Genomic DNA, 72,089 nt, shown 5'->3' with positions numbered 1-72,089 from the left:
TTGCAAGTCTCTTCGAATTATCAGTTTGGTTTGGCCTACTAGATTGATCTTTCTTGCAATGGGAGAAGTGCTTAGCTTTGGGTTCAATCTTGCGGTGTCCTTTCCCAGTGACAGCAAGGGCAGCAAGGCACGTATTGTATTGTTGCCATCGAGGATAACAAGATGGGGTTTATTTCATATTGCATGAGTTTATCCCTCTACATCATGTCATCTTACTTAAAGCATTACTCTGTTCCTTTGAACTTAATACTCTAGATGCATGCTGGATAGCGGTCGATGTGTGGAGTAATAGTAGTAGATGCAGGCAGGAGTCGATCTACTTATCACGGACGTGGTGCCTATATACATGATCATACCTAGATATTCTCATAACTATGCTCAATTCTATCAATTGCTCAACAGTAATTTGTTCACCCACCGTAATACTTATGCTCTCGAGAGAATCCACTAGTGAAACCTATGGCCCCCGGGTCTATTTTCCATCATATTAATCTTCCAACACTTAGTTATTTTTATTGCCTTTTATTCTACTTTGCATCTTTATTATAAAAATACCAAAAATATTATCTTATCATATCTATCAGATCTCACTTTCGTAAGTGACCGTGAAGGGATTGACAACCCCTTTATTGTGTTGGTTGCGAGGTTTTTATTTGTTTGTGTAGGTGCGAGGGACTTGAGCGTGGCCTCCTACTGGATTGATACCTTGGTTCTCAAAAATTGAGGGAAATACTCACGCTACTTTACTGCATCACCCTTTCCTCTTCAAGGGAAAACCAACGCAGTGCTCAAGAGGTAGCAATGATCTTGGAGAACGCATCCAAGATTTTGCGATAGCCATGGCAGAGCTCGTGGGTGTAGATGAGGTCGAGAGGGCTAGAGTTCCATAGGGGGCGCCACCGCCGGGAAAGGAGGGTTGTCCGCGCCCCATATTTGATTGGGAGGAGGGAGATGATGACTCTCAACATATCACCGGGGAGACTGCTGATTAAGTCTAGGCCTTCTGGAGTCGCTTGCTGTTCTAGCTCGCCCCGCCTCCGCTTGTTAGCAGCCCCGTTCTCCACCTCCGGAGTCTCCCTGTCAGTGGCGCTTTCTGATAGAAATGGGAGTACAGGGAATATTTAGTTAAAACAGGGCAATAGAAAAGTGTATTTGTAACTAGAAGTGATTAGGTAGGAATATAGTAAGAAAAGGGAATAACAATTGGTTGCTTAAATACTACACAATTCATTTGACATTGCTGGGTAAGTCAACATATGCAGATAGTTGAAAAGAAAACTTACTTCGAACAAAGTCTGGACGGATGATTTTGTCGGGGAAGTTAGCATATATCTCATGACCAGGCCCTTTTATGTGCAGTGCAATTTTAGTGCCAGCTTTCAGTAAATAAAACTTTGCAATTTCATTCCAAAAGCCAGTGCCAAAATAGGAGTCACCACGTTCATCAAGTCTTACAGTAGCAACGATTGTAAATCCATGGTTTGTGTGCAGTATGACATCCGTGGAGCCTTGATCTATGCAAAGGGAAAAAATGTGCACTACATAATCTGTTGCATAGCGAGGGATGTTCTGCAGAAAATGGTAGGATTGTTAAAGAAAATATGGTAACATGCAAATATGGGCCCAAATTCAAAGAATTGTACAACAGTTGAAATCAAAGGACAAAAATCTATAATTAAACAGACAGGGTAAACATGATGTCATGGAAAAAGAGAGTAATCGAAAGAACAATACATCATTAATTTGCCTAATATAGAAAGAAGAGGGAAAAAACCCCTTTGACGTATATGGTGCATGTGGCACCTTTTATCCAAATGTAGCAATATTTAGAATATGTTCAGGAAAGTAGGCCATGCCAACCGATTTAGGGTGAGATTGAACATACCGCGCGCGTCCTCAGGTTATCTGGTACGGTCAGATGGAATCTCTGGTGGCGGTCGCAAAGTCCTGAAGTGTCGGTGCACTGTACATTCTATGAATGAAAGAAAACCCTCAAACCAGCTCGAATAAAAATGAATTCACGGCGATTTTCGCCAGGTGATTAAAGGAGGCAGATGAACTGGGATAAGAGATGAGATAATATCTCGTTAAATTAGTTACCTTGTCGTCCATGAGAAAGAACCCTCAGTACAGCAGATTCCCCAACCGAGCGGAGCTGGGTCGACCGCGAGCAGCGTCGAGAAATTCGATGGCGATAGGCGGCGGCAAGCGGAAGTGGCGAAATGCGGTGGGCTTTGCCGGCAGCCTGGCGGCGGCGGCAGGCGTCGAGCTAAGTGTTTACCGCCGCGATTGGCGGTGCCATGGCATAGACGCGGAGGAGCTTGTGCAGGTGTGAATGGGGAACATACCAGAGGGGCCGAGGGGGTGGCGGGAGGGGTGAGGGTTTTTGTGACGTGGGGATGCTGAGGGTTTTCTTTTTTCTTTTTTGAATTGGGTGGTGAGGGTTTTCTGTCCCACAAAGAATTTTGAGGGCGACGGTTTGCTAGAGCGAACCGTGTGTGATTGACGCAGCAGGCAAAATGAAAGTCATTGCACATGGTTCCATTTTTGGGAACCGTGTGTGATTGATGTACTACCTCCGTCCTGGTTTATTGATCCCCCGTTGTAATTTTCATCAAAATTTGGCGAAATATTTAACATACTCAGACATAGATAATAAGCGTACACGTACATAAGCATAGTTCAACCATAAGTACATAGTTCAACCGTCATTAAGCATACTCAAGCGTACATAGTCCGATCCATTCCACATCTCATCTCACATGTGGCCGGCACGATCCTGAAGCTTCTCCAGGTACTCTGCGTATGCGCCGTGCGCCACCCTGCGAGAATACTTCTGCTGGAAGGAGCCAATGGCCCGTCCTCTTGCATGCGCCAGAACACTTAGATACACGTCATGAAGCTTCTGGTTGCAAAATGAGCATCCATAGCCACTGTTCCAGGTCCTAATACGCCTGTTATGCATTCCCGCATAAAGCTCCCCCAGGAATTGCCTCTTGTACCTCCTCTGGCCATCTTCATCCTCGCTGTCCACATCGTCACACAGCACCTACAAATAGTAAAACAAATTTGGCATCAAATCAATGATTACATGCCGTGAAGTAGGATTAGGAATTTATGGCTATTTATTTATACATATCCAGAGATTATGGTTCGATTTTTAAGCACACTCATCTATGTACTGACCAATCTTGAAGAAAATAATGGCACAAACATATGTAGGTCATTCAAAATCAATTGTCAAACCCTGGCTAGGAATTATTAGCACGAACACTAATCCTAGTCGGATTACTAGCAGAAATCATTTGCACAGATGAAACAACTAATCACTTATCACCTGTACCATTCAAACAATCAATACACTACACGGATCTAACGAAACTTACTTAGATTTCATGGATTGGGAGAACATAACCATAGGATTTCTATTCCAAAAAGGGGGAGGCAGGAGTAACCAGAGAAACCCTATGATCTATTTGACACATAAATTGGTATAGATGACTAACCAGCTGTCCGTCGTCGTCGGAGTCGTCGCTGGAGTGGTCGTCGGAGTCTTCGCCGGAGTGGTCGTCGGAGTCGTCACCGGAGTGGTTGTCGGAGTCGGTGTGGAACTCCGCCTCCGGCTATGGAAGCTCGACGCCGTCGACGACGTCAGGGTGCAGCGATAACTCGCGGCGGTGACGGCAACCTCTGTCTCCATCTCCACGCCGTGCTCCGATGCTTTAGCAGCCCCAGCACCGCCACTCCCTCCGATGGGGCGCTTCGGCGGCATCCTCATACACTGACGACTTTGAGAACTGAGAGCGGTGTCGAGGCTGCAAGCGGAGAGAAAGGATTGTGTGTGCGTAGCGAGGATGGGGGGTGCGACCGCTCGGGCGCACCATTAATATGGAGTAGTGGGAGCTGTGGGAGAGTGGCGGGCGGCGGTCAAACCGATGGCTCGCCTCCCGGTGAGCCTGCGCACCGGACTGCTGGCATGCCTACCAAAGTTTCACACAGCTACTCGCACGCCTCCCGATGACACTACGCAGCGAGCACGCCTCCGTCAATTCACACACCTACATGCACGCCTCCCCGTCTGCCTGCGCGACGGACTGCTCGCATGCGTCCCGTCAACTCACGCCTGCTCGCATGCCACACGGGTCGTGCAGTGGCACGTATATTGTTTTTCTATTTGGATGATTAATGTTGCGGCTTTATTGCTTAACCAAAGCATGGCACATATCCGTTGTTGGTCTAACGCTCACGGTTCGAATAAATAATCCGTTTGGGATATTGGGTCCCAATTATTAATAATCTCCCGTCTGTAATTAGATAAAGATTACATCAAAACTGGTCTCAAATTTGATAATAAAAGTACAATGCCACTTTGTATTGGTGTCCATATGACAAGACGATAAGTTTCATGAACTTCAAATAGGTTTTGGATGTACTATAATTTAAAAATCAAGATTCTCAATGTTCGAAATTTGTTGAACGGGGAGTAAACATGCACCCAGTGAGACACATGTGTTTTTGCAATTTAGGTGCACTGTCACGTGTGCATGTAGCTCAAATTTGGTTTTTGCACATTATACCCGTAGAAAATCAATCAATCAATGTACTAAAACGTCTTAATGATCTCTGTGATTTTTTTGAAATTAAAACGTCCCTTCTTTGGTAACATGTATGTTCACCGAGGGATAATTAATTTAACATGCATCGTAGTTGCGACGGATTCGCGGTGTGTGTGTGGGTGTGTGCGTCTGGTGGTGACGGGTGGCTCGCAGTACACTACGAGTTGTGAGCCACCGTGTGGGTTTGCCATTTTGTTAGGCAGGCCGGTGCCACATCAGAGTCGTGAAATCATTATTTAAAACATTACACAACCCTTTCATACATAAATGTTTTGGCCACATGCAGTCGATGGTTGTCCTACACGACACTCGATACTCGCGTGTGACGCTTTCTGTGGGCCTGCGAGGTTGTCGTCCATCACTTTGACGAACAGCTTGCAGTGAGTTTAATTTGACCAGCAAGGTAGAATCTTTTTTGTTTGTGTTATGGTGGTATATAGTACGCGTCGAAGAGGTGGGAGGGGACTAGCATATATACTATACGTACGCGTCCATGAACAAGTACACCTCACTTAGTGTCGGGACTTTTTGGTTACCAAGGCACGTGCCACATCAAAATTGTGAAATTGGTTATTCAAACATCACACAACACCTTTTTGGGCCACATGCATATCCTAGCTAGGACACTCACGTGTGATGCTTCCATCCGTGGGCCCACGAGGCCATCATCGATGCATGCACGCATCACTTTGACCTACATCGGGAGAGGTTAATTAATTTCACCATCGATGAGGATTCTTTTGGGTTGTACATATATTACGTCAAGAGCATATAGTATGCGGTGAAGAGGGAGGAAGGGGACCATCATATGTAGTACGCTTGATATGAACCTCACTCTGTGTGGGTTCATGGTTTACAGTTGTTGAGGCATGTGGCACATCAAAGTTGTGCATTTTGGGTATTCAACATATATATGTTTGGCCCACATGCAAAGCGGTGGTGGTTGTCCTCTCGCACCCACTTAAGCGGTTATCAGCGATATCGATGATTTCCATCTGTGGGCCCGCTTGGTCCATCACTACTTTTTGCCTGACAACAAGAGAGGTTAATTTGACTTAGGAGGGGATTATTATTTTTGCTCTGGGATGACATGCATGATACAGTTTGAGCACACACACATGCATGTGTACGCATGAATCCCTCCCATCGAGTCGAAGTGGCTAGTACAACGACACATCATGAACCGATCTCGCTCTGTGTGGGTAGCTAGTGTACGATTTTTGACACACGCGCCACATCAATGTTGTGTATTCAAACATGCATGCACGCATCACCTCCATACATATGCATGTAGTGGTTGCCTTCAAACGATACACTCCCTCGCGTGGTTATCGGCGACAATCCTATATATTCGTGGGCCCACGTGGACATCCATGATCACCTTGACCAACAACAAGATAGGTTACCATGGCGGATTCTTCATTTGGTTCGTGTTATCGTAGTATAGGTCATGGTGAGATTCAAACCTAATTAAGTTTGAGCGCATATACTATGCACGCATGCATGCATGAATCCCCATCGTTGGCTTGAAGTGTGGTGTAACATACATATGCATCGTCAACCTAACCCTCACTCAGTGTGGGTATTTCTAGTTCGAAATCACGGTGCCGCATCAAAGTTGTTCCATTGTTACTCAAAAACACACCTCTCCATACATATGTTTGGGCCACACACATGCAGTGGTTGTCTTCGGGGACTAGCTACCTGCGTGATTACTAGCGAGCTAGCCCATCTCCGGGGTCGCATGGACGGCCATCACTTTGACCAACAACAAGAGAGAGGTTGTACGACCAAGGTGGATTATTCTTAGTCCGTTTTACGATCCATCTTGGTGAGATATATCCTTCTTTGGCCCGCCGACTGAAAGTGTGTGTGTGTATGGGGGTGCTACTTCGCACTTTGCTAGGTGAACCTCGGTTGGGGGGCATGCATTCATAGCTTAGGATTCCCTTCGTGGTGACACGAGGGGGTGGGTGGGGGGCTGCTAGCTACTTCGCACTTTGCTAGGTGAACCTCGGTTGGGGGGGAGGGGGTCATGCATTCATAGCTTAGGATTCCCTTTGTGCCGACACGAGGGGGGCTGTTAGCTCCTTTGCACTTTGCTAGGTGAACCTCAGTTGGGGAGGGCATGCATTCATAGCTTAGGATTCCCTTCGTGCCGACACGAGGGAGGGGTGGCTGCTAGCTACTTCGCACTTTGCTAGGGTGAACCTCGGTTGGGGGGAGGGCATGCATTCATAGCTTAGGATTCCCTTCGTGCTGACACAAGGGAGGGGGCTGCTAGCTACTTCGCACTTTGCTAGGGTGAACCTCGGTTGGGGGGGCATGCATTCATAGCTTAGGATTCCCTTCGTGCCGACACGAGGGAGGGGGGCTGCTAGCTACTTCGCACTTTGCTAGGTGAATGAACCTCGGTTGGGGGGGGCTTGCATTCATAGCTTAGGATTCCCTTCGTGCCGACACGAGGGAGGAGGGGGGCTGCTAGCTACTTCGCACTTTGCTAGGTGAACCTCGGTTGGGGGGAGGGGGCATGCATTCATAGCTTAGGATTCCCTTCGTGCCGACACGAGGGAGGGGGGCTGCTAGCTACTTCGCACTTTGCTAGGTGAATGAACCTCGGTTGGGGGGGGGGCTTGCATTCATAGCTTAGGATTCCCTTCGTGCCGACACGAGGGAGGAGGGGGGCTGCTAGCTACTTCGCACTTTGCTAGGTGAACCTCGGTTGGGGGGAGGGGGCATGCATTCATAGCTTAGGATTCCCTTCGTGCCGACACGAGGGGGGTGGGGCAAGTAATACCGTGCGCTTTGCGAGAGAGGTGACACATCAAATTTGCATTTGGTATTTGAAAACCAAACCACCCTTTTGATACATAAATTTGGTCCACATGCAAGTGTGTTCGTGTTCTGACCCTCTCCCGCGTCATTTTTCGCCAAATTTATGAACATTATACAAGTCAGATGACACAACAGACACTGTTCACTCAAACTAACCGTGTGCCATGCCGGTGCACCTGTCACGCACACATCCGTACAGTACATTGGGCTCCACGAGGCTCCCCCACTCAAAAATATCTGCCCGCCTCGAGGTTTTTTCTGTTTCATAACACACGGTTGTTATCTTCGGACCGTGTGCGATGTTTCTTGTTCCCAATCCCGCCTGCATCCCTAGAAAATATCTACCCGCCTCGAGGGTTTTTCTGTTTCATAACACACGGTTGTTATCTCCAGACCGTGTGTGATGTTTCTTGTTCCCAATCCCGCCTGCATCCCTAGAAAATATCTGCCCGCCTTGAGGGGTTTTCTGTTTCATAACACACGGTTGTTATCTCCGGACCATGTGCGATGCACTATCATCAAAATTTTCAATAGCCCGGCATTTCACTCCCGCGTAGTAAAATTTTTAGTACCCGCATCATTTCCTCAAACACCCCGCCCCCCCTCCACACACACACACACACACCAAAACCTCCTCGGGCGTGCACACACACACACCCTCCCTCGCTCGAAACCCTAGCAAGGTCCCCGCCGCCGCTGCCATCGCCGCAAGGCCTCCATTGTCAACATCTGCCAGTTTGCCCGTGCAGCTTACCCACCGATCTCCATACCCAGGCCGCCCTGAGTTTTTTAGATGACGCCTGCCAAACGCCCCCTTTCCCACAGGTCCCCATCCCCATCCCCATCCCCCACTCTAGAGCGTCGTAGCCTAAGCCCGGCTACGCTTCCCGTGGAGCTCGAGGAGCGACTGGCCCAAAAGAGGTGTATAGCGGTCTCTTCGCCCGACGTCGCCGAGGAAGCTCACGACCATTACTGGCGGCAGGCACTCAAGCAGCGGGCTAGAGTATGCGGGCATGTCTCGGCCGCCGGCTACGACATCGAGGTCATCGACAGCGACGGCTTGAGGCGGGCTGTTTCACAGGTTAAGTGGCCCACCCCAACCCCTCGGGTTCAACCGCCATCGATCTCATCCATGGCCCCGCCGCTGATCTCCTCTGGCTCGCTGTCAACAATTTGCCATTCTACATCGCCATCGAGCCCCTTTTGTCATTTCTGAAGGACACGTTCTGTGACGCTGGCTTGGGATCCACAGCTTCCAAGTCAGACCTCATCGACGGCGACCACGAGGAGGGCACCCTCTCCGGCTCTTCCAAGGGGAAAGAGCCCATCTGCTCTTCCAAGGGGAAAGCGCCCGTCTGCGACATCAGGGAGGGTGCCCTACGGCCGTGCTCTTCCAAGGGGAAGGAGCCCATCTGCGACAACATGGAGCGCATCCAGGGTCCGTGCTCTTCCCACGAGAACGAGCCCATCTGGGACAAGTGAGGAAACCCATGATTTGTTTTGCCGTGCCTCTTCACAGGGGGAAACCCATGATTTGTTTTGTCGAGTCCCTTTTGTAGTGTAGTGAGAATATGTCCAGTTTTAATTGCTATATCTGGTTGTTTGCAGTATGCCTTATTTATTTCAGTTGTTCATAATGTGATGCTCTATATGTGCAATTATTTACTGTGCAGTACATTTCATCAATCCAGTTTTAAACATACTGATAGGAATGCATATATTTGCTTGTTGTTAAGCCTGTTATAGCTAGCATATGCCTCTTTTAAAGTTTTTTGATTGTTCAGTTGTTTGTAGTTAGCATATGTTCAGTTTCAAATGCTATCTTTGGTTGTTCTTAGTATGCCTTGTTTATTCCAGTTATTCACAACGTGATGTTCTATATGTGCAAGTATGAACTGTGCAGTTCAATTTCATCAGTACCAGTTTCAACAATACCACTATGAATGACTACATTTGGTTGTTGCATCTTGTAGTTAACATGCCTTTCCATTTTTATTTAACCATAACCAGTGTACTTAGACCGGCATAATACCAGTTTGGATGACTATGTTTGCTTGTTGTTAAATGTTAGGCCTGTTGCAGTTAGCACACATTTCCACTTGTTTTGCTTTACTAGCGTGCTTAAACCTGCACACTGAAGCTATGTTTTGGAGATTATTTTGTCTGCCATGTATAATTTTGGTTGATGTTTAGCCTGTTGTGCTTAACATGCTTCTCGATGTACCTACACAGGACAATTTTGGGAACAACTGCTGTTTTCCATCGAGGTTAGTTTCATCCCATGGCTTATATCTGCTCACTGTTCAGGATATCGGTAGCTGGTACCATATAGGCCGGCGGCTGATAAGGGACTAATCGGTGAATCAGACTTTTAACTGAATATATCTGCAACCCATTTTTCATTAGGTTAACTAGGGCCATATGTAATATATCTGAGGCTACATAGCAACATGCACTGTACTTAATGTCTAAATATGCAATCCTAGGCTACATATCAACAAGGAAGAGTGTTACATTAATGTTCTAATGATGTCTAGATATACGTAGAGGGCAGCAGCAGCAGCAGCAACAACAACAACAACAACAACAACACAACCCTATTTGGATACTCAACTTAGCTAGAGGTTAGAGTTAGTTTCTAGCTCATTACTAACCCTGAACTAACTCCATCCAAAGAGTTGTTTGGATGGCAGGGTTAGATTGACAATAGATGCACTAGGAGAACTAGCTCCAATTAGCACCTCTTGGGTTGGATAGTTTTTTTGGGTGGGTTATAGATGCAACTAGCTCAAACTAGCCCTCATGTTTAGATATACTTTAGGGCTATTTGGGCCCGAACTAGCTCAAACTAACTGTAACCCATGGATACAACAACAGTTAACCAGCCGATAATTTGTAAGAATGAACTAAACTCCTTCCGGCCCATAATATAAGATGTTAATTCATCTAATATGTGAGTATATTGGATGTTATAAGATACTCCCTCCGTTCCTAAATATTTATCTTTTTATAGATTTCAAATGGACTACCACATACGGATGTATATAGACATATTATAAAAGAGTGTTGTACTACATCATTGTGCAATTGCTGTTTAGCTTCGAATATTAACTTGGTGCTTTTAGGTACATATGTCATTGGTAAAGATCCGCGTTTCCACCCTTTCTGCGTATGGGGCAATGAGATATCGATGAACCAGTATCAAGTGAGGAAGCTGATAAAGATTGTTAGTAAAATGGGTCCAAAGATGGCAATTAAACTATTTGTTTACACTTTATCCAAGACAACAGCGAACTGCAGGATGGTAAGTAAGAACTCTGCTGCCTTCTTTTTACTGCACATAATGAGTTGTGTTAGATGACAATGTCTGAATATTTTTCCTTCGTAGTGGTTGCCAAAGCAGTTTACTCAAGATTACCTCTCAAACTACATGATTGGTGGGCATGCAAAGGTTAAAGTATTTCTACCAGAACACGATGATTATCTAGATGTTTTCATGAAGACCGTGAAGGATGGGCGGTCGGCCATCACAAGGGGTTGGACTAGAGTCGTGCGTGCCTTCTGCATGGAGGAGGGCACAATATGGGCATTCCACTTCACCTTGTTCAGCAACCAGAATATATTTCGCCTCTTTCTTTACCGTCTTTAATTGTACAAGCATACAACTGTGGTTCATCATTCTTTATTTGGTTCTTATGTAATTCTTGAACATATGTACCTATGAATCGAATAATGCATTGGTTGTTTGAACCTGATGGATATGAATAAAGTTGTATCATACATTCAAATTCAAATCCAAATCCAAATCCGGTACAATTTGGAAAAGCAGCAATTAAATTACGGTGAAATTACGCTCTCCAGGTTGTTACGGCACACACGGTTGGTAAAACACAAACGTTTGCGACATGCACCATAATCCGAGACGGTTCACAGAGAGGAAACGTGTGCAAGCATGCACACAGTTGCTGTTTGCAAAGCGTGTGCGATGTCAGACAATATTACAAACGGTGTGGGCAAACTAAACGTTTGTGTTAGTTGCCTTATCATACACAATTCACAACCATGAACTGTTCTGATGAAGTATGCATCGTAAACGTTGCACCATAGAATAGCGTGTGCGTTGTCGTGTACGATGATGTTACGACGGTCCGACGTTTCGTAATCCTGCCCGACACTTGTATGACGATTAGCTAATCTTCTTAACCGTGAACCGTTTGTGATGGCCCGCGCATCATACACGTTCTATAATAGGGAACCATTTGTGATGGGCCGCGCATCGTAAACGTAGCACCACAGAATACCGACTGCGATGGCAATGCGAGCAGAAACGAGTAGGAGTACTGTAGGGGCCCTATCCCGACGGTTTCTAGGTCGTGTGGGAAGGACCCCCCTATCGCCCACACTCACTTAGCGACGGTTCCAAATGCCGTCGTGGAAAGGGGTTAAAAACCGTTTGTTTAAGACCGACGCATACCAGTGTAAGCTTGTCTATGATCTGACATAGTGGGAATCTGATCGATGTATCCAATGATATCGGTGTTCACATTTCTGTGAAACTGAAAAACCAGGAGAAGATGTTTGATGCCTTGGAGATATCAAAAAATATTCTTTGAGTACCAACCAATTGCGTTTGGTGGATCCAATGGCATTATGGAACGTTGAGTCCCAATATCTCATTCCCATCATCTCTTGGACTAAATAGATCATTCTCTACGTCTAGAGAATGAACTACCATGAGAGTTAACGATGGATAAGATGTTGGGGAACGTAGTAATAATTCAAAATTTTCCTACGTGTCACCAAGATCAATCTAGGAGATGCCAGCAACGAGAGAGAGAGGGAGTGCATCTTCATACCCTTGAAGATTGCTAAGCGGAAGCGTTACAAGAACACGGTTGATGGAGTCGTACTCGCGGCGATTCAAATCGCGGAAGATCCGATCTAGTGCCGAACGGGCAGTGCCTCCGCGTTCAACACACGTACAGCCCGGGGACGTCTCCTCCTTCTTGATCCAGCAAGGGGAGAGGAGAAGTTGAGGGAGAACTCTAGCAGCACGACGGCGTGGTGGTGGAGGAGCTCGTGGTTCTCCGGCAGGGCTTCGCCAAGCACTACGGAAGAGGTGGAGGTGTTGGAGGAGGGAGGGGCTGCGCCAGGGAAGGGGTGCGGCTTCCCTCTCTCTCCCTCACTATATATAGGGGGAGGGGGGAGGAGGAGGCGCCCTAGGGTTTCCCTAGGGGAGGTGCGGCGGCCACAGGGGATACCCTAGATGGGTTTGGGCACCCCGACCCCTAGGAAACTTGCCCCCCAAGCCGGGAGGGGTGGCTGCCCTAGGGGAGGCGCCCCCACCTCTCCACGTTACGTGAGATGGGGTGGGAGGGGGGCACAGCCCCTTAGTGGGCTGATGTGACCCCTCCCCTTGGCCCATAAGGCCCCCCAACGCTTGCCGGGGCCTCCGAAACCCCTTTCGGACACGCTGGTCGTCACCCCGTACCCCCGGAACAATTCCGGACTCCAATACCCTTCGTCCAATATATCGATCTTCACCTCCGGACCATTCCGGAGTTCCTCGTCACGTACGGGATCTCATCCGGGACTCCAAACAACCTTCGGTAACCACATACTATTTCCCATAACAACTCTAGCATCACCGAACCTTAAGTGTGTAGACCCTACGGGTTCGGGAACCATGTAGACATGACCGAGACGTTCTCCGGCCAATAACCAACAGCGGGATCTAGATACCCATGTTGGCTCCCACATGTTCCACGATGATCTCATCGGATGAACCACGATATCGGGGATTCAATCAATCCCGTATTCAATTCCCTTTGTCTATCGGTATGTTACTTGCCCGAGATTCGATCGTCGGTATCCCCATACCTCGTTCAATCTCGTTACCAGCAAGTCTCTTTACTCATTCTGTAACGCATGATCCCGTGACTAACTCCTTAGTCACATTGAGCTCGTTATGATGATGCATTACCGAGTGGGCCCAGAGATACCTCTCCGTCATATGGAGTGACAAATCCCAGTCTCGATTTGTGCCAACCCAACAAACACTTTCGGAGATACCTGTAGTGCACCTTTATAGTCACCCAGTTATGTTGTGACGTTTGATACACCCAAAGCACTCCTACGGTATCCGGGAGTTACAAAATCTCATGGTCTAAGGAAATGATACTTGACATTAGAAAAGCTCTAGCGAACGAACTACACGATCTTGTGCTATGCTTAGGATTGGGTCTTGTCCATCACATCATTCTCCTAATGATGTGATCCCGTTATCAATGACATCCAATGTCCATGGTCAGGAAACCATAACCATCTTTTGATCATCGAGCTAGTCAACTAGAGGTTTAGTAGGGACATATTGTGGTCTACGTATTCACACATGTATTACGGTCTCCGGTTAATACAATTATAGCATGAACAATAGACAATTATCATGAACAAGGAAATATAATAATAACCATTTTATTATTGCCTCTAGGGCATATTTCCAACAGTCTCCCACTTGCACTAGAGTCAATAATCTAGTTCACATCGCCATGTGATTAACACTCATAGTTCACATCGCCATGTGACTAACACCCAAAGAGTTTACTAGAGTCAATAATCTAGTTCACATCGCCATGTGATTAACACTCATAGTTCACATCGCCATGTGACTAACACCCAAAGAGTTTTATAGAGTCAATAATCTAGTTCACATCGCCATGTGATTAACACTCAATGAGTTCTAGGGTTTGATCATGTTATGCTTACGAGAGAGGTTTTAGTTAACGGGTCTGCAACATTCAGATCCGTGTGTCCTTCGCAAATCTTTATTTCATATTGTAGATGTTGCTACTATCCTCCACTTGGAGCTATTCCAAATGGTTGCTCCACTATACGTATCCGGTTTGCTACTCAGAGTCATCCGAATAGGTGTTTAAAGCTTGCATCGATGTAACCCTTTACGTCGAATTCTTCATCACCTCCATAATCGAGAAAACATTTCCTTATTCCCAAGGACAATTTTGACCGCTGTCCAATGATCCACTCCTGGATCATTCTTATACCCCCTTGCCAGACACGTGGCAAGGCACATCGCGGTACACAGCATGGCATATCGTATAGAGCCTATGGCTAAGGCATAGGGGACGACTTTCATCCTTTCTATTTCTTCTGCCATGGTCGAGCTTCAGGTCTTAACTTCACACCTTACAACTCAGGCAATAACTCCTTCTTTGACTGATCCATCTTGAACTCCTTCAAGATCATGTCAAGGTATGTGCTCTGTGAAAGTCTTATCAGGCGTCTTGATCTATCTCTATAGATCTTGATACCCAACATGTAAGCGGTTTTACACAGGTCTTCCTTTGAAAAACTCCATTCAAACAACCCTTTATGCTTTCCAGAAATTCTACATCATTTCTGATCAACAATATGTCATCCACATATATTTATCAAAATGTCGTAGTGCTCCCACTCACTTTCTTGCAAATACAAGTTTCTTGCAAACTTTGTATAAACCCAAATGCTTTGATCACCTCATCAAAGCGTATGTTCCAACTCCGAGATGCTTGCTCCAGTCCATAGAAGGACCGCTGGAGTTTGCATACCTTTTAGCATCCTTAGGATCGACAAAACCTTCTGGTTGTATCACATACAACCTTTCCTCATGGAAACCGTCAAGGAAACTTTGTTTTGACATCCATCTGCCAGATTTCGTAAATGAAAATGCAGCAACTGCCAACATAATTCTAACAGACTTTAGCATCGCTATGATTGAGAAAGTCTCATCACAGTCAACTCCTTGAATTTGTCGGAAACTTCTTTGAGACAAGTCGAGCTTCATAAATGGTGACATTACCATCAATGTCTGTCTTCTTCTTAAAGATCCATTTATTCTCAATGGCTTGCCGATCATCGGGCAAGTCCACCAAAGTCCATACTTTGTTCTCATACATGGACCCTATCTCGGATTTCATGGATTCCAGCCATTTTTGGAATCCGGGTCCACCATCACTTCTCCATAGCTCATAGGTTCATCGTTGTCCAACAACATGACCTTTAAGACAGGGTTACCACTCAGAAGTTGTACACACCCTTGTCGACCTATGAGGTTCGATAGTAACTTGATCTGAAGCTCCATGATCATCATCATTAGCTTTCTCTTCAACTGAGGTAGGTGCCACAAACATTTTTCTGTGTTGCGCTACTCTCTGGTTGAAGTAAAGGTTCAACAACCTCATCAAGTTCTATCTTCCTCCCACTCAATTCTTTCGAGAGAAACTCTTTCTCGAGAAAGGACATGTTCCTAGCGGCAAACACTTTGCCCTCAGATTTGAGATAGAAGGTATACCCAATCGTCTTGTTTGGGTATTCTATGAAGACACCTTTTCCGCTTTGGGTTCGAGCTTTTCTGGCCGAAGCCTATCGACATAAGCATCGTAGCCCCAAACCTTAAGAAACAACAACTTAGGTTTATTGCCAAACCATAGTTCATACGGTGTCGTCTCCACGGACTTAGATGGTGCCCTATTTAAAGTGAATGTAATTGTCTCTAATGCATAACCCCAAAATGATAGCGGTAGATCAGTAAGAGACATCATAGATCGCACCATATCCAATAGGGTGCGACTACGACACTCGGACACACCATTACGCTATGGTGTTCCAGGTGGCGTCAACTGTGAAACGATTCCACCTTGTCTTTAGTGATTGCCAAACTCATAACTCAGATACTCTCCCCTTGATCAGATCGTAGGAACTTGATCTTCTTGTTATGATGATTCTCAACTTCACTCTGAAATTGCTTGAACTTTTCAAACATTTCAGACTTATGCTTCATTAAGTAAATATACCCATATCTACTCAATTCATCGGTGAAGGTGAGAAAATAACGATATCCACCGCGTGCGTCAACACTCATTGGACCGCACACATCAGCATGTGTGATTTCCAACAAGTCACTTGCCCGTTCCATTGTTCCAGAAAATGGGGTTTTAGTCATCGTGCCTATGAGGCATGGTTCGCATGTGTCAGGTGATTCAAAATCAAGTGACTCCAAAAGTCCATTAGCATGGAGGTTCTTCATGCGCTTTACACCAATATGACCTAAGTGGCAGTGCCACAAGAAAGTGGTACTATCATTATCAACTCTACATCTTTTGGCATCAATGTTATGAACATGTGTAACACTACGACCGAGATTCAATAAACCATTCACATTGGGTGCATGACCATAGAAGGTATTATTCATGTAAACAGAATAACAATTATTCTCTGTCTTAAATGAATAACTGTATTGCAATAAACATGATCTAATCATGTTCATGCTCAATGCAGACACCAATGCAAACAACATTTATCTGGGTTCAACATTAATCCCGAAGGTAGAGGGAGCGTGCGATGGTGATCATATCATCCTTGGAAACACTTCCAACACATATCGTCACCTCGCCCTTAGCTAGTCTCCGTTTATTCCGTAGCTTTTGTTTCGAGTTACCAATATTAGCAACTGAACCGGTATCTAATACCCATGTGCTACTAGGAGTACTAGTAAGGTACACATCAATAACACATATATCAAATATACTTTTGTTGAAGTTGCCAGCCTTCTTATCTACCAAGTATTTGAGGCAGTTCCGCTACCAGTGACCGTTCCCCTAATAGAAGCACTTCATCTCGGGTTTGGGTTCTTGGGTTTCTTCACTAGAGCGGCAATTGGCTTGCCATTCATGAAGTTTCCCTTCTTGCCCTTACCCTTCTTTGAAACTAGTGGTCTTGTTAACCATCAACACTTGATGCTCCTTCTTGACTTCTACCTTTACGGCCTTAAGCACGACGAACAGCTCCGGGATCAACTTCCCTTGCATGTTATAGTTCATCACGAAGCTCTAGTTAGCTTGGTGATAGTGACTGGAGAACTCCGTCAATCACTTCTCTTATCTGGAAGATTAACTCCCACTTGATTCAAGCGATTGAAGTACCCAGACATTCTGAGCACATGCTCACTGGCTGAGCTATTCTCCTCCATCTTGTAGGCAAAGATCTTGTCAGAGGTCTCAAACCTCTCAACACGGGCATGAGCCTGAAATACCAATTTCAGCTCTTGGAACATCTCATATGTTCCATGGCGTTCAAAACGCTTTTGGAGCCCCGACTCTAAGCCGCAAAGCATGGTGCACTAAACTATGAGGTAGTCATCAGAACGTGTCTGCCAGATGTTCACAACATCCACGGATGACGCCAAAGGGGTTGGCACACCGAGCGGTGCATCAAGGACAGAAGCCTTCTGTGTAGCAGTGAGGACAATCCTCAGACTACGGCCCTAGTCCGCACAATTGCTTACAATATCTTTCAACTAAGTCTTTCTCTCGGAACGTATTAAAATAAGGAGCTAAAGCGCGAGCTATTAAACCATAACATAATTTGCAAAGACAATTTAGACTATGTTCATGATAATGAGTTCAACTAATCAAATTATTTAATGAACTCCCACTCAGATAGACATCCCTCTAGTCATCTAAGTGATTCATGTTCCGAATCGACTAGGCCGTGTCCGATCCTCACGTGAGACGGACTAGTAATCAAAGGTGAACATCTCCATGTTGATCGTATCTACTATACGACTCATGTTCGACCTTTCGGTCTCTCGTGTTCCGAGGCCATGTCTGTACATGCTAGGCTCGTCAAGTCAACCTAAGTGTTTCGCATGTGTAAATCTGGCTTACACCTGTTGTATGCGAACGTTAGAATCTATCACACCCGGTCATCACGTGGTGCTTCGAAACAACGATCCTTCGCAACGGTGCACAGTTAGGGGGAACACTTCCTTGAAATTTTGTGAGGGATCATCTTATATATGCTACCGTCGCTCTAAGCAAATAAGATGCAAACATGATAAACATCACATGCAATTCATAAAGTGACATGATATGGCCAATATCATCTTGCGCCTTTGATCTCCATCTTCGAGGCGCGGCATGATCACCATCGTCACCGGCATGACACCATGATCTCCATCATCGTGTCTTCATGAAGTTGTCTCGCCAACTATTACTTCTACTACTATGGCTAATGGTTAGCAATAAAGTAAAGTAATTACATGGCGTTTACATTGACTCGCAAGTCATAAAATAAATTAAGACAACTCCTATGGCTCTTGCCGGTTGTCATACTCATCGACATGCAAGTCGTGATTCCTATTACAAAAACATGATCAATCTCATACATCACATATATCATTCATCACATCCTTTTGGCCATATCACATCACATAGCATACCCTGCAAAAACAAGTTAGACGTCCTCTAATTGTTGTTGCATGTTTTACGTGGCTGCTATGGGTTTCTAGCAAGAACGTTTCTTACCTACGCAAAACCCACAACGGTGATATGTCAATTGCTATTTACCCTTCATAAGGACCCTTTTCATCGAATCCGGTCTGACTAAAGTGGGAGAGACAGACACCCGCTAGCCACCTTATGCATCAAGTGCATGTCGGTCGGTGGAACCAGTCTCACGTAAGCGTACGTGTAAGGTCGGTCCGGGCCGCTTCATCCCACAATGCCGCCGAATCGAGATAAGACTAGTAACGGTAAGCAAATTGAACAAATCATCGCCCACAACTACTTTGTGTTCTACTCGTGCATAGAATCTACGCATAGACCTAGCTCATGATGCCACTGTTGGGGAACGTAGTAATAATTCAAAATTTTCCTACGTGTCACCAAGATCAATCTAGGAGATGCTAGCAACGAGAGAGAAAGAGGGAGTGCATCTTCATACTCTTGAAGATCGCTAAGCAGAAGTGTTACAAGAACACGGTTGATGGAGTCGTACTCGCGGCGATTCAAATCGCGGAAGATCCGATCTAGCGCCGAACGGACGGCGCCTCCGCGTTCAACACACGTACAGCCCGGGGACGTCTCCTCCTTCTTGATCCAGCAAGGGGAGAGGAGAAGTTGAGGGAGAACTCCAGCAGCACGCCGGCGTGGTGGTGGAGGATCTCGTGGTTCTCCGGCAGGGCTTCGCCAAGCACTACGGAAGAGGTGGAGGTGTTGGAGGAGGGAGGGGCTGCGCCAGGGAAGGGGTGCGGCTGCCCTCTCTCTCCCTCACTATATATAGGGGGAAGGGGGAGGAGGAGGCGCCCTAGGGTTTACCTAGGGGAGCTGCGGCGGCCACAGGGGAAACCCTAGATGGATTTGGGTGCCCCCACCCCTAGGAAACTTGCCCCCCAAGCCGGGAGGGGTGGCTGCCCTAGGGGAGGCGCCCCCACCTCTCCACGTTACGTGAGATGGGGTGGGAAGGGCGCACGACCCCTTAGTTGGCTGATGTGCCCCTCCCCTTGGCCCATAAGGCCCCCCAATGCTTGTCGGGGCCTCCGAAACCCCTTTCGCACACGCTGGTCGTCACCCCGTACCCTCGAAACAATTTCGGACTCCAATACCCTTCGTCCAATATATCGACCTTCACCTCTGGACCATTCTGGAGTTCCTCGTCACGTCCGGGATCTCATCCGGGACTCCGAACAACCTTCGGTAACCACATACTATTTCCCATAACAACTCTAGCGTCACCGAACCTTAAGTTTGTAGACCCTACGGGTTCGGGAACCATGCAGACATGACCGAGACGTTCTCCGGCCAATAACCAACAACGGGATCTGGATACCCATGTTGGCTCCCACATGTTCCACGATGATCTCATCGGATGAACCACGATGTCGGGGATTCAATCAATCCTGTATTCAATTCCCTTTGTCTATCGGTATGTTACTTGCCCGAGATTCGATCGTCGGTATCCCCATACCTCGTTCAATCTCATTACCGGCAAGTCTCTTTACTCGTTCCGTAACGCATGATCCCGTGACTAACTCCTTAGTCACATTGAGCTCGTTATGATGATGCATTACCGAGTGGGCCCAAAGATACCTCTCCGTCATATGGAGTGACAAATCCCAGTCTCGATTTGTGCCAACCCAACAGACACTTTCGGAGATACCTATAGTGCACCTTTATAGTGACCCAGTTACGTTGTGACGTTTGATACACCCAAAGCACTCCTACGGTATCCGGGAGTTACACAATCTCATGGTCTAAGGAAATGATACTTGACATTAGAAAAGCTCTAGCGAACGAACTACACGATCTTGTGCTATGCTTAGGATTGGGTCTTGTCCATCACATCATTCTCCTAATGATGTGATCCTATTATCAATGACATCCAATGTCCATGGTCAGGAAACCATAACCATCTATTGATCAACGAGCTAGTCAACTAGAGGCTTACTAGGGACATATTGTGGTCTACATATTCACACATGTATTACGGTCTCCGGTTAATACATTTATATCATGAACAATAGACAATTATCATGAACAAGAAAATATAATAATAACCATTTTATTATTGCCTCTAGGGCATATTTCCAACATAAGATTTGTCCACAATGAATTTCTCCAATATATTATGGATATAGACAATATAGTATAACCATAATGTATGAATGAAGGTGCTCAAGTTGTAGTAACGAGCAGTATTTTGGTTTAACCAAATCCTTCATTTTAAACTCCGTCATTTAGAGATTACATGTGTCGTTATTGCAGACATACAAACATGAATAATCATCATTGTAGGAGAAATCCTTGTGTATAAGGATCTCACTACGTCGGTTGTACCATATGTACCGACAACAATAAGCCGTATGGTGGCTTACCGATTTTACACAATGTATGTTGCATTTTGTATTTCGATTCAGAATTGAGATTCCATCGGAAATCAATCATATATGTCTGAATCTAGCGATCTACATGGGTATGTAATCATTACATCTATCAACTGTAGAGATAGATGATTTTGAACTGCCAATGATATAAGTTATCAGAATGAGATTCCACCTCTGGAGAATAGTTGGGTATCTGCGTGAACCCTTGTGTTACAATACTTGCTCTTTGTTTCACCACCTCATTGTTCTCATTTCTGTTTCCAGAAGAAAACTGGTGTAGGTATTGCTTATGAATACCTTCCCATTATTGAGCAAGATCATTTCTACCTAGATTATACCCTTTGCTTGACTTCAGTCCGAGTGTTGTTCACACTTTGCCATGGCCATGGTCTTTGGATCTGAATCACTTAAATGTTTTTTCAATATAGTTGAGAAATGTATGTCGACAATTGTAGACTTTCGGTTATATTTGATGGAAATATCGTTACCCATGGTGACTGCTCGCGGTTTCCCAATGCAGTTGAGTCGGGTATTCCGATGTCCCGGTCATTGTGTGCACTATGACCTGGGTTGGTGGAGGTTTCCCATCCACTGGGTGTATACTACCCATTAGGTGTCTGTCAACGTGAACTTGGCTTGCATTTACTGATTCACATGCCTTGATATCCTTGCTTGCGAGAAGCTGAATCCTGATGTACTTCTACCATACATCTCCCCCTATTGCTTTGAACGGGGAGTGGAGTGGATTTTGTTGGTACCTCCACTATTTCAGGCGTACTATTGTAGGATTGTGTGACACCTTTATAGTCAGTAAATGAATCTGCCAGGTTATTTGCAATATGTTGCAAATCTTCTGAGCGCATGGTTCAGCTCTTTGAGTACATGGATTTGAGGCAGAAATGTGTTGAACATTCCACTAATTTCCTGGCATTCTTTATGGTACTTGAAATATCCCCCTAATGCCTAGAAATGTTCCTCATTGAATCAACATACTGGCCTTGAATAACTCCCCATGTGAGGGGCTTGAGGTATTGACGGTAATACAGTTATTCCTCACATAGATCCCAACTATATGTTGAGGGGCCAATGGTGTATGTCGGGGTGGTAATATCGGTGTGTAACCGAATTACCGCAGATAGGAAATACTTGGTAGATTTCCACGTATCAAAGATAGAGGGGAATAATATTATGCAGTTTGGTCATGAGTGTGTAAGACTGTATGACTCCAACGTAAAGTTGGCAAATTGCAATTCCAAAGTAAAGATAATGCAATGAGTTTAACCCTTTGGATAGGATTCTACCAAACCATTTTGAGTCTAGACATTAGGACAAATTGCTAAACTTCAATCCAAGGGCCATAGAGAAGGCACTCAAGGAGAATTCTGCAATGTTATCCATTCGATTTGCTTGAAATCAATGTCAGGATAATGAGCCAATGGTTTTGTGTGAATAAAGCACACATTTAAGACCATCATGTAGATATGTCTTTTAGAACCATGGAATACCTGAATAGTCTAGTCAATGGATGGGGAGAGCCATTTACCTCAACTTGATGCATTCAAGGAGTCTGAGTGGTTCAGCGTAGACTTTAAGGTGCACGAGGCTTAAAATTAGCTTCCCTGTGTCACGTGTAGTGCACACAAAATCCAAATATTGTTAGAATTTAGTATCATAATAATCATAAACCACTGGAATTGCTGATAGTTTCGGTTTCAACCCAATGTCAATGATGACCAAAGTAGGAATGCCAAGTTTGTCATGCAAAAGACACTCTGGAAAACTATCTCATACGCAACATGTGCCACAGGTTTTGTAGTATGTGTAGTGCAATGCCAATGATACATAGAGAATGTGCTTGCCATATCCGTTGCATATGGTAAAGAGAAGATATTCCTCTTTGTTGTCATCATAAGTTTCGCTATGGAAACTATTTTGACGGATACCTCTATAGTTTAGTAGGGTACGAGCTAAACCCGGAAGCAATAAAGCATCCTAATGTTACTCGAGTACCCACAGGGACAATAAATATGGCTCCAGTTGAGCCAACAAATACCTCATCGCGTCTAGCGGTTTTAAAATATCTCCTTTCTTTCAATGAGAGTGGAAACATTTCACTTCCCTGAGTATAGAGTTTGTGGTGCATATGTCCACAAGGCACAAATCATCTTTCATCAGATGGACCCCCGTAGAAATCTATATATAGACATGAAGATTCTCAATACGAAAATCACTCAGATATATAGAATACATACAAATGTATTTGTACCAAAGTGCTGATACAATATATTGTGATATACAATATATGACGACAACAATACTTATGTTGTTGTTACAACATTGTAAATGGAGATTAATTATATTGACCGCTCAGGAGATTGAAAGACTATTCATAGTCTCCAAACATGTCGGTTGAGGGATATTCAACCATCACATTCTCCGTGCTCATAAGGTCTTGTCATCATTTGTGATGTCGGGTTGAAGTTTGAAGCGAGCTTCAAACCTTTGCCCTCGAGGTTCATTGTATCCCAGGAATTGCTGATACAGAATAGCCAGATGCTGAGATCTGAATCTAATGCCTTATGATATATAAGACAACATTTTTCTGTTAGCGGTGTCATTCTGACCAGAGGTGAATCAAGGATTGCACATATTATCCCACGAGACACAAGAGCGATCATGATGTCCATGGCCCAGATAGGGCAGTGGTGGCCATTGAGGGCGAATGCCTCAAATTCTGAAGCCATTTGTTCCCGCTATGGGTAAACCAGAGATAATCAATTTACGGTTAGTAAATTAAAGACCATCATGGTTGATGTTGTAATGAACTTAGCAAAATTAATGGGTATTTCAAGAAGTTATCTTGAAACCATTAGTGTGAATCTCAAATTGCTAAATATGACACCTTGAAGATAATCTCCAAAATGGAGTAGATCTCGCCGCACTAAAAAGTATAATCTGATGAAATTAGTAGATGCTCACTCATAATGACTTATGTCATGACTTAGTAAAATGTGTGGGAGAGCACTTTCTAAAGCAATCATAATGTCGACAATGACAAAATGTAGGCTTTATCAGTAGTCATCGATAATCTGTGTAGGCGGTAGATCCGTATGACTACTTTGTGATTCCAAGCATCAACTTGACGAAATCACTTTGAATTTTGCATCTGTATTTGCATGAAATTGAAAATTTCAATTGCAAATAGATGTATTAATCTCGACATGTGGCGAACATGGAGATATATACATTTCGGAATACATTGTACTCAATAGAAACACACTACTATTGTAATGAATAGTAATGATGTTGCAAACTTAATGCTCAAGTGAAAACTTGAATTGATTCTCAACCTCAATTGTGTGAACATAACACATTGAATATCATTTAGATCTTCACAGTAATCGACTGCATGGCCATTACCTTATGCTACAATTTAAATATAAGGAATACGCGTTGAAGGTAATCGTTTGTCGAGATTGACGAAGCGTAGACCTCACAGTAAGAGAGGATAGTCTGCAAATGAGCAATAGATCCCAACTCATTACCTTGTGATTCCAAATAAGCCGAGGGAGAAATATTCAAAAATTTGCAAGTTTGATATGCGAGAGAAGATGATCTCAATCACAAAAACATGTTCAATAAAAACGAAATGTGGTAAACACATGGAACATGTCATTCTTCCCGAATGAAATTCGGTACTTTATTTATATTATCAAGCCATTGCATAATATAAACACACCTAATTACATAAATCCTAACTAGAATAAATCTAGAATAAGGACTAGAATGTAAGTAGTCAAACTAGATATAGTCTAACATTGCACTAATACAATAATTAGTACTAACTAGTACTACTAAACAGAGAAAAAAATCCTGCAGAGAGGCAGCCGGGGCGCCTGAGCATGGGCCGCCACGGCCTTTGGCCGGCCCACTCCTGCCACCGCTTAGGAGGGGGGAGGGAAGGGAGCGGTTACGGGATAAGATTTCCCCTACCCCCGACCCGCACACCATCGGTCCACCCCACCACCCGTGGTCACGAGGACTAGGAGTCCAGCCGCCGGCGAGCAGAGTGAGGGCCGCGGGCTCCCACACATCTCCGGTGATCACCGGCGTACGACGGAGGGAGCCTCCTCGTCGGAGGAAGAGGCGACCACGACGGGGTCGGTGCGCACTCCACGCGGCAGGGCGGGAGCGAGGCCGAGGCCTGACGGATCCCACAAGCCGTCGCGGCGGCTGATGGCGGCGATGACGCGCTCGAAGAGGCGGCCGAAGCGCCTCTCCGCGCAGATGCTGGATCCCGCGTCCATCTCCGACTGCGGCGGAGTGGTTGTGGCGATGCCCTCCATCCCGGCACCGTGACGGACGACACCGGAGGCGCCGGTTGGCGCCGAGATGAAGGCGAGTGCCTCCTCCGCGTCCACGACAGTGCGCATAGGCACGGGGACGTAGCCGTGCGGGCCAACGGCCTCGGCCGCGGGCATCGGGCGGCACAAGCCACTCGGCCGGTGGAGGAGAGGGTGGAGGCGGGGACCCAGGGGGCGGTGCGGGCGCGGCGGCGGCGCTTGGGCCGGCTGCGAGCCACGGGTCAACCCCTGGTCACGAGCGGGACGTGGTGAGCACCGTGTTCAGTGTGTCCGGCGGCGCGATGTCCGCGTCCAGCGGCGCAGAGGCCGCCAGGGGCACCACGTCCAGCGGCGCTGCGGCCGAACCGGCGGATGGCTTGCATCCGATGACGGTGACGACGGAGGCCACCAACTCCATGACGGCGACGGGCAATGAGGCGGCTCCGACGGCCGTCCTCGCGGATCAGGCGGAGGAAGAAGGAGACGGCGGCAAGGTGCTCCTTCCCTTCTTTCTTTCTCTGTTGTTCTCGCTCTCGCTGGCTGTTCTACGTGCTGATAACGTGTTTCGAATCAAAGTGATTGATTGATCTCATCGATGGTTACAGAATGCCATTTATATGGTCTGGAGGGATACAACGGTTCGGACAAGACGTCGGTTTCAGACCAAATGCGTCTGTGCGGGAGGCAACCGCACGGCGGTTGGGCAAGGGGAGATTTTCCCTAATTACATTTGTAATTAATCTTAACATTTCCAACTAATCCAATCAAACATTGCCAAATCAGACCAGCTCGTAAACATTGCTCTTTTTTGAATGGTACGAGTGCCCACACCTCATAGCGTCCAAACGGCGGGGCGTGCAATTCCATTCTCTTTTTTTTGAGGTGTCTGGCGTGCAATTCATTCAAGTGGGAAGCTTTAGGCTTTCTTTGATTCAAAGGAATTGCATAGGATTTTTGAAGGATTTGAACCCTTAGAAATTTTTCTTGTGATGCTTGTTTGATTCGTAGGATTGGCATCCTTAGGAATTTTTTCATAGGATCCATTTGTACTACATTTTGGAGGAAAATTTCCATCCACTCAAACTTCTTTATAGAATTCCTTTGTTTTTCCTGTGCTATTAAACATTCTTTCAAATCCTGTAGAATACTATGGGACATGCCATCCTATTCCTGCATTTTTTTAGAACATTCCTGCATTTTTTTCTATTCCTTCATTTTGACGATCCTGCGAATCAAAGAGGCCCTTAATTTTCAGTCGCGGCCCATCATACAGCCCATACTCAGCTGCCGTCTCGACCCGCTAGGCCCACCTGAACCCCTTGCCACACCGCCATCCCAGGCCTCGGGCCTCGGCCCCTTCGTGTTCCCCTCGTCGCCTCCTCGACGGGTCCCCACCCGACCTGCGCACCGTGCCGGCGAGGTCGCCGCCGATCGCAGAACCAGCGCTCCGCTTCCGCTTCCGCTCCACAGGTCACTCACTCTCCCCTGCTTGAATCGCCGTGCTGCATTCCCACTTCCCTAGTGAGTTCCGCTAATGGCTTCTTGGGGTCCGGTAACACCGGTCGACGCAAAGTTCCGTGGTACTTCATCCTGGGGCCTTCAGCTTGGGAATCGGTTTACTAAAAAAAAAGGTGCTATGGAGGTGGTGACATGCTTGTTTGACTCCCTAGATTTGTTCCCGGGCTGCCCTTTGTGTGACTGAACCAGGATTTTCATGACGGCCGTTTTGTCCACAAATGAAAAACTGAAAGTATGCAATGGACAACAAGTTCAATAGCTCAGAGTCGTGATTATTCTCACCAGAACAACACAACACCGCATAAGTTTTGTGCGTCCAAAGGAAGTATTGGGACTCGGAATCAGGGATACTGTATGCTATATCCGTGCATTGAGGTTGCGCTGCCTAGGCCTTCGAAAGGCGTGCAGGTCCCTGTTTGCTGCCTGCTCGAATATTGTATCGGGCAACTGTAAAAAGCGAAATTCTGGCATGAAGTGGTTGCAGGATGCAGGGGATGGTGCTGTGTGAGATAGCTCATGCTATTGTTCCCCCCGCATGGCGAAAAATAATAATCTGTCGGTCAAAGATGTTACTCCCTCCGTTCCTAAATATAAGTCTTTTTAAAGAGTCCAATATGACTAACATACGGAGCAAAATGAGTGAATCTGCACTCTTAAATATGTCTATATACATCCGTATGTAGTTCTTATTGAAATCTCTGAAAAGACTTATATTTAGGAACGGAGGGAGTACTATGGATGCAACAATGGATGAGGAGCCTTCAGAGAGTCAACAGGGAGGAGAAAATTTACCAGTACTTCAAGCTTTGGAAAACAGTTCAGTTGGTTCAGCTCTCGGATCAGGATGATCTCATCTAGTGAATCTCACGGCTAGCGTCAGTTATTCTGCTAAATGTGCTAATTGATTGGCAGAATCCAGCAGCCGCATCTGGAGCAGCTTTGGAAGATCAAGGCAGAGGGAAAAGTAAAGTTCTATGTTTTGTTGCTTCTTCAGAATCGAAACTGGACAGCGGACAGGTTGGGGGCGCACAACTGGCTGCGCAACAATGTTTGCTTTTTGTGTGACGGGGAGCCTGAAACGGCCTGTGCACCTTCTGCTGCTGTGCCCTTTCACCAGCCCGTGAGCGCATTGCGCTCGGCGACTTCCGTGTTCTTCGTGTGCCAACACGCCAACAGTTCGCGGATGTAATGACCACGGGACTGCCGACGGATGTTTTTCAAGCGTTCCACTCCGGTCTCCGCGTCTCAAAATCTTGAACAAGTTACTACGTATGTAGACATCCTGCATGAGCATAGTGCTACAGAGTTATAGTCGTGCACTTCATCAAAATTAGTGTCTGTAATCTCGGTTTATGGAAGCACCCAGTTGAGTATGAGTTTACATGTACAAGCAGAAAAGGTTTATGTGCAGATGTTATGACCTCTCGAGAGGATAATCTGAACAAGAATGTGTGCTTTGGTTAGTTCAAAGATGGAACAGAGACGCAACTAGTTGAGGAACAATTTGAATCCTGCAAGTATCCATATACTGGCATACAACAGTTTATTCTTCCAACCGAAGCAGTGGACTACCCTGGTCCAGTTGGTATGGTGGACAACATGGAACGAACGCGACGCTAGAATCTTCAAGAACCAACATTCGCCGGTGAGGACAGTGGTGGGAAGGATAATCGAGGAAGCAGGAGTAATGCAGGCCGTGGGTCGGTGTAAGGCAAACTCGCTGTTAATTAGACCTAGGGAACCTGACTAAGACAAGGGCTAATCATTGTAATGGTGATGGCGTGTCCAACTGACTGTAGTATGGACTTGTAAATTCTCTGTAACAAACCCCCCTACCCCCCCAATTATCAATGAAAAGCTGCGCTGACAGCATTTTCGCTGAAAAATTCTTCCAACCGATCTCATCTTAATGGTAAGCTACTTTTGGACATGGATATGTACATTAGTGAAGCACATCAGACTTAAACATCACAATAGGCTTTGCAGCATCAATATTCGTTAGGACCGTAAGACGAGCTTCGTAGTTTCGTGTGCATTGCTAGTTTTTTAGCAACCCCATCGATATGTATGGTGTCGGTCAGTACCAGTAGTAGGAACACCAAAGAGTACAAGGTATGATAGTTGAAGAATAATCTCTGCATTTATCTTGATTGACTGCACTATATTATGGAAGGTACGCAAATTCAATTTCAACCTTAGAGGGTCATGAATTTGTACTTATGTAAGAAAATACTACACATAGCCTGAGCAGAGCACTAGATGCACGATCTAACAGGGCAGAATGGCAGACCAAATAAGAAGATTAGATGTCTAACCAGTGCTCGTACCTTGCGTCTCCGCTGCCATCTACTCCATCCGTTTACAAATATAAGATGTTTTGCATATTTCAATATGGATTACATATGGACTGAAATGAGTGAACAAATACACTAAAACGTGTCTATATACATCCGATTCACAAAAAAGTTTGAATGTCTATATTTGTTAACAGAGGGAGTAGGTGTAGTGTAGGCAGACACCCATGTCCTCGCCGTTAAGTTTCCTGTGCTGCTCTTGAAGCCCCGGCGCCAACAGGGTAGAGATGTTGTGCATCCAGCCACAGCTGCTGCAAACTCAATCCCTCAACAAACTTTAAGTTCAAGTTTGGAGAACCTGTCACACGGAGCTCTCTCAGTTTAGTAAGGTTTGAAACCCTCTCCAGGACTTGGCATCCAGCGATCACAATCATCTCAGAGAGGAACGGGAAGTCCTCCAACACCTTCAAGCAGCTTGCTCCTTTTAAATGGAGGGATTTCAAGCTGGTTGCCTCCTGTCCAAGCTGTCGCGGGAGAGCTCTCAGCTTGGGGCAGCCTTCAAGTATCAGCAATTTTAAGCGTGGCAGCATCTGCATCTTTGAAGACAAGGCTTCCCCCTTTCGCATCTCAACAGTTCCATCCCCTTCCCCTTCTTCAACAAAGGACCATTCCTCCCAGCTGGGCATATCCTGAATTCTCAACGTTTCAAGCTTGGGGAAAGCAACAACTGCATCCGTGGATGTGGGATTAGCCCCCCTGCAGCTAACAAATTCGGGTCCAATCTTTGTAACTGCTGCTGCTCCATGAATTTTCAGATATCTCAAGCTGGGCAGCTGCCCGATTGATGGAAGATGTACACATGAATTGCAATCTCTGAGTGTCAAGTATATAAGTGACGACACATGGGTGGTACCAAGCCATGTGGGGTACCGCCGGCCAAAGAATCCATCAATGACTAGATATTCCAGGTTGTGTGAAGGGCTTAGCTGCTCAAAGATCTTCTCAATATTTTCAACATCTTCTGAATCTGGTTCATATGTAACTCTGCAATATAGTCTCAAACGTTTGAGGTATTTCTTGTCTGCTAGCAATGAATGTCTAGTACGAGGAGTTGCTCTTTCCAAGTTAATCATAGCAAGCTGCCTTAGCTGTGAGAGATGTTCCAACTCTTCCAACTTCCATCCATCTTGTGTTGCTAATAGGAAATCCTCCTAAATCATTGAGGAACTCTAATCTGCCAATACCTTTTGGAACCTGATTTATTGGAGTACTTGTCAGACCAAGGCGCCTTAGATTGCACAATTCAGTGATCGCCAAAGGAAGACTGTGCAGAGCTTTGCACCTTTCCAGGTTCAGTGTCTGAAGGTTTATGAGGGAACCGATGGACTCCGAAAGATAAGATGTGTTTGTATCATTAATATCAAGTAGTCTTAGATGGATCAAACTTCCAATGCTATCTGGAATGCTTTAAATCGATGAATTAGTCAGATCTAAAACACGAATGCACGAAAGTCTCCTGAAAATTGTATTCTCAACACTTGATCTCTTGGTAGAAAAAATTAACAGTGTCCTTGCTCTAATCATCTCTTTGTCCATATTGGGCAGTGCTGCATAATCCTTGTTAGTGACGATTGAAACATGTCTTAACTTGGACAAAGTTTTAGGCCCCAATGATTGTGGATCTCCACAAAAACTTTCTTCTCCAGATATATGTTGAGCAAGCTGCCTTAAAAGATCATGCATCTTGCACCAACTATGGTCTGCATATAAATGGTCTGGTTGTAGGAGGTTCCTATGTATCAACTCATAGTAATATTCTTCGGCTGTATCTTCTTGAAGTTGTTCTTCATGCTCCTCCACATAACCTTCAGCAACCCAGAACCTGATAAGATCATCACGACTCATGCGGAAATCTTCTGGATATGAGGCTAAATAGAGGAAACATTGCTTCAGATGCAGTGGTAGATCATCATAACTCAAATACAGGGCACCTCTGAGCTCAGTAGGAAGATTACCCCTAGACCAAGCACTTCTTTTTGCAACCTTTCTCCATTCCCTCTCACTTTTCTCTTTAGTTGCTAGAACACTAGCAGTAACCGTGATTGCGAGAGGAAGTCCACCACATTTATGGACAATTTCTACCCCTATATTCCGAAGGTTTTCCACATCTCTTTCTTCATCAATGTTCATACTCTTCCAAAGCAGCTCCCACCCTATATCTGCTGACATCAATTCAACTCGATGTACATCTTCTACGCCAATTGCATGTGCAACTGTATCATGCCGAGTGGTCACTAGAATTACTCCTCTTGCAGCAGCATGTAATGGAGTTCTCAGTAAATTGGTCCAGACCGCAGGCTGCCAAACATCGTCCAACACAATGAAGAAACTTTTATATGTGATGGCGACTGCAAGCTTGCTGCTGAGCTCTCCCACAGTTTCATCTTGCTCATGGGGTACCCCAAAATTCCGCAGAACTTCCTTCAAAAGAGATATTTCAGAGTACTCCTGAGAAACACATATCCATGCTTGGTTGCTAAAGGTTCCTTTTAATTCTCGGTCATTATATACTTTTTGGGCTAGAGTTGTCTTCCCAATCCCTCCTGTTCCAACAATACCAACCTTGTATGGCTTCTTTCCCTTGTGTGCAAGAACCAGTTCAACCAAACTTTTGCAAGCATGTAAAGTTTCCTTTCCCACAAGATTAGGCTCCACAAGGTGGCTAGTTCTTACATGCTTCACAGTCAGAGCTTGTGGTTTAGGCTGCATATTTTCAAGCTTGAGAAATCTTTCACCCAACTTTGAAATCTTGTCAAGTTGAGCATTGAAGTCCCGGATTTGAACACCAATCTTGTGACGCTTCTGAATAGGAGAGATGCAATTGAGAAACGGAAGGCCACTGCATGTACTAGTTGCCTTTCTTGATGATGATGAAGGATCCCGTTCTAGTAGAAGCTTCCCACCTTCAGATCTCGCTAAGTCGACAATATCGTCGGCATAATACATATCACCTCTCAGCTCACTAAGCCAGTTATTAACTGCTGACTCTCGTGTTCTCCTTTGTTCGGCATCATCAAGAAAGCATTGTATCTGGGTCATTGTTCGCTGCATTTGTTTGAGGTCTTCTTGTACTCCTAGAATCAGAACTGCCTCATCTGTAATGATAGCTTCCAACTTCTTGGCACATGATTTAACAAGATAATCTAGTATGCTTGCCATCTGACCAACCTGAAGAGACAATTCCACAAAAATACAGGACGCGGCTTATCCGGCAGGCTGGCAAAGCATGCATAACATGTGTTAGGGTTGCCTCTTACAAACACGAGGCAAGCTTCGTTAACAAACAACATCAACATACTGGAGTCAGAGATATTTGCTAGATTTCGAACAAACAACATACTGGAGTCAGAGATATTTGTTAGATTTCGAACAAACAACATACTAGAGCTATAGGAAATCATGCTTAATTCCAGTTCATGCCAATAACAAGCTAAAAGTAGGGAGTAGTACAGTACCTTGCCCGGGTAAATTGACAAGCTGCCGATCAGAGTACAACTGCAGAATGTAGCAAAGCTGGGCAGGGGCACAACTTTGCTGAAGCTCTTAGACAGAGTCATGTAAAGCAAGTAGGCAAGAGATAAGGAGGTGGACTTTGTTTTCCAATTAGACGAAAGGTCAGTCAGCCGGCGATGCGTGAATGGTGGAGTCGGGCTTTTCAACTCATGGAATGGACCAGTCTTGGCTGGTGGCCGGCCCAGACAGAGACGGGTAGGCGCATCCTGCAGATGGCAGATGCGATGGGTAAAATAGTATGTTGTCGCCTCGCATCCGTTTCATGAATTTTGGACGGAATATGTCAAGTCACCTCCTAGTGCTAGCAATGTTTGTTGCTGCAGTTCTTCGGATGACCCTGCAGTGCCTTTTTCTCTATTTTTTTTACTTAAAAAAGTAGCGCTTGATCTTTTTTTTTGCACCTTCCCCGTGGGTTAGTCAATCACCTTAGTTTACTTGCCTTCCGCGCCAATTCCACCTTAATTTACTTACCAAACTTCTCATCAAACTACTCCCTCCATTCCTTTATGCAAGGCGTATAATTTTTGGCACGGTGACCAAGACACATAATTTTACACAATTTAGGACGAAATTAACCTTGGCGATTAGTGGCAAGTAAATCATTTAGGCTTGAAAAGGAAGAGATACACGCAATCGGAGGAGAGATACTTTCTTTTCTTCTCTATAATGAGAGATACATGCAATCGGGGGAGAGATTCTTTCCTTTTTCTAGAGGGCTAAAGACAGAATTACGAGGAATAAGAAATGTACCTTACATTGTGGAATTTTATCAAAGAAACAAATACACCTTATATAAAGGAACGGAGTGAGTATAAAGTAAATCAAGCGCATAATTTGATAAATATTTATTTACACAATCATATTAATATGGGCAGATAAATCACGAGCTAACATACTAAAATATTTATATCTCGTTGCAATGCACTAGCATTGTCCTAGTTCTTTAAAAAAGGCACAAAGCCATATATTAAGTATCACAGGTCCTTACAAATACACCTTTACAGAAAATAAAATTACATTTAAAATGTTGTGGGTGCCGAAGTCTTCTTTCTCCTGCATCCACAAGTGGCGCGTCGTGAGCATAGCTCGATGTCGCCTCGGCGAGCAAAGTATTGAAACTCAGGAGCTTGCAGAAGTAGCATCCGAGAAGTAGTCAATGCAGACCAGGAGACGCCGGCAATCGTAATCTGCAAAGCAAACCGTCACCCTAGGGAAAAAACGCCAATAAGGATATTTCAAAGCCCTGAGGACCACGAAAGCCGGCCAAACCCAGGCAGATGCACCGTAAACATAAACTGGCCGGATCTCGGCAGACTCGCTGGAGACACGGCTCCACACATCCTCCACTGACCACTGGCACAAATAAATCGGCCGGATTCCGGAAGACTCGCTGGAGACACGGCTCTACACGCCCTCTGCCGGCGCAAATCACATCAACGGACACTACTGGAAACTGCTTATAGGCGGGCTCTCAGTAATGGCACACTCCATTGTTAATCTGGCCAGATACCTGTGGCGGGCGACAAAGTGCACTCACCACTAGTAGTCTGGTTCAGATTAGCCGTGGGACAGTCCTTACCGGTGGCGATCTCCTAGCTCGGCCCACCACTACTATAATATTTAGGTATTTTGTTTTTAGTATTTTTTTACTGTTCTATGTTTTTATGGTATTGTATGGAAAATGGTTTGAACTTTGTAGGTTTCATTATTTGCTACTCCCTCCGTCCCAAAATAAGTGTTAGTACAAAGTTGTACTAAGCTTAAGACACATATTTTAGGAAAATACATAAACTTAACTTTATGTAAATAGTGTTTTGAATTTACATAAAATATAAATGTTGTCTGAAAACTATGAAAAATTCTACCAGTACATCAAGCTTTGGAAAAAAAAAATCAGTTGGTTCAGCGCTCTCGGATCAGGATGATCTCATAAAGTGAATCTCACGGCTAGCGTCAGTCTTTTGAAATTTCCAAAAAAAAAAGAAGGTTCAATTGATTGGCAGAATCCAGCAGCCGCATCTGGAGCAGCTTTGGAAGATCAAGGCAGAGGGAAAAGTAAAGTTCTATGTTTGGTTGCTTCTTCACAATAGAAACTGGATGGCGGACAGGTTGGGGGCGCGCAACTGACCGCACAACAATGCGTGCTTTTTGTGTGACCCGGAGCCTGAAACGGACTGTGCACCTTCTGCTGCATTTTCATCAGAGGATGGCTGACGTTGCTCTGGGATCTCAAACAGTCAAATGTTGTGGCGCCAGTTAAACAGAGGGGTTTGCAAGGAGACCAGGAGTGAAGTTTCGTATGCTGCTTACACAACTTGACACTTGTGGGAGGAAAGAAATTGTAGAGTTTTTGAAGGCAAGCAAGCTCAACCTGCGCCTCGTTTCCCTCTTCTATAATGCAAAAGCAGAGCTCCTGCTGGTTTGGGTCAAAAAATAGTTAGCGAAAATTGCAAATTTAAAGAGACGCAGTCCTCATGCTTCCGAAACATGATATGATCATTTGTCTAACTTGTAGATAAAATCTCACTTGATAAGTACTCCCTCCGTCTCATAATATAAGAACGTTTTATACACTAGTGTAGTGTAAAAAACGTTCTTATATTATGGGACGGAGGGAGTATATAGCAAGAAATAATATAATTATTGGTCCCTGTGTTATTTCTTTGTCCGTTTCTCAAAATCGCCAAAAGTACAAGCTAATTGCTAGAGCATGAATTGGAACCAACTTGGGAGATAAATAGGCAAGTTTATAATTGCTATTTTGGCACAGTTCTTTGATTCAACAGACACAACTGAGGGCTCAGCAAGGTTCTTTACTTTCCCCAAATGTTTATGTATACGCATATTACTCTATCAACAATGGAAAAGTCAAGGTGAAAGAATGACGAATCTGATTTGTGCTTAAGAAATCCTTAGGATAAATTGAGCTAAATATTATTCTGACTCTGAACTTCCTTTTCCGGCGAAAGGACTGAACTATGTATTGTTAGTTAGACAGGTGACATAATTCGTCTTGAACAATTGACCTTGCCTCCTGGATATAACCAAAACAGGTGTTAACGGAATTTGCTTGCAAACAGGTGGTCCTAAGATTCACTAGATCTGAATATTTGTACAGTTGTTTCAACCAAAATCGCAACACCCATGAACATGTATTCTCAAAAAGAATATGCCACAAACGTGAAAATATTGTGCATTCACGGTAAACCACATGGTCACACGAAATCTTATCTGTTACAACACAAGCTAGCATAACGATTCCACAAATATTAGTATTATGAGACTACATAATCTTGTACAGTGTGGTCGAAACTGAAAATTGGCATACAAGTGGCTCATGCAGTTCCTGATTTACATGGACACACTTCATAGATATCTTGTTTTGGATCCAGTGATAATCATCGAAGCTGTATGCTATATCAAACACCAAACTCTTTGTTCAGTTGGTAGAATACTGCTGCATTATGGCACTGGCTTCATCAACTGAAAGAAGCATCTGCACAGCATTTTCCATTGTGGGTCTTTTTCTACTATCTTCTTCTACACATGAAACAGCCAACTTGATCATTGTTCTTGCTTGCAGGTTATTGAACTGGCGGTTCAACCTGGAGTCAATGAAGTCAGCAATCCATAACTGTTTGCTACCCTCCAGCATCAGATTTTCTGCAAGCATCCTAACGACCCTTCGAAGGACCATTTCCACTTCTTCGTCAGCATTTGACGCCCAGTCTGAAACACGAGCCCCCTTCAGTAGTTCTAGGAGAACCACTCCAAAGCTGTAGACATCAACCTTTGCTGTTATTGGGAGGCTAGAAACCCACTCAGGAGCTATATAACCTCTAGTTCCATGGATCCGAGATACATTTTTGTTGGATCCACCCCTATTCAGAAGTTTTGCAAGGCCAAAGTCGGTGATCTTTGGCTCCAAGTTCTCATCCAACAGTATGTTCTCAGGCTTCAGGTCGCAGTGGATAACCCACTCCAAGCACTCATGATGAAGATAAGCCAATCCTTTTGCCACCCCTAGAGCAATCTTAAATCTTTCATTCCATTGAAGTAATACCTGTGAGCCCTTTCTACTAAACAGGGTTTTATCCAATGAACCATTCTCAACGTACTCTAAAACCAATATCCTGTGTGGACCATCAGAACAGAATCCCCAAACCCTCACCAGATTCATATGGTAAATCCTTCCAATCACACTCAGTTCATGTTGGAATTCTTCTTCGCCTTGGTTTATGTCTGCCAACCTTTTCACTGCTACCGCCCTCTTGTCTTTCAAGACCCCCTTGTACACAAGACCAGATGCGCCCCTCCCAATCTGATACTTGAACTTCCGAGTTGCTCTCTGCAACTCCTTGTATGTATATCTCCGGAAGTGGTTGGCTAACATCTCATAGCCAACCTCAGCTGGCCATACTCCTGTTAACTGCTTGCCCTCCAATCTCAGCATAAACCAGCATCCTAATGCCACGAACATTACCTCCACACAAAATATCGCTGATAAGAACCCATAGAAGTACAAATACTTTGATCCACTCTGATTGCTCTTGGGTATATCTGGAAAATCTGCAGTGAAATATTTGTTCTTTGCACTACAGTTAGGAGCATATGTGGGACCAAAAGGCTGCGATTGAGGAATTGAGGACCCTGAGACCTGTACTGTCTTTGGAAGCTTGAGATAGATAGAACCAGGTAAACCTGGGCTGGTTACACCACCAACAAGGGATGACTTTGGATAGCAGGATCCACCTCCTTGCCAGTATGAGAAACCTTTGCAACTGCAGTCATTCATGCATATCTGCTTGCAAGTATCAAAGGAAACTAAGCTGCGCTTACTTTGATCATAAGCTATGAAGTCAGTGGAGGGTAGCTTCACAAATTTCATCTCCTGCCCATTACAACTGAGGTTGAACTTCGGCCGGCAACCTTTGCTCCGGTCACTTGGGTCGATGACCTCGTGTCCAGGGGCACATGCACAAGCAGGCCTAGGTGTATACACACATATTCCATTCATACCACACAGACCGTGCACGAAGCAGGTCTGAAATGCTATCCATGTGACCGACCATTTCCGGTTTTCTAGACTGTATAATCGGAGGTTGCCATCATAATCCAACGTTAGCCTCCTCATAATCCCGGGACCCCAGTCAGTAGACTTGAAAGTCAAATCATCACTCCCAAGGAAATACCCCCAGCTATCAAGGACCCCAACGGTGGTGGTACTAAATGGGTTTCGTTGCCTTGCCCAGGTAGCAAGATCAGGCTTTGGCCAATAGATAAAAGAGATGTTCTTCTCATCGTCAAACAGTGAGAGCAAATGCGCATCGTCGAAATGGAAGCTGTAGTGCCCCGGAACAAGTAACCTATGAGTGGACACCAGCTTTGTAGCAGCACTGATGCTCTGATTGGGCAGCAGCGTGTCAGTAGGAGAATCAAAGCTTTGCCACAGAATGATATCACCTTGGCCGCTGACGACGAGGTTGCCCGTGTCCAACAGCCGGGCTTGCTCGGCCTCTGATGAAGAGCTGACATTGTTTTCCCACGCGGGCTGGCCATTGTAGTCTTCCACAACCAATCTGCCGTCGGTGTGCAGCACGGCCCGGGATCCCCAGGAGTAGACGGGGCGGAGATGGTTTGCGCTCCAGACGACGGTCTTCTCGGCCGTGTCGGCGAACCAGACGGAGAAGACGGAGGCGTTTGGGGAGATGTTGTGGAAGCCGCAGGTGAAAGCGCCGTTTGGTGAATGGAGCATGCCGGAGCCATCCTCGACGGAGAGTGAGGAGCCCGGCGAGAGGAATTCGCGGGCCAAGACGCGCGAAAGCAGATGGATCATCAAAGTCAGTAGAAGCAGGGAGGTGGAGCGGGCCTCCATATTGGTTGCAGGCTCGAGGCACTCAGGTTGATCTTTCCTTTGAATGATCACAGGTGAATGCTGTTATAGGAATCCACCAGCAGTGCACCCTCCAGAGGAAGCGATTTACTGCTATAGTTTAATGAATACGGAAGTGTCAGGTTCTGGTCAGTTCCATGAATAGTTAGTTGTGAATTCTTTATCCTCAAGCTGTGCTGTATTTCATTAGTATACAAGGGCTGCCGGGTCCAAATTTCCTTCTCGGGACAAAAATGGCCGGCTTTGCAGCATGGACTCCATTGTTTTGTTGCACATAGCCTTCTCTCGGTGGACTGTCGTCGTTTCCTTTGGTGGCAACTTGTTGTATTCAGTCAGCAACAGTTGAACTATCCTGTGTGGTCTCTGTGTTGCAGGTTCCAGCATCTTAGAGTTTTCCCTTGTTTCAGGCTTTCAGCTGGCTGGTGTATAGTCCTGAAATATGTTTACCGTACCCCGTCCGCATGATCTACTTATCTACTCAATAGAAAGACAGATCGTCCTCACCCTTTTTCAAAGAAAATGACATGGGACCAATAAAAAAATTACAAGAAAATGTAAGCGTTGAATGTTGATTCATACAGGAAAAAAAGGGTTTATGGCCACATGCGCTGCAACGCATGATTTAGTCAGTGTGCACACGTAGTGGTCTACCCATTGTTTCTTTTTCTTCAAAAATCAAAACCGGGGATCTACCCAGGCCATTGTTAGCGTCGTCATGCTGGAGAACGGAAGTGGTCAGGTACGTACTCCCTTCGTTCGGAATTACTCCCTCTGTCCCATAATATAAGAGCGTTTTTGACACTACACTAGTGTCAAAAATGCTCTTATATTATGGGAAGGAGGGAGTACATGACAAGCTTTTCAGTCACGATGCTGTTCCTCCGGTACGTAGATGACAAAGGACGGGTCTCGCCGCGTCAAATTTCAATGTGGGACTTTCTGCATTGCCTGTCACTTTACTTGACTGCCTAACAAGTGACACCGCCATCTCAACAAAATAAAACAAGTGGCACCCAAGGGTACGAGATTTTAACACGACGATAGCAGTTCCCTGCAAAAAAAGAAAGTGTCATCGTTTGTAAGATCGTTGCTTTTTTTCTTTCAGACTATATATTCCACCAGCCTTCCAAAAAATAATAATCAGCGATACTGAATGACACCATGACTGGAAAAAGAACCGAATGTTTGAAACTTTGTGACAAAGTAAATCTGAATAGGCAATTCAGATACAGGCGCGACTATGTGTTGCTTGACGCGAGAAAGGGCCACCTGAAGCGGCTAAAAAATGGGCCGGTCCACTAGGCTTCCTGAAGCGTGCATGATTTTTAAGGTTTGAATTGTTGTTTCTTCTTCTTTGCTTCTTTTCTGGTTGCTCCACTTCTTTGATTTTACTTTGGCAGACGCGGCTGTTCTGTAAAACGTGGCAAAAAAAAGTATGCATTTTGGAGCATCATTTTCTTTTGCCACGTCTTTCACAAATGACATTTCATGATGAAACTTTTCAAGCAATGAAAACAATCGTCAATGTTCGGTAAAAAGAAAATTCAGAATTTTTTGAATTTTTTTCCTATTTTTTTTACCGTTCACCTCTGACACATGAGCTCGGGATCAGAACAACAATTTCGCTACTTTGACTTCTTTTCTTCTTGCAATATCCTACGTGCTTCTTCTTTGCTTCTGATTACTTTTCTTCTTTCTTTTTTTCAATGCTCGTTTTCCAGGAAATTGTTGATTGTTCAAAATAAAAATGTTGATTTGGTAGTTAAGAAATGTATGTGCAATACTTAAAGGATGTACAACAATTAATTTAGGTGAAAAATAGTCATTAAAATAAATCTTTTTAAGCCTTTTGAAAAAGTTTTGGTAATGTGTTTAGATATGTATTTGAAAAAAGGTCATGATATATCCAAATAAGAAAATGTACACCTAGTGGTAAGAAAATGTTGATTGCTCAAAGGAAAGATGTTGATTTAGTAGTTAAGAAACTTATGCGCAAGATACAAGAAATTACAAAAAAGATGGGAAAAAGGTACCGTTGCTAAATGTATTCGCCTCTGGGAAAAGTGTTGAAAATGTGTTAAAAAAATGTTCAGAAAAGCCTTTAAAAAGACAAGGAATGTACATTAAAAAAGTTCTTAAGCCTTTGGGAAAAGTGTTGGTAATGTGTTTTAAATATGTATTTGAAAAATGGACATTGCATGGCTAAATAAACAAAATGTACACTTAGTGTCACAAAATGTTAATCAAGCATAAAAGTGTTAAACGTGTACAAAAAATGTGTTTGATGTATGCAAATAATGTACAACGTGTATGGAAAAGTAGACATAAAAAATAAGTATATGAAAAAATGTTAAAAGTGTGTAATAAAATGTTCTTGATGTATACAAAAATGTGCGTGTATGAAAAAAGTACACACCAAAAAACATATATATGAAAAAAATGTTAATCGTGTATTTGAAAAATGTTAACTGTGTATAAAAATAATGTTTCATATGCATGTAAAAACTGTACAGTTTGTATGAAAAATAGGCATAAAAACCTATATACATGACAAAATGTTAGTCATGTATTTAGAAAATGTTAAACAAGCTTAAAAAAACATAGGTATATGAAAAATGTACATCGTATATAAAAAAGTAGACATCAAAACCATATATTTGACAAAAATGCTAATCATGTATTAAAAAGATGTTCAATGTGTAAAAAAATGTTTGGCCGAACCCACCCGTTCCTGACGTTGCGCCTAAAATCCGGACTGGCTCCACAGACCAACACCAGTCTTTCTTGCGCACTTTGTCCTCACTCGTACCCACCTGGGAATAAATTCTGAGTCGATCACCCATCATCAGATTGCTGCAAGCGAAACACGCTTAACTTTTAGGGTCCTTTTGGATGGGCTTCCAAAAAAGAAGGTGCACCTTGTTGATGTAAGTAGTCTATCATATTAAGTCGGGATCTCCCCGCCTAGCCCCCATTCCAGTGGTGCGTCTAGCATCGTTGGTGGGCGTGTGGAGGTGTGTCTCCGGCGGATCTATCCTCGGTGGATTTGCTCGAATCTGGTTGTTTTTTGTCTATGTTCGTGTGTCTTCGGATTGGATCCTTTCGATCTACGTTATCCTTCATCGGCGGCGGTTGCTGTTCTGGTGCGCTGGTCCTATGGGGGCTTAGCACGACGACTTCCCGACTGTCTACTACAACAAGTTGTGCCCGACTCCGGCGAGGGAGGGGCGATGACAGCGGCGCGCCTTCGGCTCACTTGAGTGCTTGTAGTCATCGCTAGGTGGTCTACGGACCTGGATGTAATTTTTATTATTTCTGGTGTTCGTTGTACTGCCATGATTGAAGATGAATAGATCGGAAGTTTTTCGGAAAAAAAGAAACAATAAAACAAGCTAGTCAGGAGGCAACACATCGATTTATACTCCTTAGCCATCCGATGATGCTCATGAACATACCAGATGCATTTGCCATCGTTTTTAACTAGCCCAACTTAGCAGGGATGTTGCTCCGTAGTGATCCAGGTGCCTTCTGGTGAACTGGGCCAACAAGGGGTACCCCATCAAGCGCTTCCAAATGATTCTCCTGGCACGACGGTTGCAAAAAGCCATTGTTTCTGTGGTCCAGTCTGGTTACACCCCCTACGTTCGCCGAATCTGCATATTCACGCTAAAATTATTTCTTTGCAATTTGTTTGCTTACTTGCAATAGTAGAGGTCAAGTTGCGTCATGGGATGTGTCCTTCCTCTACCAACTTCCAGAACTCCCCTTTGAGCCATGTAAGAATAGTATATCCTAGAGAAAAGGAGAAATAAAATCTACTTGGCTGGATATTCAAAACGAGGCTCAATTCACATGTCCTTGTGTGAACAGTAAATACACAACAAATAATTAGAAAATTAAACTTGTCCATGTGTCCTAACTACATGAAGAAATAAAACTTGTGGTGCTTTGGGGAGGGGGGAGGGGGGATCGGTGCTCCATGCAATTTTTATATTGTTTTAGAAAGAACTTTGTGGAAAAAGATTTAAACATTTGTTTTTCCACACCTCCTCCATTGATCTCCCCTCTCTCCGTCTTTCTCCTTAAATCCAAAAACATTTTTGTCCCTAATATTAGACCAATTATTGTTACTCATATTGCTTGGACACTAAATATATGTGTAGAGCATATTTGATCAAAATCATATGTTCGTTCAAAGTTGTCAAATATGTGTACCATTCTTTCATCAAGGTAGACAACATGTGCTTTTAAGTCCTAGTACTCAATAATACAATGCCACTCATGAACCCAGTCCTTCCTGTCACCACCTAATCCGCTCTTGAGAGCCACCACTACCGCTTTGGCTACCTTCAATTCTAAACACCAGGAGATCCGCACCGTCGCGGCGAGGAAAAATAGGAAGATTGCACATCGCTTCTCAATCTTTCATAGTTGAAGTGGTCATCTCAATGTGTGCTCAGTTTGCCGAGAGTTTGCTTAGATCAGTCGTCTGCTTTGTTCAAGATGTTAGACTCATTTAGTAACGCCACTCTAAGAGAGAGGGAATTTGATCTGGATTCAAGAACTTCTCCAGAGAGAAGTGAGAGAGAAAACAATCTAGATGTGGCCCTTGTGCAAAATCTCCCTAATGTAAGATGGTGGTAGTTTTAAACCCTCAAAGATCCTCCAATAATGTAAAAAGAGTTGTATAGTTATATCGGGCTTAACCCTGGACCATAGAGTCCATGCTGGACAAGGCAACCCGAGGAGGAGTCTTCCTGGATGAGGACCGCCGGGGAGGCACACCTGGGAGGAATCTGCCCCCTAGGTTGGCCAACCTGTGCACCCTTGCACCTATATATAGGTGTGAGGGGTGGACCAAAGTTACACCAATTAGCCCTTGGCTGCCCTCTCCCTCGCTACCCATGCCCGGTACTTTCGGTCTAGATTGAATCACGACCAGACGCTGCTAGGGGTAGTTCTTCGTACTAGTCCACAGAATGTTGTTGTATGCATGGACCTAGAGGTGTCGTCATCTTCGATACTAGATCGGTGGATCACCCAGGAGAAATTCTCGTGGCTGGGAGGCATAACTTAGCCGCAGGAATCATCCTGCTTCACCAATTGTTCTTCCTCTACTTCTACTACATGGATTGGCGGTGAGATGGTCGTTACTTTTACCTCAATTATGTTCCTTGGATTGGACTATGCACATATTTTTTCTTGCATAACATGCTCCCCTACATCTAGATATTGTTATGGACCCATAGTCCAAGGAAGACTACTCACACATGGACATGGTGGCATCAAGGTTCCTGAAGATAGTTGTGAAACATCCTGTCTTTGGTGTGGTAATATTGGAGTAACATATCTTTCAGCCAACCCTCTTTTCCATGCCAGAACAAAACATATATATTGACTTTATTTTTTAGATAAATAGTTTCTCGTAAGCTATTGGATATATGGCTTCATAAATCCATTGTAAGTTTGATAAATCCAAGGCTATGAGAGACTGGCTTAATAGGAATGAGAGTACTCATATCAATAAGAAATTCCTTCTTTTCTAGAAGCCCATTTGCAAGGAACTTAAAAGTTAAACATACTTGGCTTGGAGTGATTTAAGGATGTGTGACTGCGAGAAGTTGCTCTCGGGCGCACACGAGTGAGGACAAAGTGCGTAGGAGAGACTAGTGTTGGTCTATGGGGTCACTTTAGATGTCACCAGGCATAAAATCCAGGAACCGGCGGATGTGGCCGGGGCGTTACAATTGGTATCAAAGCTGACCCTCACGGCTACACAGGCGTGTTTGAGTCAGGTGCACGGGCATGTGGCGCATGGCACATGTGGCCCGCCGTGGCACACGACATGGGATATGTGCCGGACTGACGTACATAGTGCGCGAACAAGGAACGTTTCCCGTGAGCCAACGAGGACGTCGGTTCCTTTGAGTGGGGGTGTATGTGAGAGCCTGGCTTAATAGGAATGATAGACTAATCATATAGACAAGTAATTCCTTCTTTTTTTCGGGAGCCCATTCGCAAGGACCAACAAAGTTAAGCATGCTTGGTTTCGAGGGATTTAAGCATGGGTGCCCGACTGGGAAGTTGATCCCGAGTGCGCAAGACTGAGGACAAAGTGCGCAGGATAGACTAGTATTGGTCTATGGGGCTAGTCTAGATCCCGCCAGGTGTAATGACCAGGAATCGGTGAATGTGGTCAGGGCGTTACAAAGGCCTTCAAGAATAGTCTCAACTTGGACTCGCCAATATTGAGGGAGGATATTAAGTGATAAAGCTTAGAGTTTAGAGTTTGTTAGTCGTAGCTCCTAGATATATGTTGTAAAATGGTAAGACTATAAACCAGAGAGATCTCTTTGTTTCTTTCTTACAAACCATGATTGTAATGATCCAAGGATGAAAAATGTCCATTTTTCAACACTAAACTTATTACTTCATTTAAGACAGAACCTTGAACTCTAAAGCCGGTTACTGCGCACCACCAACTCTCAGTACCGTTCATGACTCAACCCTGCACTCAACGTGCCATGAAACCATTGGAAGCTATGATCAACACGGTGCCACACATTAGAATTCAGGGCAAATGGAAATATATATGGTTCACACAAATGAGTCGCTTTTATTGTGGATACTACAAGTCGAAAACTTAAACATAAATCACTTTTGGTTGATCAGATCGCTTTTATTGTGGATACTACAAGCTTAAAACATAAACATAAATCACTTTTGGTTGATCAGCGTCTCGAAGTTCACCGGCGCTGTGAATTGCGTTGTGCCATTGAGAAATGTTGTTGTGGCCAGCTTAGCGGCCTGCTCCGTCGGGTTCTCCTGGTCCCAATACCAATACTCCATGCGGTTGGCACATGGTGGTCTATAGTTAGTTGCACATGGGCCTTCGCAGCATGAGGCCCCAGTGTTCACAAATCCTGTGCATCCATCAACAGGCCATAAACAACATAAGTATAGTTGACGAATTTGTGACCCTGTAGGATTATTTGATATTCTTAATCAATTTTACCATATGCCGACGGATTTGTGCTGACTACATCTGAGAAGGCGTAGAAGTCAGCGATGGAGTAGCGGAGTCCATCAAGGTTGGAGGCGAGGCCGGCCATGAGTGGCTTGATGCCGTCGTTGAAGTCCTTGGGAAGGCTGGTCATGAGGTCGTCGCAGGTATGGCTCACCACCGGCGTGCACAAGGTCGGGACGTTGATTATCGCGAACTTCCTCGCGCCCAAGTTGTACAAGGCCGTAATGTTGTCCCCGTAGGAGGATAAGAGGTGTGGGACATCAGTTTTGTTATCTGGCTCCGATCTGGTCATGATGTTGTAGATATAGTATAGATCATTAGCACCGACGCTGATGAGAAAGAGGGAGTTGGACAACATCTTGCTCAACTCTTGCCGGCTACGGTTGGCCTCCATCTTCTCTATCGTGGCCGCGAAGTACTTTACTTGGTCCATCAATGGAATGTTCAGTCCGTCATCCTGTAAACATCATTTTGTGATTAATTGTAGTTGATGTCCAACAACCCCTTATGCCTAGTTTTTTTAGGGGCCCTTATGCCTAGCTTGTTTGCAATAATAGGCCAGGAGTTTAATCTTTCAAACACTCTGGATTGCGACAATTGATGTGTACAAAGCTTATGATGTTGTTGCAATGGTCCTTGTATGTCGTATGTCCAAATATATTGCATATAAATTATATTGTGCTTACACATTCCTGAAAGAGTACCCTACCTGTCGATGTAAGGCATATAATAAACGAAGATAAGTAGACAATAAAAGTACATGCATTCCTGAAAAATATGCATGTAAATTCAAATACACATGCATGCATATATATGAAGGTGTCCACTTACGCTGTCCCTCCAAATCCCAGCGGTCGCGGAAGCATAGTTGACTCCAGCAAAACCGGCATCAAGTTTTGCAGGACTATTAAGAGACATATAAGCAGGAGGGCTCATCTTGAATCCCATAGCCTTTGCTGCATATTAATCAAAGACGATATACCCACCGGTTGACAACTGGATAACTTAGCTAGTATATCCATGCATTCCAAAGATATTGTTCTTATTCTTGATTTCAGACTATAATGCATATTTTGAGTTGTCATACAATTTAAAATGCTAATGAAACCAAAACAAATAGAAGAGAAAGTAGCCAGGCTTATATGCATACAAATACAAGAGTAAAATCTGTGATTAGTAGGAGTGAACAAGGAGAAACATCGATAAATTCACATGCGTATCCTATCATATGAAATATGATGAGAAAAGTTATACGCCTTGTAATTTGAAATGGAGATGGTATCCAGTGCTCACTCCATACCAAAATATAGTGCATATTAGTTTTTTCTTAAGTCCAACATTCTAAATTTCGTAAAAGAATAGGAATATTTTACAGTACCAAATGTATACAATATGGAAGTATATTTCATAATGAATGTAATAGTATAGATTTGGTATTGTAGACGTTGATAAAATTTCCTATAAACATAGTCAAAGTTTACGAGGTTAGACTTCAGAGAAAATTAATATGCACTATATTTCGACATAGATAGGGAGTAGTTATCAAACCATAATAGAATTTTTATCCCATATAAGTGGCTTATTGAACTTCATATCTTAATTACATTTCTTTGCAGCTGATAGCATATATGGTGTTATCTTTCAGTATTGTTTTTCAATTGCTATGGGTAAAGTAAAACAAATTAATTTAGTCCATACATGAGAAAACAAGAATATATCAAATCGAAGACTGTTGGCGAACAATGGTTGAGAAAAGCTTCATATCAATGTTTAGAACAAGTAGATCCACCATGTGCATAATTGGTCATGTCAATGTCTTGAGCAGTAAGTAAATCATGAAAAATAGGAATAACATGATGGGATCAAAGTAGCATACCGATGAAGTCAGCCATGTTGAATCCGTTGCTGAACCTTCCGGTGGGCTCGGATTTGGGGAAGTCTATGCCGTAGTAAGAGTGATTGGCTCTCCAAGGGTCTCCTACCTCGTTGGGTTCTATGTAGTTGTTGTTGCCGACGTCCAAAGACCCGTCTCCGAACACGAACAACGCCGGCCGCACTGGCTGCACCTGGTCAGCTGCACAGAATAATGCACCTCAAAGGCTGAGAAATTCATGAGATGGTAGCGATAAAGTTTGGCCTAACGGATGTACACATACGGCAATATGTCTGACAGGAGGGGCAGAGCGCGATGCAGCTCTGGGGGCACCTGTCGGGGCAGATGCCCGTGCACCCGGGACGCTTCTTCTCGGTGTCCGTGCACGTGAACCTGCTGTTGCCGCCTTCCCCGTCCGCCGCGGCCACCGGCGTCTGCCCGGACGCCGAGACCGCCAGAATGCACAGGAGCCCCGCCCCGAGTGCACACGCTGCGGCAGCTGGCCACCGCGCCATTGCTGCGAACTTACCGAAGGACGCTAATCGATTGAGCTATAAGCAAGTGCGGGTCTGGGCCGGTGTTGCTGGCTCCAGTTGATGTTACGACCTGCGCTGGGTGGTGTTCATTTATAGGCTGGAGGCCAGCATGTTGGGCGGACTAATGGCGCGTCGGAGAGTACGGGCAGGGTCAGCGATGTACGATAACTGGGGTCTTACTTATCCGAAAAGTACTGTGAGCATCAAGTTAACCAGCGTGCAGACTTGGCCCTTGGGCAATGTGTGCATAAGTGGGTCAGCGATGGAAGAATTAAGGATGCATGTAACTTAGAAGCGAAAATATTGATATGGCGACCCACGTACAGCGTTCCAATTTCTCCTACGAAGCTATGTACCTAATGCAATGTGTATTTCCTTCGTTGTAACTTGTAAGGCGCCTTGGGCGATGTCGCGTGATGAAGAGAGTGGCCTGACAAACCAAGAAGTGACGTCAGTTTTGTGGAGAGCATTAACGCAACTAGCGTGGCGGTTATTGCCAGAAATCATAGGCGAAGTCATCATCTCCTCATGGGATTTTGTTGTGTAGTGCACTAATGTTGACGAAGCGGAATTTCATGTGTGTCACGTCAGTCTTTATATCAGTATTAGCCTTCACAAGTCCAGTACTATAGAATTTGATTGCTCTTTTGTGGTCTCCTATATTGTAAATGAAATTCTTGTCAGGACGCTTGTTAATCTAAAGATGGAAGTGCTTAGCATCATAAAGCTTTTAAACAATTTCAAGATAATTAAGATCAACAGTCAGGCTAATGGCACAAGAAATTGTGAAGTTTAATTTTAATAATAAGTCTAATGGTTTTCTTAATAGTATTTCGCCCTGCGTGGTGTATGCGGTGAGAAATAATATATAAACATTTTTAGTTGATTAAGGTAGTCGCCTTGGAGCCAAGGCAGACGGAGGAACCTCTTGAACTTGGAATCCACTTTCCACTTGTCTTCCATATGCTCGGGTATGCTGTTTGACCATTATCTAATGATATTTCTTACTTTGATGGGGTTTTTTTATTTAAAAAAAGTGACGCTCGGCCTGCCTTGTTTTGTAAGTGATGAGATCAGCGATTTAAATCTATTATATACTCTTACCTCTCATATGAAACGAGGAGATAAGAGTGATCATGTTAAAAAAAAAACTCTTAAGCTGGTATCCCAGCTTGTGCGACTTCTTTATAAACGCTAAAGGTGGTATCTAATATAAACAGACGCTACCTCGTCAGATTGTTTATGGGCAGTCACACGTAGAAATCAAAAGTCGGCATCACGAATCTTAAAGGGCAAGCATGAGAATGAGATTAGCTCAAATCTCAATCTGCATCCTAAGCATCTCCTCAAACGTTGTTTTCTAGACTAGCTAGTCAACTACTCATTCCGCCTGAAACAAGCAATCCATGCAATAGCATGGTTTAGACTAGCTAGACTGTTTTTTTTTTTGATCGTAATAACTTTATTCCTCAGATAATAGCAAAGTCATTTACATAGTTGTGAAGAATAAAATCAGGGACGAAAGTCTCCCAAACCTCAGAAGTACTATTGCTAAAACAATCCGCTAGCATATTTGCCTCTCTGCTACAGAACTCATAGCTAATACGTGCAAACTCCATTGCCAAGAGGGAGCACTCTGCCATCACAGGAACATCCACTCCCATATAAGCATCCGGGTCAGATATAGCTTCCAAAGCGTTCATGCAATCCGACTCAATGATGAGATTTGTGCATCCCAGATTCGCTGCCAAGTATAGTCCAGAACGGATGGCCATTAGCTCTTTTACCTCGCTCTTCTTCCTAATGCATGTTTTTTCTATCAATAGCTCAATCAACTCACAGGTCACACACACACACACAAAAAAAAAACACAGGTCACATGTGGCACCCATCTGCAAATGGATCTCGACCGAGGTTCTGTGAGTTTCCGATGTGTCAAAGTCCTTTTTTTTAGTAGGCAAGTTAGCAATATTTTGGGATCGCCTATATATTCGACTAGATAAGACCCCACGCGTTTATGCGGAAATTTAAAGCAACAGATATATGAAGAATAGGAAAAAGAACATATGAGAATAATACCCTTCACATTCTCGCCATGTACATAGAGTGTGGATGCACGTTATAGTTTCTTGTGGCCTTCTAGCTTCAGTGAAATGACGTGTTACTAATATAAAAAATGTTCATGAGGAGGGTTTTGCATGTGCTTGATGATGTGTAGGGTTTGCATTGGTTGAAAAATAAAACATGGAGAGCTTGTATGTGCTAGAAAAATTACCAGGTTATAACTATATTTGAGAATAGAAGATATCTGGGTTTTCCTTTTACCAATACCCAAATTTTCTACATGACAAATCGAATAATTTTAGGAAAAAAAATAGATTTTAATGAAGCAGGAATAATTTGTTTGTGTGTGGGGGTGAGGGGGGGGGGGGGGTTCTTGAATGGAGAAAAAAATCCTGTTTTTAAAATTCGAAATAATCCTTTTTAAGGAACATCTTTTGTGGAAAGGAACCAATTTAAGGAAAAATATTGCTTTCGAACAATCTTTAATGTTAACAGAACAATATTTTTCACAAAAAAACTAATATTGGATATAAAAATAATGGTTAATCCTTCAAGTTCCAAATCTGTATATAGTTCAAAAAGGTAGTTTTGGAAACCTTAGCACCATCCGATGTCATGTTGACTTTGTATATAACCCACATCACCACCATGTATTTGTCGCAGCAGTACTGCCATGAATGATCAAACGAAAGAAACAAAATATGCACTAAATTTTAGAACAGAGGGAATAGTATATTACTACAAGAAATTCTTAAAAATTACATATTTAAATAAAAAATTACACAAATGAAACACAAGAACAAACAATCTTTGCTTGTATAAAGGTGAAAACGTTTTTTAATTATAACAAAAAATGTGATACAACACATATTATGAAATTTTATTAAACAAGAAATAATCAGTTCCCCGAGGAATCGTATTTGGTCCCACCGAGTTTGCTTGACATCCTCTCTGTTGCCTTATTGCTTCACTTCGGTCTTACCGAGTTGACGCAATTGGTGCCACCGAGTTGATGTTTGCCCTAACCCTATCACATCGGTCCCACCGAGATTCCTAACGTTCACATTTTGAACTAAATCGGTCTCATTGAGTTCTTCCATTCAGTCTGACCGAGTTGGGTCAAATATGTGTAACAGTTGGATTTTGTGTGGAGGCTATATATACCCCTCCACCCCTTCTCCATTTAAGAGAGAGCCATCAGAACGTGCCTACACTTCCAACCTACATTTTCTGAGAGAGAACCACCTACTCATGTGTTGAGATCAAGATATTCCATTCCAACCACAATAATCTTGATCTCTAGCCTTCTCCAAGTTGCTTTCCACTCAAATCATCTTTCCATCATATCCAAATCTGTGTGTGAGAGAGAGAGAGTTGAGTGTTGGGGAGACTATCATTTGAAGCACAAGAGCAAGGAGTTCATCATCAACACAACATCTATTACCTTTTGAAGAGTGATGTCTCCTAGATTGGTTAGGTGTCGCTTGGGAGCCTCCGACAAGATTGTGGAGTTGAACCAAGAAGTTTGTAAGGGAAAGGAGATCGCCTACTTCGTGAAGATCTACCTGAGTGAGGCAGGTCCTTCGTGGGCGATGGCCATGGTGGGATAGACAAGATTGCTTCTTTGTGGACCCTTCATGGGTGGAGCCCTCCGTGGACTCATGCAACCGTTACCCTTCGTGGGTTGAAGTCTCCATCAACGTGGACGTACGATAGCACCACCTATCGGAACCATGCCAAAAATCTCCGTGTCTTCATTGCGTTTGCACACTCCAAACCCATCCCTTTACTTTCTTGCAATCAGCATGCTTTACTCTTTCCAATTCTCATACTCTTGCCATGCTTGCTTGAGATGTATTGTGAATGCTTAAACTTGTGCTAAAGCTCCACCTCAACTTGAAGAATTCAAAAACTACCACTTTTACTTGTTGAGGGTCTAATCACCCCCCTCTAGACCCCTCTTCTCGATCCTTTCACCATGTTTTGTCTTCCCCCCAATCACCTTTGTCTAACTCCACCATCGAGAGTATGATGTGCAATGTCGGCAACGACCAACTCTTTGAATATGATATCGGTAGATAAGATCTACAAATAAGCATTTTAACTACTTGAACATTGCAAAAGATAAGCACGAGTCATTAGCTTCGGCCGAGATGTCTTTCATCAGCCAGACTTCATCAAAAGTTGCAACTAGTATTGGTGGTGCTATCTTGGTTGGGAATCCATTTTATGTGGACACCATAGAACTTTCCTCTATCTCTCTCACATGACTATTTGTTTAGGAGGTAAATGTTGAGCCGTTGGCTGGTTTTCTCCTTGCAATGTCTTCATATCCAACAACAAAACAAGGATTGTGTCCAAGCGCATAAGAACTTGAAGAAATTTGATGTGATGAACATTTTATTGTAATCCTTACCAAGACAAAACACACATGAGTACAAGAGAGCATACAAAGCTATATGTATAATGAAAATTCTTGAGATTACTTCGCTCACCCATAGGGTCTTTGCCACAACAAAAGATGAATAAATTCCCACCAAATATAATAGCACAAAAATGGCCTTCTCTTGATTCTTATCGTCTCTATCATCAAACGCCACAATATGACACAAATGAGCATTAATAATCAGAGCAAGGCCCACCAGATTTGTGTCAAATCTGTATCAGTAGTTCTATGTACCCATTCGGACGGATACAACTCAAATAACGCAATTTTAATTTAGAGGATGAAAATAGTGAAGCCCATTGATAAAATATTGGTGTATGTTTCCATGAACAAGGAGATGGCTCTTAGGTAGAGGTAACCACAAAACAGACCATGTTGATATTGAGGTATGTAGACAAGGCCACCGCTGGAATTTTGGAGGCTCTAGTGCAAACTGAGTACAGTGGTCCCAACGACTATGATAGAGTATGCGAAACATTTCCATGGGTATATATATTGCATACCATGAAAGTCACTATACAGGCATAAAACATCAAAAATGTAAATTTTATTAACAATAAGGTCTTAATTATATGGTACATGTACTACAACATAAATAATTATTGAAGAAATGTAATATGGTGTAGTGAAGGGGGAGAGCCCTAACCCTAACAAAAGGTGAGGAAGGAGGGACAAGCCTCTTGCAAAACATACTTTAGTAATGCATTTATGTATGTCCATGTATAGGGCGCTTATTTGAGGTGGACCTTACTTAGTTGCACCTTTTGCCATAGCTCAGGGCTAGCCCTGATGGACAATGGTACCGGCATGGGGATGGCATCGGTGGCTAAAGAAAAAATGGACATAGCTTGCTCTAGCTTGACTTGTGATAACCCACAAGTATATATAGGGGATCAGTTGAAGCCTCTTTCGATAAGTAAGAGTGTCGAACCCAACGAGGAGCTAATGGTAGAACAAATATTCCCTCAAGTTCTATTGACCACCGATACAACTCTACGCACACTTTACGTTCGCTTTACCTAGAAAAAGTATGAAAGTAGAAGTACTTTGTAGGTGTGATAGGATAGGTTTGCAAGATAATAAAGAGCACTTAAATAGAAACTAGGGGCTGTTTAAATAAAGACACAACTAAGTTAGTTTTAGTAGAGAGCTTTTTGTCACAAGAAAGTTATTTGTCCCTAGGCAATCGATAACTAGATCGGTAATCACTATTGCAATTTTATATGAGGGAGAGGCATAAGCTAACATACTTTCTCTTCTTGGATCATACGCACTTATGATTGGAACTCTAGCAAACATCTGTAACTACTAAAGATCATTAAGGTAAAGCCCAACCATAGCATTAAAGTATCAAGTCCTCTTTATTCCCATACGCCATAACCCACTTATCCGTGTTTGTATTTCTATCACTCACGCAACGCAGACAATAAGGAAACCATGAACATATTGCAAACCCTACAACGGGGATCCCTCACGCTTGCGCGACACGGAGAGCACCATAGGACAACACCAATAATAAAACATGCAACTCAAACCAATCACGATCATCAATGAACCCATAGGACAAAACGGATCTACTCAAACATCATAGGATAGCCATACATCATTGGGAAATAATATATAGCGTTGAGCACCATGTTCAAGTAGAGATTACACCGGGGAGAAGGGGTGTTACACCGCTGCATAGAGGGGGAGAGAGTTGGTGATGACGGCGGCGAAGTTGTTGGTGTAGATTGTCGTTGCGATGATGGCCTTGGTGGTGTTCCGATGCCACCGGGAGAGGGGGGGAGAGAGCCCCCCTTCTTCTTCTTCTTCTTCTTCTTCTTCTTCCTCCTTGACCTTCCCACTAGATGGGAGAAGGGTTTCCCCTTTGGTCCATGGCTTCCATGGCGGCGGAGGGGCGAGAGCCCCTCCGAGATTGGATCTCTCTCTCTCTCTGTTTCTGCGCTCCCTGTTTCTGGCCTTTCACCATTTCTTAAATTCCCGGAGATCCGTAACACCAATTGGGCTGAAATTTTAACACGATTTTTATCTGGATATTAGCTTTCCTGCACGAGAAGAAGGGCACCAACCGCCCTAGGGAGTGTCCTCAAGGACCAGGGGCGCGCCCTCCGTCCTTGTGGGCCCCTCGGGCATCGTCTTGTGTTGATTCTTTTTCCTAAAAATCACATATATTCCAAAAATAATCTTCGTAAGTTTTTATCCCATTTGGACTTCGTCTGATATGGATTTTCTGCGAAACAAAAAACATGCAACAAACAGGAACTGGCACTGGGCACTGGATCAATATGTTAGTCCCAAAAAATAGTATAAAAAGTTGCCAAAAGTATATGAAAGTTGTAGAATATTGGCATGGAACAATCAATAATTATAGATACGACGGAGACGTATCAACTTGTTGCAGCAGGGAGGCTTCGAGCAACTCGGCTACTTCCCTTGTAATGAAGGACATGAATTTTGGATTAGGTTGGTTGGATCTGTTCATATCTTTGTTAATAATGCATGAATAGAGGATAATGAGGTGGCACTCTAGTAGCACGTATGAGGCGCAGCCGTTGCCTCCCTCTTCAAGAAAGAACTTAGGGTTCCTCCAACTTCTTCCGGAGTTGTCACCGAGCCGCCTCATCTCCGGTGGCCCTAGGGTGATGGAGGTGGATCTTCCTCCATTTGTTGGTATATTTGTGAGTTTCATTAGGGTTTGTGTCCTACTCGGAAAACTGAGGTGATGTGTCTCCTTGAAGATGGAATAAGTTCTCCCTGCATGGCCTCCATTCCGGTGTTGCGTCTAGCGTTATCGGAGGACGTGTGGAGGTGTGTCTCTGGCGGACTCGAGGGATTTGGTCGGTGTGGATCCGCTTGGATCTAGTCGCCTTTGTTTCTGTGTCTACAGGTTGGATCCTTTTGATCTATACTTCTCTTTATCGGCGGCGGTCGCTATTCTAGTGCGATGGTCCTACGGGGCCTTAGCATGACGACTTCCTCTGTCTACTAAAACAAGTTTGGCCCGACTCCGGTGAGGGAGGGGTGATAACGACGGCGTGTCTTCGGCTCGCTCTAGTACTTGTAGTTGTCTCTAGGTGGTCTACATTCATGGATGTAATTTTTATTATTTTTGTGTTCTTTAATTCCTAATGTATGCTACACATACTAAAGAATATGATAGGCCAAGTTATAAGTTTTTTTTAGAAACACGGTAAAGGTGCAGATTGCACTGGTGAATCGAGCTTTTTTTAAAGGAGGGTGACCCACGGCCATTGCATCAGAACGAAGTATGCAACCATATATTATTAATAATGCAAAATCCAGTAGTCGAACAATCTCAACCCGTAAATAAAGCGGAAAACAAACCATGAGGCCGTATACCTCGCGACGGTAACTCCCTCAGATAGCCACTAACCCTCATCTTACAAGACACATAAAAACGGAAAATACACAACTCCTAGGCTACGTATTCAAGAAGAAATCACCGCACGTGCGCCAATGATGGCGAGTCTACCATAAGGTTGAACTCCGGATTCTCATCCACAAAGGCAAGCTTTAGTCCACCACCTTCAGCAAGGACACGACGTAGGGGCGCGTCGACATAGCCCGATTCCAGATCTTGTGTTTTCACCGGAGTGCATAAGCTCGTCGTTGAAGCCATCTGTACCATCTTCCCTTATCCGTCTACCGACGCCTCGATAGTCGGGTACCTCTGGAGAAGACAACGGAAGACAAAGACGTACCAAACCGCATGCCTCCCGCTACTGTCGCACCACCTTCGATCCAACAACAACAGACTAAACATGACACCTTCGCCAGAGCCACCGTGCATCACCTGCCGGTAGCAGGCATGACTTGCCGTCTCCAAATAAGACATAGAGCGTAGCATCCGTCGATAGCGCATCCACCGGTTGCTGCACCTACCGGCAACAGGCACGACCCGATAACTCCAAAAGAGTCACATGTGTCACCTGCCGAGCCACATCGAACCCAATCGGTTGATGGAAGGGATGTCCCATACTGCCACCATCCTCAGAAAGGTCGTCACCACCATGAGATCCAGACTCCAAGTCTCCCACACGACCCCGGAGTCCACCGCCGTTGATGAAGAGGGGGCGCCGCCCTGATTTCGGGCACTACAGGGAGCACCCACTGTCGCACTCGCCGTTGTCGTCTGATACGTCTCCAACGTATCTATAATTTTTGATTGTTCCATGCTATTATATATTCTGTTTTGGATGTTTAATGGGCTTTATTATACACTTTTATATTATTTTTGGGACTAACCTATTAACCGGAGGCCCAGCCCAAATTGTTGTTTTTTTTGCCTATTTCAGTGTTTCGAAGGAAAAGGATATCAAACGGAGTCCAAACGGAACGAAACCTTCGGGACGTGATTTTCGGAACAAACGTGATCCAGAGGACTTGGAGTGGACGTCAAGCAATCAACAAGGAGGCCACGAGGCAGGGAGGCGCGCCCCCACCCTCGTGGGCCCCTCGTAGCTCTCCTGACCGACCTCTTTCGCCTATATATACTCATATACCCTGGAAACATCATATACGGAGCCAAAACCCTATTTCCACCGCCGCAACCTTCTGTACCCGTGAGATCCCATCTTGGGGCCTTTTCCGGCGCTCCGCCGGAGGGGGCATCGATCACGGAGGGCTTCTACATCAACACCATAGCCCCTCCAATGATGTGTGAGTAGTTTACCTCAGACCTTTGGGTCCATAGTTATTAGCTAGATGGCTTCTTCTCTCTCTTTGGATCTCAATACAAAGTTCTCCTCGATTCTCTTGGAGATCTATTCGATGTAATCTTCTTCTACGGTGTGTTTGTCGAGATCCTATGAATTGTGGGTTTATGATCAAGATTATCTATGAACAATATTTGAATCTCCTCTGAATTCTTTTATGTATGATTGGTTATCTTTGCAAGTCTCTTCGAATTATCAGTTCGGTTTAGCCTACTAGATTGATCTTTCTTGCAATGGGAGAAGTGCTTAGCTTTGGGTTCAATCTTGCGGTGCTCGATCCCAATGACAGTAGGGGAAACGACACGTATTGTATTGTTGCCATCAAGGATAAAAGGATGGGGTTTATATCATATTGCATGAGTTTATCCCTCTACATCATGTCATCTTGCTTAAAGCATTACTCTGTTCTTATGAACTTAATACTCTAGATGCATGCTGGATAGCGGTCGATGTGTGGAGTAATAGTAGTAGATGCGGGCAGGAGTCAGTCTACTTGTCATGGACGTGATGTCTATATACATGATCATACCTAGATATTCTCATAACTATACTCAATTCTATCAATTGCTCGACAGTAATTTGTTCACCCACCGTAATACTTATGCTATGTTGAGAGAAGCCACTAGTGAAACCTATGGCCCCCGGGTCTATTTTCCATCATATTAATCTCCCGTCAACAAGCTATTTCTTGCGCCGTTTATTTTGCTTTCTTTACTTTTAGTCTTTATCATAAAAATACCAAAAATATTATCTTATCATCTCTATCAGATCTCACTTTTGCAAGTGGCCATGAAGGGATTGACGACCCCTTTATCGCGTTGGTTGCAAGGTTCTTATTTGTTTATGTAGGTGTGTGGGACTTGAGCGTGGTCTCCTACTGGATTGATACCTTGGTTCTCAAAAACTGAGGGAAATACTTACGCTACTTTACCCCATCACCCTTTCCACTTCAAGGGAAAACCAACGCAGTGCTCAAGAGGTAGCAAGAAGGATTTCTGGCGCCGTTGCCGGGGAGTCTACGCACAAGTCAAGACATACCAAGTACCCATCAGAAACTCTTATCCCTCGCATTACATTATTTGCCATTTGCCTCTCGTTTTCCTCTCCCCTACTTCACCTTTGCCGTTTTCTTCGCCCTCCTTCCGTTCGATCTTGTGTTACCATGTGCCTTCCTTTTGCTTGCATCTTCGCTTGCTAAAAGTTTATGGGTCCTCATCCCCTTGCTAATCTTTTTAAGAGATCCAATTATGATGAACCAATTGCTAGTGAGTTTTGCGCACTAGATTATCTTTATGAAGTTTTGCTTGAAATTCATGAATCTAAAAATTGTGATGAAGTACTTTATGAAGTGATTCATGATAGATCTTTGAATAAAAAGCATGATTGCAATGATGATATTATAATTAATGTCAGTTGTGCTAATAATATGCAAAACCCTAAGCTTGGGGGTGCTAGTTTTGCTATGTCAACTACTTGTTGCAATGATCATGATTGGGGTGATTCTTCTTATAATCTTGAAAATTTAATTAAGCCCCATGATGAATATGAGATTGATAATACACTACAAAAAAAGACACATCCGTGACATTTTGGGCCGAATAATTTTTTTCTTTCATACTTATGACACTTCTATGACGATAATTGTGACAAAACCCGGTATCATGATAGATGTGGTGGGGTCCTACTTCTATGACAAAAAATTATGATAGAAAATGGGCTTTTCATCCTAGGCGGGCCGGAGACGCAGCTGCATGACATTCTTTGGGCTGTCCATGACGGAAAAAACCGTGGTAGAAGCGAGGGCGAGGAAAATATCGGGGTGTTCCCGGTTACGGTGGGTGGTTGGGGCCGAGTGATGCGCGTTTCTCTCATACACGCACGCGCGTGGGTGCGAGGCGTTGGGCTCTAACTGAACCCGAGCGATTGCACTGCAGGCTACGCGTTACTGAACCCGAGCGATCGATCGATGGCTGTTAACTGAACCCGATCGAGCGATTCCTTCGCTATTGCTGCCAACTAAAGCCGATCGATGCCGCCTCTGGATGAACAGTGAGCGTCGCTGGGGGGGTTTGGATGAACAGTTCCCGGTGGGGGTGGATGAACAGGACCCCATGGTGTTGCCTCTGGATGAACAGGACCCCGATCGATCGAGCCGATTGGGGCTGGATGAACAGGACCCCGTGGAGGGCAGGATGAATAGGACCACCCCGTGGAGGGCAGGATGAACAGTAGACGGTGGAGGGCTGGATGAACAGTAGCCCGTGGAGGGGTGGTTGAACAGGAACCTGTGGAGAGGGCTAGTTGAACAGTAGCCGGTGGAGTAGTGCTACCTCTTGAGCACTGCGTTGGTTTTCCCTTGAAGAGGAAAGGGTGATGCAGCAAAGTAGCGTAAGTATTTCCCTCAGTTTTTGAGAACCAAAGTATCAATCCAGTAGGAGATCACGCTCGAGTCCCATGCACCTACACAAACAAATAAGAACCTCGCAACCAACGCGATAAAGGGGTTGTCAATCCCCTCACAGTCACTTACGAGAGTGAGATCTGATAGATATGATAAGATAATATTTTTGGTGTTTTTATAATAAAGAGTAAATAAAGATGCAAAGTAAAATAAACGGCAATGAAAATAACTAAGTGTTGGAAGATTAATATGATGGAAAATAGACCCGGGGCCATAGAATTCACTAGTGGCTTCTCTCAAGAGCATAAGTATTACGGTGGGTAAACGAATTACTGTCGAGCAATTGATAGAATTGAGCATAGTTATGAGAATATCTAGGTATGATCATGTATATAGGCATCACGTCCGCGACAAGTAGACTGAAACGATTCTGCATCTACTACTATTACTCCACACATCGACCGCTATCCAGCATGCATCTAGAGTATTAAGTTCATAAGAACAGAGTAATGCTTTAAGTAAGATGACATGATGTAGAGGGATAAACTCATGCAATATGATATAAACCCCATCTTTTATCCTCGATGGCAACAATACAATACGTGCCTTGCTGCCCCTGCTGTCACTTGGAAATGACACCGCAAGATTGAACCCAAAGCTAAGCACTTCTCCCATTGCAAGAAAGATCAATCTAGTAGGCCAAACCAAACTGATAATTCGAAGAGACTTGCAAAGATAACCAATCATACATAAAAGAATTCAGAGGAGATTCAAATATTGTTCATAGATAATCTTGATCATAAACCCACAATTCATCGGATCTCGACAAACACACCGCAAAAGAAGATTACATCTAATAGATCTCCAAGAAGATCGAGGAGAACATTGTATTGAGATCCAAAGAGAGGGAAGAAGCCATCTAGCTAATAACTATGGACCCGAAGGTCTGAGGTAAACTACTCACACATCATCGGAGAGGCTATGGTGTTGATGTAGAAGCCCTCCGTGATCGATGCCCCCTCCAAGATGGGATCTCACGGGTACAGAAGGTTGCGGCGGTGGAAATAGGGTTTTGGCTCCGTCTCTGATGTTTCCAGGGTATATGGGTATATATAGGCGAAAGAAGTCGGTCAGGGGAGCCACGAGGGGCCACGAGGGTGGAGGGCGCGCCTAGGGGGGTAGGCGCGCCCCCTGCCTCGTGCCCTCCTCGTTGCTCTATTTAAACATTGGGAAGTCCTTGACAAGAATGCTACATTAAGAACTTGCCACACTAACATATTGATGAGCAAGCCCAGAGCCCGAATCCGGATGCATGCTTAAGTGCTCGGAGGGCAGAGCCTGGGCCCCGATCGAGCCAATATGTCGAACTTGACGTGGACTCCAAGTCCTATGGATCACGTTCGTTCCGAAAATCACGTTCCCAAAGGTTTCATTCCGTTTGGACTCTGTTTGATATTCCTTTTCTGCGAAACACTGAAATAGCAAAAAAACAGCAATCTGGGCTGGGCCTCCGGTTAATAGGTTAGTCCCAAAAATAATATAAAAGTGTATAATAAATCCCATTAAACATCCAAAACAAAATATAATATAGCATGGAACAATAAAAAATTATAGATACGTTGGAGACGTATCAAGTAGTGCGTGGTGGAGGCTGGATGAACAGGAGCCCGTGGATGAACAGTCGCAGGTGGAGGCTGGAGGAGGTCGACGGTGGATGAACAGTAGCCCGTGGAGGCTGGAGGTGGTCGACGGTGGAGATGAACAGTATCTCGTGGAGTCCCATTTTGCGGTACGCCCCACCCATCCTGATGAACAGGACCCCCGTTTCGACCGTAGCGCTCCAACACAAGTCCGTTTCCTCCGTTTTGCGGTACGCCACACCCCTCCCGATCAACAAGACCCCCGTTTCGACCGTAGTAGGTCCGTTTCCTCCGTTTTACGGTACGCCAGACCCCTCCTGATGAACACGATCCCATTTCGAACGTGGCCGGTCGAACACAAGGCCGTTTCCTCCGTTCTGCGGTACGCCAGGCCTCGTTTCCATCGGCTGTTCTGTCCAAGCCCTCCCGATGAACACGACGACGCATTCCGTTCTCACCCAGCCGGTTGGCTCCCCATGAACACGACGACAACACTGTTTCTCCGTTCCGACCCAGCCATGTACACGAGCCCTGCCGTACGTATGCGCGAGTACGCATTCGAGACCCTGCCCGTATGTACGTACGTGGCCGTATTTTCTTTCTTGCACAGTAGCCGTTGTACGTACGTGTACATACTACGTGCGCGCCTCTACTACGACACGTGCGCGCCTCTACATGGACCAGTATGTACGTACACGTTTGCGACCAGAATGACAACGCTACGTACGCTTCGACCAGGTGGGTCCCGACTGTCAGGCACTTCCTTGCGTGCGAAGATGTAGCTGGTGGGTCCCAGCAGTCAGGGGGGCGAATCGTTTTTTTGGCCGGACGCACTTCCATGCGTGCGAAGATGTAGCTGGTGGGTCCCAACAGTCAGGGGGAAACGTTTTTTCACGAAATACGGCGGCCCGTCCGGTGGGTCCCCGCTGTCAGGTGGAGGAATAATTATTTTGCGCGTAATAAGGAGGCACTTCCTTGCTGCGGCCATGGACCCAGCTGTCAGCCTCTCCACGTACAGTCCACGTCCGATGGAAGCCGTTCCTTGACCACGTTGACCACACCACGCCGAGAGCACCAGGGCGGTGGATGACAGCGAGGCCTAGGAAGGGGACGACGCGGAGCCGGGGAAGACGCGGCAGTGGAAGCCCGCGCGGAGAGGAGTACGAGGGTTCACTGGTTCGGCTGCGGTGTGAGGCTGCCGTCGCCGCAAGGCCTGGCCAACAGTGGGAATAGTAGGGGGCGGTGAGGCCTCCACGGCAGCACAGCCGGCCATGGGAGGCAGGAGCATGCGGCACGACCGGCGCTGCTTTGGGCGGCTGGAGCAACAAGACCAGAGGTTGAAGAAGCACTACGGCCGTTGGATGGACATCGTACGGTCACTAGAGCTAGAATCGTTCATATTGACTAAGTTGACAAAGCAGTCTGTCCCCGTCAACTTAGTAGGCCCACAAGTCAGCCTCCCACCAAGGTGGGTCCCAACCAGCAGGGGGAGTATTCATTTTTTTTGCGTAATAAGGAGGCACTTCCGGTGGGTCCGAGCTGACAGCGGGGGGAACGTTTTTTCGCGCAATAGGGTGGCCCGTTCGGTGGGTCCCAGCAGTCAGGGGGGAAACGTTTTTTTCGCGAAATACGGTGGCCCATCCGGTGGGTCCCTGCTGTCAGGTGGAGGAATCATTATTTTCCGCGTAATAAGGAGGCACTTCCTTGCTGCCATCGTGGACCCAGCTGTCGGCCTCTCCACGTACAGTCCAAGTCCGATGGAAGCCGTTCCTTGACCACGTTGACCACGCCGCGCCGAGAGCACCAGGGCGGTGGACGATAGGGGGCGGTGAGGCCTCTGCGGCAGCACAGCCGACCACGGGAGGCAGGAGCATGCGGCACGACCAGCGCTGCTTTCGGCGGCTGGAGCAAGAAGACCAGAGGTTGAAGAAGCACTACGGCCGTTGGATGGACATCGTACGGTCACTGCAGCTAGAATCGTTTATATTGACTAAGTTGACAAAGCCCTTGGTACGCGTCAACTTAGTAGGCCCACAGGTCAGCTTCCGAAATGGTGCGCCTCAGATGTCAGGGGGAGGAATCATTTTTTGGGCGGGTGAAGCTTGAATATCCGAGATTGAAGAAGAAGCACGGCATCCGTTGGATGGACATCCAACGGCCACTGCTGCTAGAACCGTGTGTTGACTATAAGTTGACAAAGCCTTGCATACGCGTCAACTCTTTTTTTAGGGATGCGTCAACTTAGTAAGGCCGCAAGTGTGTGGCAGAGAACTTATAGCCCATTTGTGATTTGTAAGAATGTGCAGCCAATTTTTGAATTTTAATGGAATTTACTACAGCCCATTTACAGTTTGTTAAAAGTATAGCCCATTTCAACCAACCGTTCAAAACAGAATTCGATAAAATTTCCCACATTTTGATGGGATCTGAAATATTTTTATCCCGAAATTTCTAGTCAGATGAAATACAATTTCAATATAAATTTATATTACGTAAAAATCCAACGAAACATTGTGCTCGCAACAATTAATGAAATTAAAATTTTCAATATCCAAAAATAATATTTTATAAAATAATTACGTGTTTGGTGCATTTTTTATAGTTACTGCCCAGTTTTTACAGTTACATCCCATTTATTATTTCTTAAAACCCATTTTCTTGTTAAGCCTAATGCATCCCTCCTAGAAAAGATTTGCAGCCCAGCGGGGCGGAGAATAACAACTTGACCTTGCCTGGGTATTCCTAAAAAAAGTATAGCTGGGCTAGCCATTTTCAGCTTGAAAAAAAATTAATATCTGGGCTGGATATCTGGCCTGGGCTAGACGGGCCACAACCCGCCCTGTTAATAGCTGCAGCGATGTTTTCGTTGTTGTTCAGAGGAGAAAAATTAATATCTAGGCTAAACATCGCTCAAGAAAAACTCTGCAGTGTTCACACCTCAAAAACACAAATACTGCTTGAGCTGCTTGGTCCCAGTTGTCGGCCGCTTTTTGTGCAATTCTCTCGTTTATTGACTACATAGGTTGACAATGGTGTGGGACCGTGATGTCAGGAAACCAGGAGGAAGCAAAAAAATTATAGTTTTATATACTAATAAGGAGGCACTTGCTGTCATCCTCTCCAAGTAAAGTCATCTCCTCATCCTCATGTCCGTTGACCATGTTGACAATGCGAGACGGCGGTGCCACGGCGAGCGCAACAACTCGAAGGACGACGGAGAGGGCATCGCGGGCCCTATGGATGGTCTGATACAGCGCCCGCTGCTCATTCGGGAAGCCAGGATCATAGGGCCACATGTCTGCGACGGCATTGTCGTTCGCTTGTTCAGCGGTGCTCGTTGAGGAGACGGAGGTTGCAGCACAGGTCCTCCTGTGCTGGTAGCTCTTCCGCCATTAGGGCGTCGAAGTGCGGCCACACCTGCTCTATGGTGAACACGGCATGAACCGGCTTGGACAGTGGCGCCGGCTCCTGGTCGGAAGCTACGTCCATCGTCTGATTGTCGTCGCTCAGCTCGGCGAGGTAGCTGGCGAGCCAGCATGTCCGACTGCTGGACCGACCCGCTGCCAAGCACGAGTCTGACTGCCCTAGCCCACCCAGACCGCCTCCCTCGCGCGCGCGCACTTTCCGCCCGAAACGGTCAACGCCGCCCGCCCCGCTTCCCGGTGCATGCGATTGCTCCGCCTTCAAACGACACAAGTGTCGTCCGTCCGTCCTTCTGCCACCCACATTAATGATACGCGGTTGCCGAGGCGGCTACTCCGGCGCCACGCATCCGTCCCTCCGCCGCCCACCATTGCTATATAAACTGATGCGCCGGCCATAGCCGCAGTCATCCGCATCCGTTCCTATTCTCCTGTCCACACCACTACTGCCCACCATGGCTTCCTTGCGCTCCAGCGCTCTTCGGGATGGGCGGACGACGGACCACAAGGAGATGGCAGCCATTGCTGCCGACTGGCTGGCCGGCAGGGAGCCGGAGGACGACGACGTCCCAATGGAGAACATGGTAGTCGACGATCCGGTGCCAACCCCCTCCTTCGCGCCATCCTCGCCGGTGCATTGCACCATGACCATTGGCGAGGCCCGTGCCCAATATATGGACACGGTAAGGCAGAAGCGTGAGGAGCAGTTCTGGGAGGCACGGGCCAACGCCGCCTACAACCACCATCTCCTCCAGGAGCACCTGCAGGCGGAGGAGCAGATGGCCGCGGAGCGGGCGGAGGAGCAGATGGCCGCGGAGCGGGCGGAGCAGGAGGCGCTGCTGGACTCGTACTACTCCGCCCGCGAGGGCCGCCTCGAGCGCTGGCGGTACTGCATGCGGGTGGCGGAGGCTGCGGCCGCCTACAAAGAGGACGATGAAGCGGCCGAGGCGCTGTTTGGCGAGACCGAGGATGAGGCAGAGGACAATGCCGTCTCCGACGAGTCCCCGATCCGCTGGCGTCGATGAGGCCGTGCTCCGCCGAGGCCCCGTGGCGCCAACAACGAGGTAGAGGACACCGCCGGCTCCGCCGAGGCCCCACCCTGCCGGCAACGAGGGGGAGGATTTTCCCCCGCTCCGCCGAGGCGCCGCCCGCCGGCAACGAGACAGAGGACATCGCCGGCTCCGCGGAGGCCCCGCCCCGCTGCCAACGAGGCCGCGCCACACAGAAAACGAGGAAGAGTAGAACACGGCAGGTCGCCGCCGCTCGGGTCCAAGTAAGGCCACCGCTGCTACCCTTCGGTTGCTGGCGCTGAGTTGTACATCATGGAGCAATTCTATGATTACAGGATGATTGAAGAGCGCTTTGTGGTTGAGCAAGCTCATGAGATACAATCATTTACTAGAGAACTTGAGCACTTAAGTTGACATTGCAATCACAGCGATTCACATGTCATAGAGAACATTCAAAACAATCGATGATTATTCATCTCAGCGATTCACATGTCAGAGCCAATATTTACTTCACAACTAAAGAATAAAGAAAAAATGGATCGACGCTGCTGACAGCAAAGGGCGTCCCATTCAAAAATATCAAACGCATGTCTTCTTGCTAAAATCAATGAGCAAAATTTGACAAGGTTTTCCCATTCCAAAATGGATCGACGCTGCTGACAGCAAAGGGCGTCCCATTCGAAAATATCAAATGCATGTCTTCTTGCTAAAATCAATGAGCAAAATTTGACAAGGTTTTCTCATTCCAAAATATCAAATGCCTACGATTGTGGAATGGGCAGGGTTTGCCATCAGTTCGGACATTGACATGGCACCTCGTGCTAAATAAACCAGCTGTTCTTTTTGTGCAGTTCCACCAAAATCAACCAAATTCGCGCGTAGCCTGTATGATTTCGCCCTTATATGTTGCAACGCCTTGAACTTATCGGCACCTCCTTTCTTGTGGTGGAAATGAATGATTCGATGTATTCATGAACATTTTGTGCAGTTCCCATTGAAATCAAGCTGAGCACCCCTGTTTGCACAAATACAAAAAAAGTGATTAGTATAAAGCAAACTGTACTATGAATTGACAGTTTAAACAGGCACCTACATGGTCCATGTAGAGCACACTTTTACAAAAATGGAACTCACCGGAAAGAATCCTAGAACAACATTGCACTCGCGCATCACAGCAAGAAAATGGAGATTTGTCGGTCCTTCTGAGCTGAAGTTAGTTTGGTCTTGTGGGGGGTAATGTAACCATCCTTCAACTGCTCCTTCTGATGAGAAGATAGACAGGGCTTCTTCATCCTGGCATAATCGGAACTAGTCACTTCACGTACTCCATATTCTTCTTCAGAGGAGGATGATCCTGTTGTGCAAAGACAAGAGGATAACTAAATGCTAGCATCCATGTTTGCTCAAAAAAAAGGAAAGGAAATGTTTAAAACATCACAGATGAAGCACTTCTCAAGGACAATACCACTTTTTGATGACAGTATCTAAACAGTAGCACAACACCAATAGAGATGACTAAGCTCAATCATATGGATGAAATCAATGGGCGAGTACCAACCTTTGTCAGGAGGCTTATTGTGTAGAGCATACAGATGAAGCACTTCTCCGAAACCATCTGTTATCTACTGTGGTGGCCATGCTTACTATATACTCCTCGATTAGATTAATGTTTGCAACATCTTCTTGTGCAGTTCCACTAAAATATATGGTATCTTCAAAGAAGATCCCTGTTTGCACAAGTAGAGATAATTATGTATTACATTAAGAGGGGCATCAAATTAGTGGCAAAACAATAAATTAAGATGCAAAACTATATCATTACTTGTGTCATCACAGTTCCAGTGCTTCATTACAGCACCAGGAGTTGATTTTTGTTTTTCTTCCGCTTGTTCTTCCCCTTCATCACTTGGTTCAATAACAGACAAGCTTTGCCTTTAATGTAAGATTTGGCATGTCAATTAGGTTGCACAAGTATAGCACTAAACAATGACATTAATTTTCTGATGAAAGTGGCAAAATAACAGGCCAACAGTTGTGAAATACCCTTATCTTACCTCAATGGAATATTACGGTGCACATACAGATTGGAAGTGTTGTCTCCATTTGTGCAGTTCACTAAAATCAAGCAACATTACCGTACAAGTAGCACAACATATGAAAGCACACTGCAGAATCATGTGAAAGAAGGCTAGTACTGACCTCTCATGACGCGGAATTCAAACAACTCACAATAAGAAGATCTGAACCAAATTTGCCAACACGGATAGGAAGTAAGATCTCCTCTTGTGCAGTTCCACTAAGATCAAGCAATCAAGCAACATTGTCGGTGTGACATTTTGGTTGAACTGCACAAAACACTCTTAAAACAAAAGTGTTTTGAGCAGTGCAACAAAAGGTCACAATGGCAACGAGGTGAAGTAGATAACCCTGTTTACACAGAGGTGCAAAGGAACAACTAGTGATCAATAACGGTGGATGACACAGAAGCCAACAAAAAGAAGCATCTATCTTATCTAAATGGGAAAGAAAGCAAGACAGTAGCAGTTCTCAAACGGTGGCATTGATTTATATTAACAGAGAGATTATATTAACAATAAAATTTGTTAAACATGTAATTTGCTTTTAACTGTGGCATCGCATCAATTTTCCAGCGGCATTATTAGAGGGTGTTTGTTTACAGGGACATTTAGGTGGAGGGACTAAAAAACTCCGTGTCAGTCCCATCTAAACCAAACAGGAGGGACTTTTAGGGACTAAAAGTCGGCATTTGGGACTAAAGAAAGAAGACCCCGAGGGAGAGTCTTTTTGGGACTTTTTCCAACAGTTGCCCCTGCCACACATCACACCTTGTCTCTATTAGTTCACTACTAGGGGTAACATGGTCTTTTAGCATGTCATTTAATAACCTCTAGTCCATGTTTAGTCCCTAGAACCAAGCAGGTAGGGACTTGGGAGTTTTTAACCAAACATGCCTTAGATTAACAACAGCTAAAGAGTTGCACGGGACAGTGGACGCACCAGCACCATATGCATCTACCGATGTACTGGGGTGATGCACAGTCTGTTGCAACAAAGAACAAACAACCAAGGAGCATATTTGTGTTGGTCCTAGTTTTGTTATCTTTAGACACCTTCCCTGTGTGAGGGCAGCAATTCTAGTCCTGCTCAAACTCTACAGCCTTGTCCCCCAAAACAAAAGATCAGTTCATTACAGATGTGCGTACTGCATTTGTCATTGTTTTCCCTTTTCGACCAACGTAGGTGCTGGATAGCCAATCTGTACTAGTACTTTCCCCACTTCCTTTCCTCTGTGAACCACGTCCTAGATTTATGCTATACAACTTTCCCCCATTCCTGTCCTCTTTGAACCACATCTTAGATTCATGCGATACAACTTTCCCCACTACTTTACCCCTTCCTTTCCTTTTTGAACCACGTCCTAGATTCATGCTATACAACTTTTCCCACTACTTTCCCCCGTTCCTTTCCTCTTTGAACCACGTCCTAGATTCATGGTATACAACTTTCCCCACTACTTTCCTGTTTGATCCAACACCTAGATTCGAGTGCAGAAGCGGAAAAAGCCCACATGCAGCTAGAGCAATGCATGTGGAATAAGTAAATTATACCTTAAGGTTCTTGGGGTGTGGTTCGGTGGGCGACCGGAGGCCGTTCGACCCACACTATGTACGGCGGTGAAGAAGAAGGGGCTGGAGGCCCTCCCGCGTCGCCGCTAGGTGAAAGTGAACAGCTGCGCCGGTAGTGGATTCCCTCCCTCGCCGACGGCGACAGCGTTAAGCCTCCTTCCCTTCTCGGCGGACGGATCCTGACGGCTCTTTGACCTGCAGTGAGGGGAGAGAGAGAGGCCAGCGGAGTCTTGTTTAGATCTAGAGAGGGTGAGAGAGTGTGAAGAGAGCAACTGCAAGTAGACCAGCAGTGAGGGGAGAGAGAGAGGCCAACGAAGTCTTGTTTAGATCTGGAGAGGGTGAGAGAGTGTGAAGAGAGCAACTACAAGCGCTGAGGCTCCAACGTGTATATATATACTGGAGAGAGAGTGAAGAGTGCAAACCCTAGAACAAGCGCCGAGGCTGCAGCTTATACGTGATGAGGTGATTATACGGTCACTACGAGATCGTATAGCTCCGTATCCATCCATTTTGACCAGTCAAAGAATCCTCCTGGCACGAATTATGCTCAAGTGTAGTTATCGAACCCGATATCTCAAGTTTGATGAGCGAACAGGCTAACCAGCTACACAACCCTTCCGTTATGTTCAACCAGAGGAAAATAACCTTTTATACATTCCTGCATTCGTGTGACAAGCATGCTGTGTTTTATTGTGTCTGGGAGTCATTGGGATTTAAATCATAATCGTGTCATGTGGTTTTGGTGGTAAGACTATCCACAATGGTGCAGAAATAATGCAGCCTTAGTCACCTTACCTCTCTCCACGTAGTACGTTGGGTTCCACCAGTCAGAGGGTGAAACAAACAAATTAATAAGAAAAATTAAAAGCGCCAGTGGTGTATCTTACCTCACACATCTCGCTACTGCTCGGGAACACTGTCCAATTGATCACTCTATTCGCTCACGTACTATTTTAAGTGAATCCTTATTATAACATGCACACAATTTTGGGCACTTGTATTCGACCTAAGTCAGTGTGCCACCGTATCTCGTACGACTCCCTCCGTCTAGGTGTAATAAGTCACGTTAGAAGGTGCAGCGGGACCAAGGTGCAAGCAGATTGGAGGAGAAGGAGAAACTTGACCGGTCATTCCTCCAATCAAAGCCCTGATTTTTGTCTCTAAACGCAACAATTAATCCAAACAACTAAGAGATGCCGTTTTAGCTACCATGCAGGGCCACGTATTAACTCGCATGCAAGCCAACTTTGATTTCTTGACTGATCAACGCGTAGTTGCGCTCCATGCATTGGGTTTCTGGGGGAGATAACAAGGCAGAGTAAATAAGGAGCATTTGGTTACATTGCTTAGGCTGGTCATAGTGGTGAGTAACTTGGACTAGTACAACATGCATATGTTACTAGTCTATGTTACTACTATGCGAAGTTTGCCATCGGAAGCGAACCGATCTGGCTCTCCTGAGCTAGCAAGGTTTTTCTAGCCCACCCAAGCTAGCTGGCACACAAAAGCTACCATATTTTAACAGTTCCAAACGCCTAACCTTGCCCGGCTATGATATAAGTTGTTCTTGCTAAGGATCCAAACGCGCCCTAAGTAACAACGCTCGCTAGCAACGAGGCCAGGAGGGGATTGAGATGCAAAGTTAATGGACGACACCTAAACATTTTGGGAATATCTGATTTCCGTAGGATGACTTAACACCTAGACGGAGGGAGTACTACTCCTCAGTCTAGGTTTGATGGAATATTCGTCACCTCTTTGAAGGAAATATGCCCTAGAGGCAAAAATAAAGTTATTACTGATTTCCTCATATCATGATAAATGTTTATTATTCATGCTAGAATTGTATTAACCGGAAACATAATACATGTGTGAATACATAGACAAACATAATGTCACTAGTATGCCTCTACTTGACTAGCTCGTTAATCGAAGATGGTTGAGTTTCCTAGCCATGGACATGAGTTGTCATTTGATTAACGGGATCACATCATTAGGAGAATGATGTGATTGACTTGACCCATTCCGTTAGCTTAGCACTTGATCGTTTAGTATGATGCTATTGCTTTCTTCATGACTTATACATGTTCCTATGACTATGAGATTATGCAACTCCCGTTTACCGGAGGAACACTTTGTGTGCCACCAAACGTCACAACATAACTGGGTGATTATAAAGGTGCTCTACAGGTGTCTCCGAAGGTACTTGTTGAGTTGGCATATTTCGAGATTAGGATTTGTCACTCCGATTGTCAGAGAGGTATCTCTGGGCCCTCTCGGTAATGCACATCACTATAAGCCTTGCAAGCAATGTGGCTAATGAGTTAGTTACGGGATGATGCATTACGGAACGAGTAAAGAGACTTGCCGGTAACGAGATTGAACTAGGTATTGAGATACCGACGATCGAATCTCGGGCAAGTAACATACCGATGACAAAGGGAACAACGTATGTTGTTATGCGGTTTGAACGATAAATATCTTCGTAGAATATG

The 72,089-nt window shown here is 44.9% G+C and overlaps 2 protein-coding genes and 1 pseudogene across 2 annotated transcripts; all 3 read right to left on the bottom strand.

The window, feature by feature from the left end:
• Window positions 1-29,387: 29,387 nt before the first annotated feature.
• On the bottom strand, window positions 29,388-33,002 carry LOC109731980 (putative disease resistance protein RGA4; annotated as a pseudogene).
• Window positions 33,003-35,971: 2,969 nt separating this feature from the next.
• Window positions 35,972-38,781, bottom strand: LOC109731979 (putative receptor protein kinase ZmPK1). Its single transcript, XM_020291164.4, has one exon. The coding sequence runs from the start codon at window positions 38,769-38,771 to the stop codon at window positions 36,336-36,338; it is 2,436 nt and encodes an 811-aa protein (XP_020146753.1). The 5' UTR covers window positions 38,772-38,781; the 3' UTR covers window positions 35,972-36,335.
• A 6,506-nt stretch (window positions 38,782-45,287) lies between these two features.
• LOC109731973 (GDSL esterase/lipase At5g55050) lies at window positions 45,288-48,263 on the bottom strand. The gene is made up of 5 exons (XM_020291156.4): window positions 47,973-48,263; window positions 47,693-47,890; window positions 46,648-46,772; window positions 45,805-46,273; window positions 45,288-45,712 (listed from the first exon to the last, which is right to left on the bottom strand). The coding sequence occupies exons 1-5, from the start codon at window positions 48,202-48,204 to the stop codon at window positions 45,507-45,509; spliced, it is 1,230 nt and encodes a 409-aa protein (XP_020146745.1). The 5' UTR covers window positions 48,205-48,263; the 3' UTR covers window positions 45,288-45,506.
• Between the last annotated feature and the right edge of the window lie 23,826 nt (window positions 48,264-72,089).

The sequence above is a fragment of the Aegilops tauschii genome, chromosome 7 (assembly GCF_002575655.3).
Source record: "Aegilops tauschii subsp. strangulata cultivar AL8/78 chromosome 7, Aet v6.0, whole genome shotgun sequence".
Taxonomy (NCBI): Eukaryota; Viridiplantae; Streptophyta; class Magnoliopsida; order Poales; family Poaceae; genus Aegilops; species Aegilops tauschii.
The sequence above is the reverse complement of the archived record's forward strand: the minus strand, read 5'-3'. Positions and strand labels throughout refer to the sequence as shown.

Bases quoted from the DNA above. Each gene is read 5' to 3' on its own strand.
- LOC109731979 (XM_020291164.4), bottom strand. From the start codon at position 38,771: ATGGAGGCCCGCTCCACCTCCCTGCTTCTACTGACTTTGATGATCCAT.
- LOC109731973 (XM_020291156.4), bottom strand. From the start codon at position 48,204: ATGGCGCGGTGGCCAGCTGCCGCAGCGTGTGCACTCGGGGCGGGGCTC. The intron at 47,891-47,972 runs GTATGTGTACAT...TATTCTGTGCAG, and splicing joins CTCCTGTCAGACATATTGCC to CTGACCAGGTGCAGCCAGTG. The intron at 46,274-46,647 runs GTAAGTGGACAC...TGATGTTTACAG, and splicing joins CTGGGATTTGGAGGGACAGC to GATGACGGACTGAACATTCC.